Genomic DNA, 67,841 nt, shown 5'->3' on the forward strand with positions numbered 1-67,841 from the left:
TATTTTTTATATATTAAAGTAGATTAAAAATTTCAATCTTTTTTTATCTTTTTATTGACTTAGACTCGAGTATTTTTTTTTTGTTTTATTTGATTAGTTCACAACTTTATTTGATATAGATCAATGTCATTATGGCGTCACATAAAACACATTTGCCATATCACATATAAATAAATATTATTTTATACTATTATTTAATATATTTAATTTTTGAAATAAAATTTGAATAATCTTCTTATTAAAATGACAGATCGTGCAATCCTCAACATTCTTCCTCTTTACAAAGTCTAAAATTGAAAATCTTAAATCCTCAATCGTTTTCTACTTCAGTCAATTACCTTTTATCGTCGATAAATTTGTAGAACCATATTTTGTAGGTCATTCAAAAAATAATCAAAACTAAAGATGACTAATATGATTTTTTTTTATAACATGCTTTTTGAAGTTCTGGTGTTTAGATCTCAGATGTCCTAAAGGATGTCGAGACAATGATCTCTAAACAGCACACAATGACAAGGTATATAAAAGTGCAATGCAGAAACTTTAAAGAACACAAGTAATTGTTCATCCAGTTCGGTATAAACAATACCTACTCCGGGCCACACTCAATCACAACCGTGATAATCAATTACAAGACTTTAGAAGAAACACTTCCAAGTCACAATCACTCAAATCTTAAAAGCTTATGAATGAACACAAAACTTACAACTCAATGAAAACGCACAACTCTTCTATCAAGATGATATTATAGATGCTCACAAAATACAAGACTACACAAACCCTAAACCAAACTACAATGTAAGTTCCACAAAAATATTAGGTTTGTTGCTTGCTATTTAAAACAATCTTTTGGGCTAGACTTGGGCTTCAAATTGCAGCAGGACACTTTAGAAAATACTCTAGAATCTTCTCCATGAAGATAGGGCTTAAATCATTAGTTTCCTAAATATTATTCATGTTTAGAAACCAATTAAATATCTTGAAAATAGTGACAATCTCTTATCCCTAAATCAAGCGCCACATAGGGTTGCATGATATTCCAAAATATTTTGCACTTGTAAATAAAACAAACTTCAACAGATCCAGATGTTACTTAACAGACACGATGTCGAATGGATCCTGCATAGGACAACTTTCTTGACACGTTCCTTTAGTTGAAGTAATAGAACATATTGTTCAACATGTTCCCATTAGTTAGTTTTACCAAACATAATGTCAACCATAACATAGAGAATTAACATTCTCTTCCTTTGCTTTATTTTGGCTAAAACAACTTAACAACCTAATGTTTGTAAGTAAATCAAACACACACAAAATTCTCAGCCATGTAAAGAATACACAACAGAAATTTCACTATCAGAGATGCAGCGGAAAAGCAAACATGTAAAAACATGTTAGTAGTCCGTGGAATCTGCACACACAAGTTGCGATAAAAAATTCTCAACCACTCAGCATGATGTCAAGACATTGTGTCCTAACATCTTTGCACACATGCCAATCCAGCTCTTCTTCAAACCTGCTAAGAAAAATCAGAACACTTCCCACCAATAGCAGTAGCTCATCAGTAACACACCAAAGAAAAATTTCTCCCCCTCAGTCAGTGATTAGTGGTTAGTGCATACAACATAACATTACTCCCCCTTTTTAACCATAATATGAAAAAGTTAATACAAGTAAGTAACTGTTAGCTGAAGATTTCGTTTTGCAAATATGATCCTTCGAAGGGTGAAGACTCGAAGGAGGATGGTTCCTGATGACCGTCTTTGAAGATAAAATGGCTCCTGATGGCCATGTTTCGAGGATGAAGAATTTTTAAGTCATAACGGAGATAGTGAATGTTGAAGCTAGTAGGAGTGTATATCTTCGAGACTTAGACAAATTTTACGAAATATGTTAAGTACTGATGCTTAGTGTATTTCCGTGGTATTTTAATGTTAAGTTATATTGCCACGCGTCAAAGGAGGATTCAGGCGGGAGGATTTGAAATTCGAAGAAGTTTTCATAACTGTCCAGAGACAGATGGCTTTCCGAGGATTCTTATGAGAAACGTGGCATTAGATTAGCGTAGGGCCGTTAAGGTCGAAACTAGTATAAATAAGGGTTCTAATGTTAGGATTCAGTGCGTTCATTTTGTACAAATCACTCACATATTACTCAAGTATTAAGTGTTAAGAGAAAGAGTTCGTTGAGAAATGTACGTATGACACCACCACCATTTTAATACATGTGTATTTTCCTTTATTTTCAAGTATCTTTCGATATTATTGCATTTCGTTTACTTCTTGCCATTTACATTCCTGCATTCTTTATTTTCATGTTATTTATCTTTGAAGTATTTAACATTTCTGCACTTTAAGATTCTTGCACTTTTACAGTTTTTGTCTTATGTTTTATTTTGACTTACTTTTCGCTGGAGTTATATTTACGCGTATAACTAAGTGATTGCTAACCTTTATTATTTCGATTGAGTAATTCTTATTTTCAAGACAAATCATAAACATGGATCGAATAACAATCTTTTTGACTATGTCCTAGGATCAATCTAGTCGATCCTGCGAGTAACCATATCATATTTATTATAGTTTGGAAGACTAGCGGTTGTTTACTGGAAATCACCGTAAACAAATTGGAACGCCCAGTGGGACGGTGTCAAGCAGATTGTTTTTAATCAATTGTTTTATTTTGTCTAGACAATATCAAGACCTTGTATGAACCTTAGGAACGGTAAATTAACAAACCGTGCACAACCGATTCCCAAACGAAGGTACAACAGGAAAATGGTCGTTACGACCAATGTAGGGGGAAATCAAGATCCCCCACAAGGCTCAGGGTCTGGAGCGGCAAATTCTGCGCACGTTTCGACTTCAACTCAAGGAGCGCGGGATACACCGGGTCCAAATGGATCGAGACCCACGGATAGTTCCCAGGCTATACCTGAGAATAATACAGAACCATCAGGGACTATTCCAGTTTCAGTGTCGACTACCGCACCTGCATCTACAAGCGCAAACGAGATACCACTTTTTTCGACAAATGCTGCAAATAACTTATTCAACCCAGGGTCGAACTCTGCGTTCGAATGGAGGCCAAACTACCCATACGGAATGCCATATCCATATGGAACAGGCGTACGAGGGGCAGAACCTACATATACTACAACTAACAATGCGACGTTTTCGCCAAATGTTGGTTCAGTGGGTCGAAGTGCACAAAATACTGGATTCTCAGCCCAAATACCCAATTTCACCACAAGTAATCAAGCAGCATTCCGACAAGAAATGGATGCAAGCAACCATGATATGTTAGGGGTCTTGGCCAAAGAACTGTCTTCAATTTTGAATCCACTAGCAACAAATATTACTAGTACGAATCGAGAGAATGTGGAGATTTTCCAAAAGATATCATCTCAGATGAATCGAATGGCAGATTTCATGGGAGTTCCATACCCTAAACGAAAGGACAAGCAGCCCTTGTATCGAGAAGAAGGACCCGTTATGGAACGTATTCAAGATGTGATCCCTCCGTCTAGGACAACCACTAATAATGTAGTTGCCCCACAAAGAACAGCGGCAATCGAAGGGAACCAAGTAATAGATTTGGAGGCTTCGAATCAAAGAGCTGTTCCTGTTCAACAGGAGATGGAGGAAGTAAGACCCAGATTAAGGATAGTGGGTAGGAACGAACACCCAGATGAAATCATTCAGAGAGTCAGAAGAGAAAATCTGGCTACGGAAAATAACTTAACTGCCATGATAGAAAGGGTTATGGCCAATAATGGCCTTAGTACTGGACTTCGACGTCCAAATTATACGTCCCCTATATCAGATTATGTCATGCAGACAGAGTTGCCTAGAGGCACTAAAGTACCCAAGTTCACAAAGTTTTCAGGCGAAACTAGCGAATAAACTGTGGAACATATTGCCAGATACCTGATAGAAGCAGGAGACTTAGCAGGGAACGAAGATTTAAGGATCAAATATTTCCCTAGTTCGCTAACAAAGAATGCTTTTATTTGGTTCACTACTTTACCACCAAATTCGATAGATGCTTGGGCACACTTAGAAAGGTTGTTCCACGAACAGTTCTACATGGGCCAAACCAAGATAAGTCGGAAAGAATTGGCCAGCATTAAGAGGAAGTTTACAGAACCGATTAATGATTACCTGAATAGGTTCCGACTATTGAAATTAAGGTGTTTCATAACAGTCCCAGAGCATGAATTGGTCGAAATGGCTGCCGGTGGTCTAGATTATTCAATAAGAAAGAAACTAGATACTCAGTACCTTAGGAATATGGCCCAGTTGGCAGATAGGTTTCGACAAGTCGAACGCTTGAAAGCAGAAAAAGCTAGAGTAAACAAGGGATATAAAAAGGAAAGGGTAGCATACGTCGAGGCGGAAGACGCCGATGACGAATCTTTCAGCGACTCATATGGCATAGAAGAGGTCGAAATAGATTTAGCCGAACTAAAAGAAGCGCCACCTTACGCTTGCAAATTACTCAATCCTGCAAATGGAAAAAACCCAGTAGAAAACGATAAGCACGATAAATTCCCTAAGAAAACTTACACATTCGACGTCACTAAGTGTGATTAGATATTTGATTTACTAGTAGAAGATGGCCAAATGATACTGCTTCCAAATTCCAAAATTCCTCCGTTAGAACAACGGAAGAAGAGAGGGTTTTGTAAATATCATGGTTTCTTGGGCCATAAAACCTCACAATGTTTTCTTTTCAGGGATCTAATTCAAAACGCTATCAAGGATGGACGTTTGAAGTTTGCTAACAAGACTAAGAGTCACATGAAGGTCGACACAAATCCTCTGAACATTGCTGACGCTAGCCTGTGTGAACCACTGGATGTCAACATGGTAGAGGTATCTGAGGTAAACATTGCGAAAGCTGAGACAATGTTAACTGGAAAGCAGGCTACTGAAAGCCTAAATGACAATGCGGTCTTCAATACTGATGTTGAAGAATCCCCAAAGACAGAGAGAACTGAAGCTTCGAGAGGGAAAACTAGTGAGGCCACTGAAGACCTCAGGGTAAAACTTCAGCAAATCCAGATTTCTGAAGCCCCTCCAGCAGCTGTTAACATGGTCAGTGCCAGACGACCAGTGTCTGAATTTGGCGAATTGGAAACATGGTTGACAAGACAAAAGGGAAACATCGAAATTCCTCCAAGAGGGGAAAGTCTCAAAGATTATCTCTGGAATTGCCATGAAAGGAATGGCGGAAAGCAATGGATGTGTCCAAGGTGTTCGATCATGCTGAATCGAAGGGTCGAAGCCAACTTTGAACGGGCTCGACGCGAGAGATGGGAACACCCCGGGAGAGAACCAAACCCTTTGTTACAAATGTACCCAAGGATGGAAGAAAGCTTAGTGGGATTTTTGGTTAGATGTCACAGGGAAAACACTGAAGTTGCACTGTGTCCCAGATGTGGGGCAGTTTATGATGAAATGCTGGTACGGTCATTCGAGAGGGTGTACTGCTACATGGGTCGAGAAACTCAGGGATTACGTCCTAACCTGTATGGTTTCGATATATGGACCCCAACGAAGAGACCTGACAGCCCACGTCCTAGGGCTCGAAGGGTAACATTCAAAGTCCCTGCAGATGTACCTAGGGACAGATGGGTGCAAGCTGGTACAAGAACCAACAAATGGCGAAGTTGGGACCAAGGAGGAAGGACTGCAATGGCATATAGGAAGCAATTTCAAAACTCAAATCGAGAGATGTATCGGTTGGAGAGTTACAAGGGAAAAAACCCTATGTCCAGGTCCCAGTGGAGAAGGCACCAGAGAATGAAAAAGGCTCAAAGAGAATACAGACCAAGAGAAGCTAGAGAGTCTAGTAGCAACCAAGTCCCACACCAGGGGGCGAAGGCAAGCAAACCTATGGTGGAACGCAGACTATTCGAAGCTGAAAATATTTTAGAAGAAGAAGAAAAGATGCATTCCAGTCCTTGGAAGGAAGAGGATAGAATGACAAATGATTTCGATTCTGATGGGGTGTCATCTATAAATCTTAATTGTAACGTTGTGTCTGTCCTCCCTCATGAGTTTAATCAGGAAACGGAAGTTGAAGACTGCGAAGAGGCGGATATCGAAGAAATGGCGAAACACAGACCTGTGTGTTATTATGTTCTAAACAACGGTGCAGTTGAAGAGCAGAACGCTTTCTTCGAGAGGCCCGATGAAGGTATGCGAAATCATTTGAAACCACTCTACATAAGGGCTAAAATTGAAGATGTTGGCATTAATAAAGTCCTAGTAGATGGGGGGGCAGCAATGAACCTAATGCCCCAATACATGCTGAAAAGAATTGGTATGTTCGATACCGATATAAGGCCACACAACATGGTTTTGTCTAACTATGAAGGCAAAATAGGGCAAACCTTGGGAGTTGTCCAAGTGAATCTCACGGTGGGATCAGTCACAAGGCCAACTATGTTTATGGTCATACCTGCGAAATCAAATTACAATCTCTTGCTCGGAAGGGAATGGATCCACGGAGTTGCAGCTGTGCCATCGACAATGCATCAAAGGGTAACCATTTGGAGGGAAGATGGTATAGTAGAGAATATTGAAGGGGATCAGAGTTACCATATGGCTGAAGTTAATCAAGTTAATAAAACTAACTTCGATAGGAACTTGGCAAACATAGGACCTTGTCATACTGCAGAAGAGATGTATACCCCGAATAAAAATGCATTGTACTATTTAACTCTACACCCAAATGGTTTCCAGTGGAATAGGGAAATAATGGATGGCCCAGAAGATACCCCACCAACGGAGCATCATCCAACAGTACGGCCAACAGGCTGGGATGACGAAGTTGATGATGTCTGAGTCATCATTTTTCGAAAGGATTTCGGCTTATGTAGCTGAGAATAAAAGAAGGACGGCTCTCGAAGCCGAATCGTCAAACCTGTTGTTTAATGAAGGTATGAAAAAAGAAGAAGCTCCAAAAATGGGGATAGATACGATCCCTCACCTGCCTGAAGATTCAGTCCAGGTCAAAGAGATTTCAGGAGAAGAGATAGGTCAAAGATTGGATGCAATCTATGACGAAGAGCCTTTGGGTTTCGAGAAGGACCCAATGGGATCAAATATCAAGATGTTAGCCCAAGATCCACTAGAAGAAGTAGATCTCGGAGATGGAGATCAAAGAAGGGTAACATATGTCAGTATGAAACTAGGTCCAACGCTGAAGTCGAAAGTGGTCGTGTTGCTGAAGGAGAACAAGGATTGCTTCGCATGGGATTACGATGAGATGCCTGGTTTAGGGCGCGACTTGGTCGAATTGAAGTTACCTATAAAGGAAGGGAAAAAGCCCATCAAGCAAACTCCTAGAAGGTTCGCACCAGAAATTCATTCGAAGATTAAAGCAGAAGTCGAAAGACTCCTACGGTGTAAGTTCATCAGAACCACAAGGTATGTCGAATGGATTGCTAATATTGTACCAGTTATTAAAAAGAATGGCTCATTAAGAGTATGCATAGATTTTCGTGATCTAAATGCAGCAACTCCTAAGGATGAATATCCCATGCCTGTGGCAGAAATGTTAGTGGATTTGGCCGCAGGTTTCGAGTATCTAAGTATGTTGGATGGATACTCTGGATATAATCAGATTTTCATTGCAGAAGAAGATGTGTCTAAAACAGCTTTTCGTTGCCCAGGGGCAATACGCACCTATGAGTGGGTTGTGATGCCATTCGGTTTAAAGAATGCTGGGGAAATCTACCAGAGAGCAATGAATTCTATATTTCACGATTTTATAGAAACATTCATGCAAGTATACATAGATGACATCGTTGTTAAATCTGTCTCAGATTGCGATCATCTAGATCATCTAAGCCAATCATTCGAAAGAATGAGAAAACATGGCTTAAAGATGAATCCCCTCAAATGTGCTTTCTTTGTGCAGGCTGGTGATTTCCTGGGCTTCGTGGTTCATAAAAAGGGGATAGAAATTAATCAATAAAACAAAGGCTATTATGGAAACCAAGCCTCCATCCACGAAGAAAGAGTTACAGTCCTTGCTAGGGAAGATAAACTTCTTAAGAAGGTTCATCTCTAATTTGAGTGGATGCACACAAGCTTTCTCCCCTCTACTTCGTCTAAGGGAAGGAAAGTTCGAATGGCGTGTCGAACATCAAGAAGCTTTTGATAAAATCAAGCAATACTTGATCCATCCACCAATCTTATCTCCCCCAAATGAGAAGAAACACATGCGTCTATATATTTCAGCTTCAGATAAAACAATAGGCAGCATGTTAGCACAAGAAGATGAAAATGGCATCGAAAGAGCCATTTATTACTTAAGTAGAGTACTCAATGATGCAGAGACTAGATACACTGCGATAGAAAAACTCTGCCTTTGTTTGTATTTCGCTTGTATCAAACTTAAGTATTATATAAAGCCAGTTGATGTTTATGTTTCGTCTCATTGTGATGTTATTAAACATATGTTATCAAAGCCAATATTACATAGTCGAATTGGCAAATGGGCTTTAGCCCTGACTGAATATTCACTAATATTTCAGCCTCTTGAGGCAATGAAAGGTCAGATTGTGTCAGATTTCATTGTTGACCATGCAGTAGTTGAGAGTCATCAACAGTATGTGGATTTGAAACCTTGGAGGCTATACTTCGATGGTTCGACTCATAGAGAGGGAACTGGAGTTGGAATATTGATAATTTCTCCTGATGGAATTCCAACAAAGCTCAAGTATAAGATTGAAGGTCCTTTATGCTCCAACAACGAAGCTGAATATGAAGCACTAATTGCTGGACTTGAAGCTTTGTTGGAATTGGGGGCAACTAGAGTCGAAATTAAAGGAGATTCCGAACTGGTGATTAGACAACTGACAAAGGAATACAAATGTATCAAAGAAAATTTGATCATGTACTTTGTCATAGCAAATAGGTTGCTCAAGAAATTCGAGTATGTGGAATTAAAACACGTCTCAAGGACCAACAATCAAGAAGCAAATGATTTGGCACAGTTAGCCTTAGGATATAGGGTATCAAAAGAGAAGTTAGAAGAGCTGATCGAAGTAAGAGGGAGAGCAATGTCTACTAAACTTTCCCCAAGTGATCTGGAGGATTCACAATTAGGTTACGCTAATAAAGAAGAGTTCGAAGTATTAAACATAGACTCATTGACAGATTCAGATTGGAGAAGTCCAATAGTAAACTATCTAAAAAATCCTTCGACAGACACAGACAGGAAGGTGAAGTATAGAGCCCTGGCATATTTCCTGATGGGAAATGAATTGTTCATGAAAACTCCTGAAGGGGTCTTGTTAAAATGCTTGGGTGAAGCAGAAGCATATTTGGCTCTTTCAAATGTACACAGTGGAGCATGTGGTGCACATCAAGCAGGACACAAAATGAAATGGCTTCTGTTTCGTTATGGAATGTATTGGCCTTCCATGTTAAAAGACTGCATAGAGTTTGCGAAAGGATGTCAAGAATGTCAAGAACATGCAGGTATCCAACATGCCCCAGCAAATGAATTAAGTTCAATAGTAAAACCATGGCCTTTTAGGGGATGGCCACTAGATTTGATTGGAGAAATTCACCCCAAATCATCTAAAGGTCAAAGATACATATTGGTAGGAATAGACTACTTCACAAAATGGGTCGAAGCAATACCACTTGCGAATGTGGACCAAGAGGTTGTGATTGAGTTTATTCAAAAACATATTATATATAGATTTGGAATCCCAGAAAGTATAACTACTGATCAAGGATCAGTGTTTACTGGGCGAAAGATGCAGGACTTCGCCAAAGAAATAGGGTTCAAATTGTTTACTTCTACACCTTACTATGCTCAGGAAAATGGACAAGTTGAAGCAGCAAACAAGATAATAATTGGTCTTATCAAGAAGCACGTGGGGGAAAAACCCAAGAATTGGCATAAAACTTTGGACCAAGCACTTTGGGCTTGTCGAACATCTCCAAAAGAAGCTACAAATACAACGCCTTTCCAACTGACGTTTGGTCACGACGCAGTACTCCCAATCGAGATACATCTGCAGCCAGTAAGGATACAAAGACAGGCGGAAATCCCTCCCAACATATACTGGGAGTTAATGATGAATGAATTAGTAGACCTGGACGAAGATAGAATTCGAGCATTGGAGATGATAAAAAGGCAAAAGGAAAGAATATCCAGAGCATACAACAAAAAGGTGAAAGGTAAAACGTTTATCAATAATGACTTAGTTTGGAAAGTTATTTTACCTATAGATCGAAAGAATCAGGCACTTGGTAAATGGTTCCCACACTGGGAAGGACCCTTTCGAATCTTAAAGGTATTTTCGAATAATGCTTACGAAATCAAAGAATTAGCAGAAGATCGCAGGATCTTAAGAATAAATGGGAAGTATCTGAAGAGATACAAACCAAGCATGCATGAAGTGAAGATTGCAAAAACATAGATATTTGAGGTACTACGTAAGCCAAAATGGTTGAACTAATGCCAAAATGGCTTTGTGATCAAAATATACGATAAATAAAGTGAAGAGACAAAGAAACAGCAAAATATTTGTCATTAGAAAATAAAAGATAACATGCATTACAAAATGAAGCCTAAAAGCGTGACCCAAAATATTGAAGATTACAAAAGAGAAAACAAAAAAAAAAAAAACCTAAACCAAAACACCTCCTAGTTGATCCTCTGGTCTAAACCTTCCAAAGCCAGCAGGGGCAAGCTCTCCGCTTCGAACATATCCATGGACCCAGAGCTGCACATCCTTCTCACTATCCCCTTTTTGAGGAATATGTAAGATAGGAGTCTCCCATATGGAAGACACGTCACAACTCCTTGACGAGCAGCAGCCATAGAGACTGCCTCAACAAGCCCTTTGAAGATCATCAAAGGAAAGTTGATTTTCTTCCCACGAAAGCCACAGAGTATAAACTCTAAATCTTCCACCATGATGCTATTTTGATCATGGTTTCGTGGACGAAAATTAGCCACAAGGAGTTGGTGCCAAATCCTGATGACCTTGGCGCTGAAAGGGTCATTGTCCATGAGAGTCCTCAACAGAAGATGAGTGGTCATGTTGAAGCTGTTATCATCAAAGGTCTCCCCAGAGTTGTTGCATCTCATAAGGTTAGAGATAGTGGGGGGAGTGATCCTAATGTGGGCACCTCGAACCTCAGAGATTATGGTGGTTCTACCTTCTGGATCTATGCGTAAAGACGCAAACATCCAGAAATCAGCCAGCATGTTGGGATAAACTGGTCCCTCCAAGATTTCATAATAGAAATCAAGCTCTTGGTTGACAAAGAAAGCACTAATGCTTATGGAGTTGTTTTCAAAGTCTTCTTCAGAAACCTTGAACTCTTTTTTTATGCAAGCTCTGATATTGTTATAAGTGAGGGGTACTGCCATTTTGTAGAAAAAATTTGGAAATGTTTTTCTGGTTTTGTGTTGAAAAAAAATGCAAAAGGATGCAACGAAGTTTCAAGATAAGGTTCTGTGGAATAAGGATGAAGGAAAGAAGTGTGATCTCTCTCTTTTTTTTTTTTTTTTTCCACCCTCCCTTTTTCTTTTTTTTTTTTTTTTTTTTTCCCCCCCCTTTTTTTTTTTTTATTTTTTTTTTCTTTTTTCTTTTTCTTTTTTTTCTTTTTTTTTTTTTTTCTTTTTTTTTCTTTTTTTTTTTTTTTTTTTTTAGATGTTTTGGAGAAAGTGATGTCATCACTTAATAATGATTACGGCTAAGGGAGTGGAAACGTCAAGTCTAAGTTAAAAGGTGCGAAAGATGGTCAGATCACGTGTTTTACATTAATTAAAATTATTGTGGCAAATCAGGAAATAGATTTTGGCGAAATCTGGAAGATTTGCTAAAATTACTGTTTGCGAGGATTGCAAAAATATGAACAAAGTGGAAGATAAAAGCTAAGCAGATAAAAGCTGAGCATACATATATATTCTACGAAGAGTTTGATTACAAAGCAAAAGTACAGCATGATAATGAAGTACAAGGTTTGAGATAACTAATTAAAATCTTCAGGGAGACTATCTTTTATCTTCGAATATTGAATCTCCCAGGAAGACATGCGAAGTTCAATCAGGGCCCTTTGTTTCTTCAGTTCGTCAATTTCAGGAACTAGTTTTCGTGCAGCCTCGAAATGTTGGATTCCTAAGCGTGCAACTTCAGTCAATTCCTGTTCACTGGATTGTTGAAGGGTTGCCTTACGAGATTCAGCCTCCTTTATCTTCTCTTCGAGCAGTTTTATCTCTTGCTTCCAGGAGTTGATGCTCTTCTCACATTCGTCATATGCTTTCTGGTTCTTCGAATGTTTAAGCTTAAGGGCTTCACCCTGTTTGGTCGCATCAATAGCAGATTTCCATGAAGAATTGTGAGAGGCCATTTTCGCAGTCAGCTGTTCGTCGACATTGTGATTTCGAAGAATATTGGCCTGGAGTTGTTCGATCAGGGAACCCAGCAAAACAATCACCTCTGAGACTTCTTTCGAAACTAGGAGTAGATCCACCTTTTTCAGAAGTTGATTCAAGCTGTAACTTTTGATAGGATCCTTGCTAAGAGTTTCGACGAGGTTGGTTTCGAAGAACTTTTCCTTTATCTGACGAAGAAGGACAGAAGTGTCCTCTTTATTACCAGATTCTGGTTGTACAGCTGGAGAAGTTTCGAGCTCAGAGGGTGAAGTATTATCAATTTCCATCATAGCCTTGAGGAAGCTGAGAGGGTCGGTTTGTTTAAGCTGCTCCAACTCTGAAAGGGTAGGTTTTGTTGGGGCAGGAGTCGAAGTAGTTTCAGGGGAAACTATGGTCCCAAAAGTTGTGGTTTCGCGAGGAACTTCTGTGGTTAATTTGGAGTTTCTTCCATGACATCTTGTTCAGATAAAGTGTCCTCACTACCAGTGGGATGACCAGCTGCATTGTTGCTACCCGGAACATTGTTGGTCTGCTTTTTCGCTCTTGTGGGTAGGTGGAGAATCATCAGTTGATTGGCTCCCTTCGACTGCTGTACTAGGAATGATAGTCGCAAGAGGTTGAGCGTCTTCGATCACTGGTGAAAGCACATGAGATTTACCTGCATGGAATAATTAGAACATGTCATGGTAAGGAAAGTTGCAAGAAATTTCTTCGATGTAAAAAGAATATGCATTTACCTTGGAGTTTATCAAGATCAATATTAAGAGTGAAGGATTTGAGGTCGGAAGTGGTTGTGCCAACATCATCCTACAATCATAAGGTAAAACGTTAACTTAATTATTTTAAGTTAAAAATTTATAAAGATGAGCAGGTTGGGAAATCCAAATACCTTAGTTAGGACGTTATCTGGGCTCGAATTGTGGCTCTCGACAACAAAAGCGTTACTACCACCTTTCAAAGGTGATTCTTCAGAAGATACCTTGTCACCCGGTGAAGTAAGTTTCGAAGACCCATATCCCTTTTCTTTTCTTGAAGGAGTAGCGGCCTTCTGCTTTTTCTTTTGGGCTTGTCTGGTTTGAGGTGGATATTTGTCATCCTCATCTGAAACAACTACTGGAGAGGTTTTTCGCTTCGAATGTGGTGGAGGTTTCGAACTCTGAAAATATAAATCGGGAGAGGTAAGGATGATTCATATAACGTACAGATGAAAGATAAAGTATGTATATACCGTGGTTTTCTTGTCAGCAGTGAAAGAGTCACTCTCACGGGGCTTGTTGCTCTGCGAAACTTCAGAAGCTTTCTGCGCAGGGAGCTGTTTAATCTTTCTCCTTCGAGCGACAGCTGTAGTTGGAACTGGAATTAGTATTTCAGCAGAAAAGGAACGTTAGTCAAAGAATTTTGTCTGAACCCAAACCTTCAGGTATTGGAGTCAAGACACGAACATGTTCAAGATCTATATGGAGATGTCCTTTGAAAGTATCCAGGGTATGCTTAGTCGGGACCACTCGTTCAACGCGTTTTTTAGTACTTTCCTGGAGAATTTTAAAAGCATTCTCACACACGAACCAGTCTGGGAAAGGAGGGCTTAAAGCCACACCAAAATCAGCGCTTGGCAGTGGAGGGAATTTTGGAGGATTAAGTTTGAAAGCCACTTCATAACGCAGTTCAGGTCGAACAGACGAGGGCAGTTTCAACTTATCCAGTTTAGCAGAAAACTTTTCGCGCAAAGTGACTGCAGCTTCACGAACGGTCCGACTAAGGTCATCAGGCCTGTAAATTGTTTCAAAGAACTTTTGAAAGGCTTGTATTTCTTTAATATGAGTCGAAGTACCTTTTTGAAATTTTTCCTGCACATCAGCAAAAGCTTCAGTTAGTTCGCGAGTAAGGCTCTCGGCGTCAAAAATTTGCGTGGTGTAATAGTCCGTCCACCATTGTTGAAAATCTGGAGTAGAGTAAAATACGGGATTGAAAGGGATAGGCGAAAGATTGGTCACATCAGCATATCTAGCAATTTTTGACTCACATTCTTCTTCAGTCAGATATAAAGTGTGCAAACACATGTGGTTCCTTTTCTCGTATAGACACTTGGGTTTTATTTGAACCAGTCCAAATTGTCTCGAAACCAGATTTGGTTGGTAGCAGAGGAGAACATATTGGCTTTTGGAGGGGCGAAGACGGTGATAGAATAATCTTGGGATAAGGAAAGCTCCCCAAATAGTCATGGATTCAGCCTCTTGATCTTGAGATGTTGGTGGAAACTTTCGAGTGAACCATTCGGGACCCACTGTCCTGTTTACGAACGGAGCCATCGAAGGGCTGAATTGATGACACCGAGCAAACATCATGATATATGCTAGAAAATGCTCGCGAAGTTTACCAGTCTCTTCTTTTGGAGTTAGCGAAGCCAACCTGGTTCCTTCTACAGTTCGATTTTTAATATCTGGATTTTCTTCGTTCACAACACCTCGAAATGGGAGCTGAGTCTCGAAAGTAGCATTGAGCCATAGTTGTAGCAGCCAGAAGGGGCCAGCGAAAAGCAAAGAACCTGTTTTATAATTCTTTACAAGGTCTGTTGCTTCACCTAGGTTCTCGTAGAGAAACCCTAGAATTAACTGGCTCAAGTTTAGTTTTGTTCCAGCATGAAGGTTATTAGCCATACAGAGATATCTTTTTGCTACTTGTATGGACCTAGAACAGAAGACGCACCTCGAAAGCCATAAGGCTAAGAAAGCAATCTGCTCTTCGTCTGAGACTACCTCATTATTTTCGTCATGATACTGTTGAATGAATGCAGTATAAGTAACAGTTGCTTCATTGAAGTTAATAGTATCAGTGTCCATGACGTTGGGGTCGAAGGATTCTCCAGTTGGTCGAAGCCCCGTAATGGCAGCTATGTCGAAGAGCGCGGGGGTGACCATTCCACATGGAAGATGGAAAGTGTTGTGGGAAGCATCCCAAAAATAAACTGACGCAGCTAACATGGTTTGGTTGTATTCTAAACCAGTCTTGGACAGTTGGATTAAATCATAAATGCCCAATTCTTTCCAGAAAACAGCCTTGTGTTTCTCTACTCTTGCCAACCAGGCATAGTATAGTTCAGGGTCTTTTGCTAAGGGAATTGACCTAAACACTTTCAGAAAATTGGTTACATAGTCTAACCTAATTTTCTCTAGGGCTGAAGGATTTTCGGTCGAAGATTTTTCCGTATCATCAGGCTTTGCTGAAATAGGACGGCCATCTTCATCTATTTTATTCTTACTAACTAACGGCCTAGTTTTATAATAAGCAGGAAAGAATTTATTCAGAGAAGGGTTAGTTTCTCCTGGTAACGGACCCATGAAAGCATGAGTTTTCCTAGAAAGTTCAAAAGGAATGATTACCTGAGAAGCGTAAATGGCGCGTACTTCCGCAGAATTTGGGTTTGGTACGCACTCTTGATCCCCCATCTGTGTAGATTATTGAAGTTTCAGAGCTGGTTGAAGAACATTTGAGGAAGACGCCATGAGTAAGTTTGATTTTTTGGAATGGGTTTTGAATATAATCAGGAAGTGTTCTTTTCTGTGGAGAAATAAGGGAATAAGAGGTGAAAGTTATGTGAAGGTTAAAGTTTCGGTATTTAAAGGTATAACGGAAACCCTTTCAAATCTTTTGGGTAAAAGCCAAGAGACACGTGGCAGGCGTTGATTTCATCCAACGGCGGTCGAATAGTTATTAGCTTTACTCCTAGTATATAGGAGTAATGATCAGAAAGTAAGACCAGAACGTGGGAATGTAAGTTATGAGTAGACATCTTTGAAAATGACAAGACGTTTTGGAAATAGGGTCATCAATGATTATGACGTCAGTCAATGATCTTGGAACTCTAAAAACGAAATCTTATTACAACAAGAAACGCCTATTTCTCTTGTTTTTCGAAACAGGCATTTATTGGGGGCAATTTGTTAGTTGAAGATTTCATTTTGCAAATATGATCCTTCGAAGGGTGAAGACTCGAAGGAGGATGGTTCCTGATGACCGTCTTAGAAGATAAAATGGCTCCTGATGGCCATGTTTCGAGGATGAAGAATTTTTAAGTCATAACGGAGATAGTGAATGCTGAAGCTAGTAGGAGTGTATATCTTCGAGACTTAGACAAATTTTACGAAATATGTTAAGTACTGATGCTTAGTGTATTTCCGTGGTATTTTAATGTTAAGTTATATTGCCACGCGTCGAAGGAGGATTCAGGCGGGAGGATTTGAAATTCCAAGAAGTTTTCATAACTGTCCAGAGACAGATGGCTTTCCGAGGATTCTTATGAGAAACGTGGCATAAGATTAGCGTAGGACCGTTAAGGTCGAAACTAGTATAAATAAGGGTTCTAATGTTAGGATTCAGTATGTTCATTTTGTACAAATCACTCACATATTACTCAAGTATCAAGTGTTAAGAGAAAGAGTTCGCTGAGAAATGTACGTATGACACCACCACCATTTTAATACATGTGTATTTTCCTTTATTTTCAAGTATCTTTCGATATTATTGCATTTCGTTTACTTCTTGCCATTTACATTCCTGCATTCTTTATTTTCATGTTATTTATCTTTGAAGTATTTAACATTTCTGCACTTTAAGATTCTTGCACTTTTACAGTTTTTGTCTTATGTTTTATTTTGACTTACTTTTCGCTGGAGTTATATTTACGCGTATAACTAAGTGATTGCTAACCTTTATTATTTCGATTGAGTAATTCTTATTTTCAAGACAAATCATAAACATGGATCGAATAACAATCTTTTTGACTATGTCCTAGGATCAATCTAGTCGATCCTGCGAGTAACCAAATCATATTTATTATAGTTTGGAAGACTAGCGGTTGTTTACCGGAAATCACCGTAAACAGTAACCAACACATAAAACCATACAAGTACACTAGCATAGAAACATGCTAACCACATCCTGGGCCAACACCAGCATGCTGCACTGAAATTCATGGATCAAATGGATACCCTTGATGGTAACAAGATATCTGAATTCTCACTGAAGTTGTACTAGTCTCGTTGGGAGAGAGACAGTGTTTTGATCTCCTTTCCTTGTCTTCATGGCTTTACTGCAACCCAATCAGTAATTTCTATAATTCTTCACACACACAGATACCCAGTTTGCTCCTTAATTTCTGTCTTCGCATGCTCAAGAGTGATGAATTTGTCATCTACAAGGTCTCTAATGAAATGATGTCTGATGTTAATGTGCTTCGTTCTACTGTGTTGAATAGGATTTTTGAAAATATTTTTAGAATTCATATTGTCGCAAAACAATGTCATAATTGTTAGAACATAGTTTGGTTCTACATCCTTATAATAGTTTTGATGATAACAAATACATTATTTTGTTTAGAACAAATATGCACTCTAATCGTGTGAATTGTTTTTCAGAAGTTCTGAATCACTCTAAGGATAAAAAAGAACTATAAAAGTGATCTCTCAGAAGCAGAAGGCTGCATTGAGAGAAGTTAACAAGAACAAGAAGTGTTGAAGATTGAGAGAAGTTTAAAAGAACAAGAAGTTATGAAGATTGAGAAAAGTTTACAAGAACAAGAAGTTCTAAAGATTGAGAGAAGTTTACAAGAACACGAAGTTCTAAAAGATTAAGAGAAGTTTACAAGAACAAGAAGTTCTGAAACTAAGACGCTTCACAAGCAACAAAGGACAACGCTGCATTCTTTACTCTGATAACAATTTTCTGATTGTTCTCTCAAATGAAATCAATGTTCTGATGATTAGAATATCAAGTTACGTTACAATCTTTAATGCAAGATCATTCAGTAACGGCTGGAACATAATTATAGCAGACAAAATCTTTATTTTTGGAAAGAGCCTTAATTCACATTTTATCATCCTTCCAAAACCATAAAAAGTGTCTCTCAGCGGATCAAAAAGCTTCACCCTGTATAAAGAGGACATCATTGAAGAATTGAGGTGAAACTCTCACGCATGCACGAATTCACGAAGAGCGCTCATAATTTTCACAATCATTTTTACTCTTAACTTTTATTGTGCTAAAATATTGTGTATACATCACAGTTGTGATATAGCTTTTTAGAAGCAATTTGTTTACACACTCAAGTCATGGTTGTTCTTGAGAAGACTTAGACGGTTGTTTAAGTGTCATTGTAATCATGTTTTGATTAGTGGATTAAGACCTCGTAAGAGAGAGGCGAAATCACCTTAATAGGGTGGACTGAAGTAGTTTGAGTACAAACGAACCAGGATAATCAAACGTGTCATTTGCTTTATTTTTTGAAAACCTCAATTCAAACCCCCTTTTCTTGTGTTTTTCGTTTCTTCAATTGGCATCCGAGCTCCTGGTTCTGGGTGTTAACACTTAACCGTGTCAGAAAAAGTTCCTAGCAGAAAAACACTATGGCGGAACCAATTAAAAACAACAACAATGACAACTATGATGATAGAGACAAAATCAGTGGCAGACTACCAATGTTCGATGGAGAGAATTTCGATTATAACTAGAAAGACAGAATCGAGAGTTTCTTTCTAGCTCATGACACTAATCTCTGGGATATGGTAATGGATGGATACAAACATCTGGTGAATGAAAGTAGTTAGAAGATTGAAAGAAGGAGTATGACTGACCAACAGAATAAGGAGTTCAAAAATCATCATAAGGCAAGAAAAATACTTCTAAGTGCTATTTCATACATAAAGTATGAGAAGATCACAAACAGAGACTCTGTAAAAAATATATTTGACTCTCTAAGAATGACGCATGAAGGCAACACTCAAGTCAAAGAAACCAAAGACCAAAGCCCTTGCACTCATTCAAAAGTAAGAAGCTTTCAAAATGGAAGAAGATGAAACAGTTGAGACAATGTTCTCAAGGTTTCAAATTCTAGTTGCTAGGTTGAAAGTTCTGGACAAAGGATATTCAACAGCAGATCATGTAAATAAAATTATCAGAAGCTTGCTAAAGAAATGGAGACCCATGGTCACAGCCTTAAAGCTTGCTAAGAACCTGAACGAGATATCTCTTGACAAACTTTCAGCTCCCTGAAAAGTCACGAGATAGAACTAGAATAAGATGAACCCCAGAAGAAAGGTAAGTCTCTTGCTCTTAAATCTAATAAAAACTAGAATTGAGCTACAAGGAAGATAAACTTAAAACAACTTGAACATAATATTTTTCTTATCCCACACAAGGGGTAACAATACAATTTAAATACTTAGGGTTTCTAGTCTATGGGTCATGGGCCAAGTTAAGTAATACATAAACCAATTAAAAGAAATACATTCTAAAGACACCCTCAATTTAATGAGGGTATAAATCCTTAAACCAAAAAGGCCGTTTCCTTTCTATACTAATTTTATTGGGCTTTGAAGTAATTGGGCTATTATATATCATATGAGAAACGATATTTGAAGACACAAATTTGGTTCAGTTTGAACAGTTCAAATCAGTGTTGTCAAATAATGGCTATACAGCTTAATCGAATTTGAACAAATCGGAAATACATCTTCCGTTTATATCTCTAGCTATATTTCCAGTTAGCTTAAAGTTGTCACGTAGGGTGTCTCGGAAATGTATTTCCGATTTTCAAAGACATTTTTGAAATTTCGCGTATTGTGTAAGAAAAATATAGGATGGGTTAAGAAATTCCCTTCAAATTTTAGTATTTGTGTTGGATTTTATAAAATAGAACAATTTAGATATCAATTTAATTATAAGTAACTCAGTTTTCAGCACACCCCTACTTTCACACTTAAAATCCAAAAATAAAATTTAAAAACTACGATTAGAGAAATAAGAATGATTTGACATAAGGAATTTAATAATAAAATTTAGTGAGGTGGTTATATAATTATTTTTAATAAGGTTGAATAAGAAATAAATAAAAAAAAGTAAAAAAAAAAAAAAAACATAATGGTGGGCTACACCTCTTTTTGACCATAGGCGTGTATAACATAATATGCTTTCTCTTTCAGTCTGTAACAAAACAGGTTGTTATTGCTATTTGGTTAACAAGGATGTGTAACAGGTTCCCGTTTTCTTTTTTTCTGTTACTAAGGTTTGTGTTTATTTTTAGAATTATTGTTTTGTATAAACTAACATATTTAACATTTAAAAATTAAACCAATACTTGTTGCATGTTTTCTGGCGATGGACTATTTAACAAATTTAGTAGAAACTGTCTCTTCCTTGCCTTTTCCTTTCTGTTTTTTGTTCATAAACTGAAATCTTTTTAACTAAGTTTTCTATGCTTTAAATGTGTAAAAACCACTCTGCTCAAGTATCATTCATATTAAACATTTTTTCTTTTAATTTTGCATATTCTGTATAGTAATATAGAGGAAGATAAATAAAATAAAAGTCATGTGCAACATATCAAATACAAAAGTCTCTCAAGAATATGGAAGACAAGAAGAAATGCATTATAAGGTTTCTGATCTGCTAGTGTTTTCAGCCACAGATGATGTAATAGCTTTCAAAGAGGCTGTTGAAAAAGACAACATTGATGTCAATGAGGTAGGGTTGTGGTATGGAAGGAGGATTGGCTCAAAGGAAATGGCATATGAAGAGAGGACACCTCTCATGATTGCTTCTTTATTTGGAAGCAAGGCTGTTTTGTCTTATATTCTTGAAACTGGCCATGTCGACGTTAACCAAACATGCGGATCGGATAGGGCTACTGCTCTTCATTGTGCTGTTTCTGGTTGTTCTGCTGCTTCTGCTGAGATTATCAAGCTTTTGCTTGATGCATCTGCAGATGTTAATTCTGTTGATGCGAACGGTAACAGGTGCATTGACTTGATTGTCATGATGCCTATCTCCGGTTCAAAGAAGCGGATATTACAAGCCATACTAGAAGGTACTGATTATGACAGTGATTTCCTTAAAGAAGTAGGTTTCCAAATGAAGGAGAAATATGATATTGGTACACCTCGAATTGAGAAGAAAGATTATCCGATGGATCTATCCCTACCCGACATAAACAATGGAATATATAGTACAGATGAATTTAGGATGTATATATTCAAAGTGAAGACGTGTTCAAGGGCTTATTCTCATGATTGGACTGAGTGTCCCTTTGTTCATCCAGGGGAAAACGCAAGGCGCCGTGATCCGATGATATATCAATACACCTGTGTCCCTTGTCCCGAGTTTCGGAAGGGATCATGCAGTAAAGGGGATGCTTGTGAGTATGCACATGGTATTTTTGAGTGCTGGCTTCATCCTGCTCAATACAGAACAAGGCTTTGCAAAGATGAGACCGAATGCACCCGAAGAGTCTGCTTTTTCGCGCACAAGCCCGAGGAGCTTAGGCCATTGTATGCTTCTACTGGTTCTGCTTTGCCTTCACCTATATCCTATTCAAATTCACCTAGTGCTTCTTCAATGGATTATTTCTCATTGAGCTCTCCGTCCAGTTCGACAAAATCCATGTCGACACCGCCTTTGACTCCAACTGCAGCGACATCTCCTGCAGGTGGCACGATGTGGCCAACTCAATCTTATGCTGCAGTTCCTACTCTTCAGATGCCGAGAAGCAGATTGAAAACTGCTTTGAATGCTAGAGATGAAACTGAATTTCTTGAACTTGAAAATCGCCTTTTGCAGAAGCTAATGATTGAAGAGATGTCAGGTCTTTCATTCCCTTCAAATAGGCTTGCAGATGTGAATCCTGCTAACCTTGAAGACATTCTCAGTTCTCAGATACAATCTCCAACATCAACTCATGTGCATCCAAATGTAACTCAGCAACTTTGGGGCTTTTCTTCTGACCTTACCAATTCAAATGTGATTGGATCACCACAGATCACCATTGATCCATTTATGAATTCAAAAAATGATGCCATGTCGAAACGGAGCCAGAGCTTTATCGAGCACAGCAGCATGGCGAGCTTTAGTTCTAAGAATCCTTCAGTTAGCTCGGTTGCTGCTATGCAGCCATATAGTAACTTCTCTGGATGGGGCTCCCCTGATGGAAAATTAGACTGGTCCATTCGTGGTGATGAACTGAATAAGATGAAAAAGTCTTATTCTTTCGGCTTTCGAAACCAACTTAGCAATTCAACAATGGTTGCGCAAAATGATGATGATCAGGACGTATTGTTAAGGCAGGAATCATGGGTTAGTTCACTTGTGAAGGATTCTCCAACAGTGCAATCGGAACAATATTGTGTTGAAGAGTGAGATCAACTGCTATTGTAGACGGAGCATGAGCAGATAGATGGTGGTGTGAATCTAATGTTAACTCTTACATTGGATCATGTGCATCCCTAGACTAATTTATATATTAAATGATTATTATACTTTCTTTCATTTTATAGATATTCAGTATGTATAGGTGAGGACATTTTGTTGAAAAAAAGTAAAATGTCTAAAACTGAAGTTGGAGAGAATGCAAGTATTTTGCATCAGTACCAACTTGATACTATTATAATTATTTGCTTTGTTATTAGTTATGTTGAATTGAGTTGTAACTTTCCAGCAACCAAGAGAATGATGATTAATGTAGCAGTGAGACACTGGTGTGATGAATGAAGATACTGATTATTTTACATATTCCAACTTCTTAATTTGGAAAGCATACTATACAATGATTTTGATATAACAATTATTTTTACATTTTATATTTTTATGTAGAAGTGGCAGAACAAATTCCTGTGTTATTTCTGTGTTGTCCTTACTCTACAACTTTTTTATAATGACATAATAAACTACTAGAACCAGTTATTGATACATGCATGTAACGTTCACTCAATGGACTACTTTATCCTGTCAATGAAATACTTTATCGTTGAACGATAAATCTATAGTTAGTTACAACAAGTAATTAAGTTAGTTGGAGACTTACTATATTTTCCCTAGTTAGTTACAATACAAAATTAGGTCAGTTGAATCAATTGCTTGTGCCACAATTTTCCCATTCCACGTTGCTATATATGTACACATAGCTATTGTTTCTCCTTTAATTCATCAATCACATGTTTCATTACCACTAGTAAAAACAGTGGCGGAGCCATAAATTTTATGTAGTCTGGGCAAAAAATTTAACTGCACGTTACATGTGACAATATATAAATAGTCATAAAGTGTGCTACATAAGAGAGATGAAACCTAACCTGCGAATAGTGTGCTAAATAAAATTAAGAGGTAAATGCCCTCTCCGAGACTTCATTGTGGTGAACGTTCGAATAATATCAACATCTTTAAGTGACTTGAATATCTCCCGTTCGGTGTAACATATCATCAAGTCATTGAACCACACATCGTTGGTCTTTTTGCGCAAATTAGACTTGATAATCTTCATTGTTGAAAAAGCTCTTTCAACAGATGTTGTCGACACTACCAATATCAAAGCCAACTCAATGAACTTGTAGACCAATGGAAATACCAAATGTTTCTCAGTTTGAACCATCTTCATAGTCAAACTTTGAACATCTTCACAAGAAGTAAAGGAAGCATGCCTTTTCACTTGATGTACATAAGTCTCAAGTTGCTCCCTTATTGTTCCACGGTCATCATAAAAAAAGTCTGCATGATAAATATTAGCAAGACGGGCAAGCTTATCAACATCAAACTTGGAAAAAGAGTTCTTAGGGTCAAGACATGAGAAGCAATCCAGCACAACGTTACTTACTTCACTAAACTGGTGATCCATCTCCACACATATTTTTCAATAGCAACATAAAAAATCTTTTTGCACGGTAATGGTGAAGATTAGTGACAATCCTCCCTTCTCTTCTTAAACGACTCCGAACCGGTATTTCTTCATCCATATTTGGCACCGGAATACTTTGAGCAAAACAAAATTCTTGGACATCAATAAACAAATCATCCCAACCATACTCTCTCAATGTAGCCAACCGAGCTTTAACATCATCAACTAATTCCATAGCAAGCATAATATTAAGATCTTTTGTTTGCAAGATTTTTGAAAGTTCATTTGTGATACCAAAAAACTTTAACATAAGCTTCAAAATGAAAGCAAATTTAAAGCTCTCCATTTTTCTGTCAAACCCGCCGCTTGAGATGGTCCACGTCCATCTTCATCAACAAAACTAAGCACCTCTAACATGAAGGACCACATTTGATCCAAACGAATCAAGGTAGTATAATGTGAACCCCATCTAGTATCCCCGGGTCAAGCGAGACTAGATGATTTGTGCAAGCCCTTTCCTTGAGATATCTCACCACTCGCAAGTCTATTCAAAATATCTTGGTGTTGTGCCTCCTTCAAAGCATCATTTCTCTTGCAAGATGCACCTCTCATATTTGAAGCCCCATCATATCCTTGCCCTCGTATCCTTGAAATAGATAACGTGTGACGATCAAGAATACCATAAAGAGCATCCTTTAGTGCCTCTGATGTAGTATATTTGACATGATGTAGAGAAATAAATTGCTCTCCAACTTTCCCTTTGTCGTTCAAGAACCTAGAAACATAAATAACAATGCAAATGTATTCATCTAAATTTGAATTAAATTTACAAGTTTAAGTTAATAATTGTAGTAGTTTCAATAACAAACTCATTGTACTAACCTCAACATCACCGTCATTTGTTCTTTGACAGATATATCACGTGACTCATCAATAAGCACAAAGAATTGTCTATCACCAATCTCTTCCATAATCACCTTGGTAACTTCATGTTCACAACACGTTGCAAGCTCCTTTTTAATGTCACCGGAAGTCATTGTGCAATTTTTTGGACCACAATCAAAAGCATCTCTCACTTTTTCATCATTAGATTTTACCCAATCGACCATCTCTCTAAAATTTCCCTTGTTTAGAGAAGTAGAGCTTTCATCATGGCCACGGAAAGCAATGCCTTGTGCTATGAGATATCTAGTACAATCTAAAGAACAAGTCAAACGGATCTTATACAATTCTTCTAATTCCCTAGTTGCTCTAGCAAAAATACTTGTCACACTTTGTCTTTGATTATTATAATCGTCATAGTGCTTCATATATGAGTTGTGCTTACTATCATGACTACCAAGATGATATTTCAAGCCTTTAGATGAATGCTTCCAATCTTTAAATCCGTCTTTGTTGAAGACTTCATAACCAAAGTGTTCGGCCCTCCCGGGCGGCTTAAACAGAAAGCAATAGAAATAATAAGTTGCATCCTTCGACTCACTGATATTCAATCCATGTATAATTCTTATACCATGCTTTACAAAATGCTCTTGAAGACTTCCCAAATTGAGTACGAGGAAACCTTGCTAAATATGGTTGCGTTGGACCCTTCAATATATATGTCCTTCTCACTTGGTCTTGAATATCCGAAGCATACTCATAATTTGTTTCCTACATCCTAGATCACACACAATCTCATTTGGATTAAGCTCAATTGCCACATTAGAGGGTGTTTCTTCTACTTCGGCTTTTGGTTGCTTAACATTCACTTTCTCATTACTTGTTCTATGAACCAAAAACCTCCTCATCTCTAAAATTTAATGATTTAATGAAAAGAATTTTTAAATAAACAATTTGTAATACACAAAATGCCTAGACTGAATAATTAAATAAAATAAATAAATGTTAACAACAAAGTTATTTTATTTCATTATTGTAGTATTTGTTAAAATAAAAACTACAATATAATATTAAATTCTAAAAAAATTAAATTATTTTACTATGATATAATCTATGAAGTTGGTGGGTCCTAATCCAATATCCAAGCGATACAATACACTATACAGTAACAAGTGCTTAATACCTATCCTGAACAGTATGTCAAGTAAAGTAATTTATAGGGCTGGACAAGGACCCGTAAACCGGCCCAACCCGCATCAACCGAAGCAAAAACTTTGAATTGGGTCGGATTTACACGGTTTGACGGTTCTGCGGGTCCATGATGCGGTTTCATTTGGACTCAAATGGGCGGTTCCGGTTGAAGAAACTGAAACCGCGGGTAACCATACCCGCCCGCCACTAAGCCCCAGATGAGATTTACATTACTAGTAATACTGTAATACTGCAAGACTCATTTGTTATATTCTTTATCTCTCGTCGTGTTCCTTCTTTCCAGAATTTTGTTTCAGCCCCAACCCTAAATATGAACTTTTGATTTTGCGCCACCGTAAATCACAACCATCAACCGCCATCTTATTTGTTCGTGGTGGTCATCCGACGACTATTCTCCATTTTCCATTGTATGTATCATTTTCGTTTCTTTTCCTGCTCCCTGTTTTCATTTTCGTTTTGAATCCAACTTTTTTTTTTCGTTTTCATTTTGAATCAAGCGCTTTTCTTGATCCGACTTCCACTATAGTACCCTATTTATGTTATGAAGAACATAAGATTAGGGTTTAGAACTTTACTGAGTTAAGAGTTTTTTTGTTGTTCCCTTTCTTTTTTCTATTATTTTGAAGAACATAAGATTAAGGTTTGACATTCTTATTATTTCCATCTGTAGGTTGTGGTGTTTGATAAAAAGATTGAAAGATTTGAAGCTACCTCCCTGTTTGATACTCAAATTGCTGAACCCGTTCAGGTATAATCCTCTTTCTCATGTTTCTGATGCAACTTACTCACTTCTGTACTGTATTAACTGTTGTATCATGGATATATATGCAACAATGTTTAAATTGCAAATATTTCCCTTTTTCAAATTCATTTTATAGAGGGCTATCCGATCTTATACTGCCATCCTGGTTGAAATTATTCAATACTAGGGAATTTAATCAAGTATCATCTTTACTATGTTAAAAAGGTTTTCTTTGTGAGTTTAATACTTCTTCTCTCTTGCACCAAGAGCAACTAATAATTTATATAACTAAAGCATAACTTGTATTTACTTGCAACTGAATTAATGTTATTACAATATGTGATTGGTTACTTAGAATTGTATATTTGTATCTCTTAAGTTATTTGTAATTTAATTGGTTTGATTTGTACATTTTCTTATAATTCTATTATATTATCTCATAATTCATCATCCATATTTTTCTTGTTACATTAGACTTTGAAGGAATATTTGAAAACCTACAAGGAACAATTCACATCAGTATTAGCATTTTGTCCAACAGGTATGTTCCTAGTAATTTTAATGAAACTGACTTCTTGATTGTCTTCGTATATTTTCATGTATTCTACGGAGAATCTATTTGTGCTGATAGATTTGATCTAATTATGATGCTATAACTTTTGTATGTTCATGTTGGACTTTTAATGAGAAGATAGGTGATGATTTAGAACTAAGTAAACTTGTTTCCAATAACAATATATGGTAAGATTAGCTGCAGTTCAGCTGCCACGCTTGATATAAAATTTGAACTTAGGCTTGGCGCTTAGTTATTTATCAATAATGCAATATAACTGAAATGCTTAGTAGGTCATGTTTCTGACTGAAAATTTCTTTTCTTTTGTTTATTTGATGTCGGTCATTCACTCTCCTTTCAAATTAATTTATGTTATACTTTCTGTTTCAAATAGATGCTTCTTCATTTTCATTTTAATGTTCATGGATGGTATTTTACTTTTTGACTATCTTCACATTACATGGCTAAGTTGTAAAGTATTGTAGTGCAAGAACATGGACTTTTTGTATAAAGAGACAAAGAGGTTGTTGGTAATTTGGGTACATTGTGACATCCGTTTAATTTACTTTCCACTAACTAATTAAAAAATGCCTAATTATTTGTAGCATTGATCCAATTGACATAGATGATCCTATTTTTCCAACATATAATGTAGAGAGAAATTGCTTCAGATTCCATCAATGTATTAAGGTAATAATGCAGACATTATTTATACATTTTCCTTTGCTAAGTCTTGGTGATAGAAAGAAACATGTGGTGTAAATTATTTCTTGGCAGTTATTTAATTTGTCTTGTGCTTAAAATGCTGAGAATGATAATTTGTTAATTTTCATCAGAGCATAGAGCGTACCAGTGGAAGATGAGCAATCTCCATCTTGATTACTACTTTGACACACTGTTATCAAGGGGAAAACTTTACATTAGAAGATGATCATTACTTTGAAAATTAAAATTATCTTGATGGTCTTACAAGATAATATAGAGAAAGAACAAAGATGAATTCAATGTGTTGGCTATCTCATTAAATTTTGTAATATAAACTTATTTTGAATGTTTACACAGTATTAAATCTATAAATTTATTAAAATTGTTTCAAAAGACTAGAAAATATTTCTGGCCCTAAAAATGTGGCCAACCCAATAACCCGCATCAACCGCTTAGATGTACCCGCAACCCGACAAGACCCAACCCGCGAAAACCGATTTTAAATTGGGCGGAAATGGGTCTTTCAAAGTCAACCGCGGTTTGGGTTGGGTGGAACTTTTGAGCCCGAACCCGCCCAACCCGGCCCGTTGTCCACCCCTAGTAATTTATATAGCAATTGCAGTACAGTACTAACCATATGAAAATGGAAGCGGATTCACTGACTTTTACGCGGGAGAGTTAGGTGACTTTCAGCTAATTTCAACGGTCCCATCAATCCATTGTTCCATATCTTGCCACATATTCTGCTTCTTTTAAATTAATTTTGAAAACAAAACTTAAGCAAACAAAATAATGTTTATGTTAAAAATAAAGCATCATCAACACTGATCAAACCTCTGTTTCTTGCCGTCAACCCCGGTATTTTCGTCACCGGCTGCAACTATTGGTCTTCTATTAATTTCACATTTGATCATGGTAGAAAGTTGAGTATAGTTTTTCTTTATAAAAAAATTGGATGTTTAATTTATGAATATGATTTCTGTAAAAAAACAATTTTATTGAAATAAAAAAAGTCAACCGTTTTTTAAGGCTGAAGCAGATAAAAATGAAGAAAATAAATGCCAAAAAAATTAGAGATGGATGTCGGTGGCATGTTCCTAGCGCAACCAAGATGAGCAGGCCGAAGGTTAAGGAGGTGCAAAGGCGGCTGAAAACTGAAAGATTCCATGAGCGACAACAACCGGAAGTTGAAGGAGGATCAAAGCGGTGGAAAATTGAAAGCGGCAATGAGCGACGAGAACCGAAGGTTGAAGGAGGTGCAAAGCGGTGGGAAATTGAAAGCAGTTATTAGTGACGATGAGCGAAGATTGAAAGAGGTGCAAGGGCGGTGGAAAATTGAAAGTGGCGATGAGTGACGGCGAGCGAAGGGTGAAGGAGATGCAAAAGCAATGGAAATTGAAAGCGACGAGATGAGAGGTTGAAGATGCATGCAATACTTTCCTTACTTTAATTTTTTTTTTTAACTTTGAAACTCAAGTTACTTTTTAAAATGAAAACAAATTATAAAGCACAAGTGTGATGATATCATACACATGATTAATCAAACGATTAATCAAACGACTGTAGTTGGATGAAAGTCACCCGATTTTGCCGCTTCAAAGTCAGGGAATCTATTTCCATATGAAAATGAAATTGAACCTATAACATATATTGCAAATTGTAATTGTGGTACACTCGTACAGACAGGTATTAAGTTACTATATGAATTAACCTATATAAAATATATAATATAATAATAATATATTATTATAATAAAAAGAAAAATTAAGAGAAGTACAAGTACCATTACCAATGCTATGCTAGCTTGAAAGTGACAGAGAGGGGAGAGAGGAAATACAAACAGTCAAAGAGATAAGAGGCAGCAGGTCTACATTAGCAGTACCATGATTAGTTTTTCTTTTAATTTATATTCTAAGTCATAAATAATTAATTGGGTTGGGCCTGCCTAGACTATTGGGTATTCATCTGTTTTAATTTTCACACTCTTATTTTTACTAATTTTGTCCCTGATTTCGTTTAAAAATCGACTATTAAATTGGGTGAAATACAAAGAAATTAGGGGTTGAGCCCGGGCGCGTGCCCGAGCTCGGTGGGCTATAGAACCTCCCCTGAGTAAAAATTGTTTATGAAGCTACATATTTAGATTAGATTTCAATCTTTTCTCAATCTCTTAAATTCTTAAAGGGATGGTAGGTCATGATTTGCAGGTTTAGTGATCAAGGAAGATCTCAACTATTGGATAAGATTTTGATGATAACAACTAATAATTTAAATGTAAGCATAACAAGCAGTCCAAGATGCAATCAGACCAAGAAGACGGAGCTAGAGTTTAATGATCACTACAAAGACTCTCTGATGATTGGAACCTAATTGGAATATGACTCAAACATCATCTCTAAATCAAAGTTCAAGCAAGTGTGCACAAAATTGAAGTATATGCCAAGTCTTGAAGTGTGTCAAAACTCACCCTGACGTGTCTGAGTGAATTAGTATTGTAAAAGTCTAAGGGTTTTCTCGTAAAGTCTACGGCTAATCACACTCACTAAAATAAGTTTAATAACTTATTTTTCTTTAAAAATTATCTCTATAAATGTTTTAAAGTCGTGCTGAATGAATTAGGAGCTGTCAGAAATGTTCAGGGCTATTTTTCATATTGGCCATTTGTGTAATTCTGGAAGGGTAGTGTTGTAAATTCACTAAAAAAAATTTGTTTTTTACTATCGTTGAATAATCCATACATTTAGAGATTGTTTATTCGGATTCAGAGCTAAACCCTTTAAAAGCTTTAGTTGGGGGATTTAGTTACTAAGTCATCGGTTCGGACCGAAGGCTCGACCTATTTAAAAGCTTTCATCGTTTCGAGATTAGCATGGTACTAAAATCTCAAGTTGGTTGATGGTAATAATGTGTAAAACCTTTATTCGGTTCATAAGCTCAACCTGGATAAAAGCTTTTTAAGGTTGGAGATAAGACCGGTATAAAATCTCTTAGGTTCGCGAGTTCATCCCAGATTAAAAGCTTTTTAAGATTGGAGATAAGACTTGTATAAAATCTCTTAGGTTCACGAGTTCATCCCGGATTAAAAGCTTTTTAAGGTTGGAGATAAGACCGGCATAAAATCTCTTAGGTTCACGAGTTCATCTTGGATTAAAAGCTTACCCCGGTTCAAGATTAGCCTGTGTAAAATCTTAGTTTGAAACTTGAATACTAACCGTTCCAAGTTTCTGTTTGAAAAGAAGACTAATAGCTTCAATCCATCATTTGGAATGAAGACTCACCGCTTCTCTCCTTGTTCGTTGTTTGGTTGGAAGTTAGCCACAAACTTCATTTTACTTGTATAAGGGATTTCGAGAGTCCATCTTACTAAAAGCTCTTAAATTTATTGGGTACTCTTGGAAACAAATCTTGGAGAGAGGATTAGGTCTTTTTACACTACGCCAAATTTAAGTTTTAGCAGCACACCTACTAAAGCGCTTCTAGTAAAAAGCGCTGTTATAGGTTGCACTAAAAACAAAATAAAAAAACACGCTAAAAAAGCGCTCTTAAAGGGGGGGGTAATGAAAGCGCTTTTCAAAAGCGCTCTTATAGGGGGGGCTATGAAAGCGCTTTCTAAAAGCGCTCTTAAAGGGGGGGTATGACAGCGCTTTTCAAAAGCGCTCTTATAGGGGTCTTATAGTGGGGGATATGAAAGCGCTTTTGAAAGCGCTCTTAAAGGGGGGGTTACAAAAGCGCTTTTTAAGAGAAAGCGCTGGCAAAGGTGGCCCTTCTAAAGCGCTTTTCAGAAGCGCCCTCGTAGGTGTTTTAAAATAAAACAAATTAAACTTGCCCCAATTAATTTCAGAAGCGCTTCTCAGTATCTTTCTCTTCTTCTCCTCGCGAACAAACACCCAGAATCCCTAAATCTCAAATTCTTCCCTAAATCAATTTCAGTTCCTCCGTCCTCCGTCTCCGCCGCCGTTTCCGCCTCCGTCTCCGCCTCCGTTCGCCGTTTCCGCCTCCGTCCGTTCTCCGTTCTCCCTCCGTTCTCCGTTCTCCCTGCATCCCTTTAGGTAATTTCTAAGTTTTTGAATATGCTGTATGTGGGTTGCTATATGTTCTTATTCATACTGCTATATGTTTTTGAATATGCTTATGAGAATTTGTTTGGAATTTTATATGGAACGTTTAGAATCTTTAGAACTGACATTTAGAACAACACTGACATTTGGAACAACACTGAGTTTTGGTGGAAAGATTGAGGAAATTCTGAAATTCTGGGGAGTTTCATAGTTATGGTGAATTGATGAAATTGGATGATCATGTTTTGTGTTGTTGTTTGGATAATCATGGTAGAATTATGATTTAGTAAATCTTACATGTATGATTATGAGTTTTGAATCTTCCTTATTAGTTTTATGAGAGTTTAGGTGGTTTGAGTTGTGACATAAAACTAAGATTCAATGATGAATTGGAGTAAAATTAGAAGATGGAAATATGGTGTTTTGATAGTTAAAACATGTGTATAACTTGTTCCATGAATGGTGATAGATCAAAATTAGGAAATAATTAGGGGTCATTCTTATGCCATAATATTGGCGTAGCTTTTTGTTTGTTGGTTGTTGTGGTTTGTTGAATTGGAGTAAAATTAGAAGATGGAAATATGGTTGTTGTATCATTAAAAAAACCACTTTTAATGATACAAAGAAATTTATAAAAAAAACAAAAGCTATAACAAACGGTTGCTATAGTAATAGAAATTAAGAGTTGCATTTTAAACTTTTTGCTTCTTAAGAGAAATAACACCCTCTTATTTTCCAAAAATACTTGAATTCATCCTTTTAAAATGTTAAAACTTGACACTTTTTGTTTTCTTTAAAAATGAATAATTTTATTGCATGCACTTTAGTTCATTTTAATAAAAAATATATATACATGTGTTTCTCTATTTTTTTTTTGGTTACACGTGTTTCTCTATTTTTATTTATAATATAAGGAACATGTGTTTCTCTATTTTTTAGTTCAAATTTGCTTTCATAAAAAATGTTTGAATTTTAATATAAAAAGAAATTTCACTTTTTAAAATTATAGTTTGTTATAGTTTGTTATTTTCTTCTTTTTAAATTTTAATATCAATTTAGTGTCTCTCAACCAATTTTTTGGTTTGTGGTCTTATATTACCTTGAAATAAGGTAATGTCTTCTTTAAGAAATCAGGTATTCTGATTAGGTATTCTATTATGATGATAACTATTTATTATCTTGACAGAATTCCTTAGTACCTGATAGAGAAACCAAGAAGCATTTGTTTAGCTTAATTAAGTCATGGATAAGACATGGATGAGATCAAACCGATTGTCGAAAGAGTACGAGAAAGGGGTATGGAAATTCGTTGAGTTTGCGGTTGCGCACTCCGAAGACCCGCTTCGAATGCCGTGTCCTTGCTTGGGTTGCTGTTATGGGGATAAGGTTGACGGGAAACAGTTGGGATCCCATTTACTACGGTTTGGAATTGATAGAAGTTATACATGTTGGACAATGCATGATGAGAAAAGTAACGGGAATGCTGGGTCGAGTTGTAATAGGAAGTATGCTTCAAACGACGATTGCACAGACACATACGATTGCGATCGAGTCGAAGAGATTGCAGAAGCGCTTGAAGAAGATCTTGCGGATTGTCCCAAAATGTTTGAGAGGTTGGTAAGCGATGCAGAGAAACTGTTGTATGATGGTTGTTCAAAATTCACAAGATTGTCTGCGGTGTTAAAGTTGTACAACTTAAAGGCGGACAACGGATGGTCGGATAAAAGTTTCACAGAGTTATTAGCCCTTATGAAAGATATGCTACCAGAGGATAATGTTCTTCCCAATCGAACGTATGAAGCCAAAAAGATGTTGTCCTCTATTGGCATGAGCTATGATAAGATACATGCATGTCCAAACGATTGCGTTTTGTTTCGAAACGAGTATGCAGCGTTGAATGAGTGTCCTAAATGTGGTGCCCCTCGATATAAGAAAAAGTTGTCTCCTGCTAAAGTCTTATGGTATTTTCCTATAATTCCGAGATTTAGACGCATGTATCGTAGTGAGACCGATTCAAGACACTTGACTTGGCATGCAGATGAAAGAATTATTGATGGAAAGTTGCGACATCCGGCAGACTCACCACAATGGATGAAAGTTGATACTGATTATCCTGAATTTGGAAAAGAAGCAAGAAACCTTCGGTTGTCATTGTCTACTGATGGAATGAACCCGCATGGTATTCAAAGTATCTCGCATAGCACATGGCCTGTGATTCTTATGATCTATAACCTACCTCTGTGGCTATGTATGAAGCGTAAGTACATGATGTTATCAATGCTAATTTCTGGGCCTAAACAACCAGGGAATGACATAGACGTATACTTGGCACCGTTAATCGAAGATTTAAAGTTTTTGTGGGACAACGGTGTGGAGGTTTACGATGGGTATAGGAAGGAAAGTTTCAACTTGAGGGCGATGTTGTTTGGAACAATTAATGATTTTCCAGCATACGGAAATCTATCCGGGTACAGCAATAAAGGTCAAAAGGCGTGTCCCGTTTGTGAAGATGAAACCGATACGACACGATTGGATCTTTGTCAGAAGAATGTCTTTCTCGGCCATCGTAGATTCTTAAATTCTAATCATCACTACCGTGGGTGGAGAAAAGCATTCAACGGAAAGGCCGAACATGGTACAGCCCCGCCTTTTTTGTCAGGTGATCAAATTTTTGAAAAGGTGAAAGATGTGAGCACTCAGTTTGGCAAGCCTTTTGCACATTCACTTGTCAAGGGTGGGTGGAAGAAGAAGTCCATTTTTTTTGAACTTCCATATTGGAAGTCGTTGTACGTAAGACATTTCCTGGATGTTATGCATATTGAAAAAAATGTATTTGACAGCGTTATAGGTACGTTACTCAATATACCAGGAAAGTCTAAGGATGGCGTTAACATAAGGAAGGACATGGTAAACATGGGGATGAGAACTGAATTAGGACCCGTGACGAAAGGAAGACGAACATATCTGCCACCTGCTGTTTACACTCTATCTAGAAAGGAGAAGAAAACATTGTGTAAGTTCCTCAGTGAAGTTAAAGTTCCAGAAGGCTACTCTTCAGATATTAGAAGACTTGTGTCCATGAAAGACCTCAAGTTAAAGAGTTTGAAGACGCATGATTGTCATGTTATAATGGAACATTTTTTACCAATAGGTATACGTTCTATTCTGCCAGAAAAAGTAAGAAGCGCAATAACTAAGCTGTGTTTCTTCTTCAGGTCAATTTGCAGTAAGGTGGTCGATCCCGCGATCTTACCAACATTGCAAAAAGAGATAGTTGTTACTTTATGTGATCTTGAAATGTATTTTCCTCCCTCGTTTTTTGACATAATGGTTCATCTAGTCGTTCATCTTGTGAAAGAGACACAATTGTGCGGACCAGCTTATATGAGATGGATGTACCCTGCTGAACGTTATATGAAAATATTAAAAGGTACGTGAAAAACAGAAGTCGACCGGAGGGTTGTATTGCCGAACGATACGTTGTTGAAGAAGCGGTTGAGTTTTGTACTGAATATCTGTCAAATGTTCAATCAATTGGACTCCCCAAATCTCATATTGTCGAAAAAAAAGAAGGAAAAAGGCTAATTGGAAATAAAGTTGTGACAGTATCAATGGTCGAACGGGATCAAGCGCACTTGTATGTTCTGCACAATGAGATTGAGGTTGAGCCGTATGTTGAAATGCACAAGGTTGTTCTCCGAGATTTAAATCCAAATAGAAATGAGAACTGGATAGTACGAGAGCACAATCGAAGTTTCTTATAGGGGGGCCTACCAGAGCGCTTTTAAAAGCGCTTTCGTAGCCTATGCCAGCGCTGGCTTTGGCAGCGCTTTAAAGCGCTGTTAAAGGCCAAAAAAAGCGCTTTTAAAAGCCTTGCGCGTTGTAGTGTTATCTTTGACCGGGCCTTTTTAACTTCTGGTGTTATCTCTCTATCTATTAACTCTTTCATTTCTGCATTTTATTTTCCACCTTGTTTATAAAAGTTTTCTAAAAATATTCAAACTCTTAAATTGATTTTGAAATTTTTTTCAAACTCAATTTTTTTTAAAACACATATATTGTGGGCTATATTTCTGAAGCTGATCAAATTTCAGATTGCCTCGCCAAACCATTAAGCCACACACATTTTAGCCAAATCAGAGACAAACTTCAAAATGAAGTTGTCCGGGCCTATATTTTTGTAGCTGAGCAAATTTCAAATTGCCTCACCAAACCATTAAGCCACACACATTTCAGCCAAATCGGAGACAAACTTGGTGTGATTAATTCACCACCTGTTTGAGAGGGGGAGTTAAAGACAAAATCACTTGATTTTAGGATTGTGTCATCATACCATATCAGGTGAATCATTAGCACTTATATTGTTATTATAGCCCAGCATATTTGTTTCTTCAAATAGTGTATATTCATCAATTGTAGCATGATTCTAGCATCATGTCGGATCGTGTATGTTATATATATGTGTATGATATGATCGATTCAAATGACACAGTTCATACAAATGCAAATCTTTCTAAGTACACTAACCTTTTTCCGCAGTTAAGGTTAACATCAATGACTAGTGGGTTTACATCTAACTCGCCCTTATCATAGTTTAAATCACCAGTCAATAACCTATTTCTATATTGATCCATTTATGTATCTGTAGGCTGTGGCATGGACTCAAACATTTAAGGAGGTTTAACATTCATGGAGAGCAGTTTTTCAAACTCAATCAAACATAGATTTTTCAAATCAACATCGCAAATTTGAAGACCTGCATCAAAGAGATTGACTTTAAGAATATAGTTAGTGTGTGAATTTACTAAGCAAAACAAATATTTAATATTAATCTATATAATATATAATGGAATATGTGGGTTGTTCAACCTCTTCCTTGCGTCGTACCAAAGCCCGTCACACAAAAGTTTTTCAGGATGCTTCCCAAACCACAAAAGGATTTATCATTATATTATGTTCTTTTGGTTGCTTTTGTTTTTTTTGGATCAAGTTTCATAGTTTCTGTCTTAGAGGTATGATAGCATTGAGAGATTCAACACAAGTTTAGATTATTCTCATGTTCAATTTGTTTATTGCTAATTATATAGCTTCTTAAGCAATTTTTACTAGGAGTGTGAAAAATGAGATGAGGTGTATTGAAACATCTGATTGATATTATTAAATGAATCAGAGATCAATAGCTATGTATATATAGCAATGGGAAGCTTGTGGCACAAGCAACTTATTCAACTGACTTAACTATGTACTGTAACTAGGGAAAATCTAGCAAAGTCTCCAACTAACTTAATTACTTGTTGTAACTAACTATAGGAAATCTAAGAAAGTGACCTACTGAGATGCAAAGCAATTTCACACTGACTTCAACCTATAACTTGTTACGTGATTGTGATTTTGATGAAATCGTTACCAATCTATTTCTTTTAAAGTCATTCTCTAGACAGAAACAGATTTCGAACCACAAAGGCAAAGAGGGTCAATTAAAAAATTTTGATTGATTTGATAAAAAATATTTAAAGTGACTTTAAGACATAATGTGCATAAAGAATTGTAGACCCATGATTCCTGCCTTAATAATACATCTTGCTCATCAGGATTTTGTGCAACCATTGTTGAATTGCTAAGTTGGTTTCGAAAGCCGAAAGAATAAGACTTTTTCATCTTATTCAGTTCATCACCATGGATGGACCAGTCTAATTTTCCATCAGGCGAGCCCCAACCTGAGAAGTTAGTATATGGCTCCATAGCAATCGAGGTAGCAGAAGGAAGCTTAGAAGTAAAGCTTCCCATGCTACTGCGCTCGATAAAGCTCTGGCTCCGCTTCGACAGGGCATCATTTTTTGAATTCATAGACGGATCAACAGTGATCTGTAGTGATCCAATCACATTTGAATTGGGAAGGTCAGAAGAAAAGCCCCAAAGTTGCTGAGTCACATTCGGATGCACATGAGTTGATGTTGGAGATTGTATCTGAAAACCGACAATATCATCGAGGTTAGCAGTACTCACACTTGCAAGCCTATTTGAAGGAAATGAAAGACCTGTCATCTCTTCAATCATTAGCTTCTGCAAAAGAAGATTTTCAAGTTCGAGAAATTCAGTATCATCTTTAGCATTCAATGCAGTTTTCAATCTGCTTCTCGGCATCTGAAGTGTAGAGACTGCAGCATGAGACTGAGTCGGCCACATGGTTCCACTTGCAAGAGAAGACACTGCTGATGGAGTCAAAGGCGGTGTCGACATGGATTGTATCAAACTGGATGGATAGCTCAATGTGAAAGAATCCATTGAAGAAGCACTAGGTGAATTTGAATATGATATAGGTGAAGGCAAAGAAGAACCAGTAGAAGCATACAATGGGCGAAGCTCTTCGGGTTTGTGCGCAAAAAAGCAGACTCTTCGGGTGCATTCGGTCTCATCTTTACAAGGCCTTGTTCTGTATTGAGCAGGATGAAGCCAGCACTCAAAAATACCATGTGCATATTCACAAGCATCCCCTTTACTGCATGATCCCTTTCGAAACTCAGGACAAGGGACACAGGTGTAATGATATATCATCGGATCACGGCGCCTTGCGTTTTCCCCTGGATGAACAAAGGGACACTCAGTCCAGTCATGAGAATAAGCCCTTGAACAAGTCTGCACTTTGAATACATACATCCTAAACTCATTTGTTTATCAAGTCGTTTGTCGTTGTTCCCATACGCAATCGTCATTTGTTTTCCTCTTAGCCTCAGTGAATGCATCCACTTCATTTGTATATATTTTCTCTTTGTGCACTTCTTGTTCCTTAGACGAGGTTTTAATATATTTAGCAGTTCAAAAGAGAAATTTCATTCTTAGTTCTAAGTACTTATTACTTGTTTACTCTCAAACTTTCTGAATTTCTTCTCTCTCTTGTTTATATTCACTCTCAAGCTGATTATTCCTTGTTTACAAAATCTTGTGGAACTCACTTTACCATTTTATTAGTGTAAGTAGACGTTATTGTTTTAACAGGTGATAATATTGATGAAATCCGGCATGTGAAAGCACTTCTGCACAGCAAATTCCGCATCAAAGTCTTAGTTGCTCTACGGTATTTTCTAGGCCTTGAAGTTGCTCGCTCCACAAACGGTATCCTCATAAATCAATGACATTATGCTCTTGAATTACTAAACCATACAGGTATGCTTGTTGCTAAACCCTCTCCTATGCCTTACAAGCCACTTCACCACTCTACCATGATGTTACTCAATACTGTCGACTTATCGGCCAACTTCTCTATTTAACCACTACTCGACCACTGAGTCAATTTGTCTCCCAACTCACTATTACACACTTTTAGAAAGCCACTCGCATCCTTTTAGAAACCATATCAGGTCAATTTGTCAATTTGTCATGCACAAGGCATTTTTTATCTATCTAATTCTGACTTATTACTTTTCGGCTTTGAAGATACTTATTGGACCACTTGTCCAACTACCCGCAGATCCATCACAGGCTTTGCTGTCTTCATCGACAAATCCTTGATTTCATGGAAGTCAAAGAAGCAAACCAATATCTCGCACTCCAGCTCCGAAGTCGAGTATTGCGCTCTAGCAAATCTCACTTACGAAGTCCAATGGCTACACTATCTCTTCAAGGATCTCAACATCATTTTTTCTCAACCTACATCTCTTTATTGCGACAACCGCTCTGCTGTCTACCTCGCAGATAATCCGGCATTTCATGAACGTTCAAAAAATATTGACATCGACTGCCATATCATCCGTGAGAAGCTGGAACCTGGCATTGTGAAGCTTTTTCCTATTCCATCTTCTGTTCAACTTGCTGATGTTTTAACCAAACCACTGTCATCTCCTGTTTTCAACTCTTTTCTGTTCAAACTTGGTCTTATTTCAATCCATAGTTCAGATTGTGGGAGAGTGTAAAATATGCTGTCTAATTCTTATTGGACTTATTTTAGTTTTGGGCTTTGCCTTTTATAGTTTTATAGCGGTTACCACCTTCATGTATATAAAACTGCACTGTGGTTTGATAATAAAATTATTCTGTATTTATCCTTTTTCTTCCTCCTTGTATCATGTGGAATTCTCCTATTAAAGAATCCAATAAGGTCCTCTAGCTGCCAACTATGGAGTATATTCGAATGGTAGCGGTACATTGGCGATCTCCATATCAAAAACATTTCTTATAACTTTACTTTTAAATTTCAATCCAGAAAATATAAGTTGGGTTGTCTCATATGAACCCGGCCAATTGTCTACCCTTAACTCGAACAAGAATTTTTTTTCTTTCAAAATTTCATTTACAATTTTGTATTAATTATTTTCTTCGGTAATGATTCTCATTTAAATCATGAAAATATATGAAGTCCTTTTATTTGTGTTGGTCTTTCCTTCAAATTTTGATTTGGGATAGAGACATGTTATCTTCTTTTGGTTGCTCTTGATTATATATATTTTTCTGTTTCCAAAATAGAGTTTGTTTTTGGTTTCACAGTTTCTAAGCGTATTTAGAGGTATGTTACCTTTGAGAGATTCAACACAAGTTTAGATTGTTCACATGTTAAATTAGTTTATCCTAAGTATGCAGCTTTTAAGCAATTTTTATTAGTGGTGTGAAAATTGATATGAGGTGTATTGAAACATGTGATTGATCAAAGAAGTTGGTACTAATGAAAATACTTGCATTCTCTCCAACTTCTGTATTATTAACATTTTACATTTTTTCAACAAAATATCCTCACCTATACATACTCAATATCTATAAAATCAAAGAAAGTATAATAATCATTTAATATATAAGTTAGTCTAGGGATGCTCATAGGATCCAATGTTAGAGTTAACATTAGATTCACACCACCATCTATCTGCTCATGCTCCGCCTACAATTGCAGTTGATGTTACTCTTCAACACAATATTGTTCCGATTGCACTGTTGGAGAATCTTTCACAAGTGAACTAACCCATGATTCCTGGCTTAATAATACATCTTGATCATCAGCATTTTGCTCAACCATTGTTGAATTGCTATGTTGGTTTTGAAAGCCGAAAGAATAAGACTTATTCAGTTCATCACCGAGGATGGACCAGTCTAATTTTCCATCATGGGAGCCCCAACCAGACAAGTTAGTATATGGCTCCATAGCAACCGAGGTAGAAGAAGGAAGCTTAGAACTAAAGCTTTCGATGCTGCTGCGCTCGATAAAGCTCTGGCTCCGCTTCGACAGGGCATCATTTTTTGAATTCATAAACGGATCAATGGTGATCTGCGGTGATCCAATCACATTTGAATCGGTAAGGTCAGAAGAAAAGCCCCAAAGTTGCTGAGTCACATTAGGATGCACATGAGTTGATGTTGGAGATTGTATCTGAGAACCGAGAATGTCTTCGAAGTTAGCAGGATTCACAACTGCAAGCCTATTTGAAGGGAATGAAAGAGCTGTCATCTCTTCAATCATTAGCTTCTGCAAAAGGCGATTTTCAAGTTCGAGAAATTCAGTATCTTCTCTAGCATTCAATGCAGTTTTCAATCTGCTTCTCGGCAACTGAAGTGTAGGGACTGCGGCATGAGACTGAGTCGGCCACATGGTTCCAGCTGCAGGAGATGACACGGCAGATGGAGTCAAAGGCGGTGTCGACATGGATTGTGTCGAACTGGACGGAGAGCTCAATGAGTAGTAATCCATTGAAGAAGCACTAGGTGAATTTGAATAAGATATAGGTGAAGGCAAAGCAGAACCAGTAGAAGCATACAATGGCCGAAGCTCCTCAGGTTTGTGCGCAAAAAAGCAGACTCTTCGGGTGCATTCGGTCTCATCTTTACAAAGCCTTGTTCTGTATTGAGCAGGATGAAGCCAGGACTCAAAAATACCATGTGCATATTCACAAGCATCCCCTTTACTGCATGATCCCTTCCGAAACTCAGGACAAGGGACACAGGTATAATGATATATCATGGGATCACGACGCCTTGCGTTTTCTCCTGGATGAACAAAGGGACACTCAGTCCAATCATGAGAATAAGCCCTTGAACAAGTCCTCACTTTGAATATATACATCCTAAACTCATCTGTACTATATATCCCATTGTTTATGTCGGGTAGGGGTAGATCAATCGGATAATCTTTCTTCTCAATTCGAGGTGTACCAATATCTTGTTGCTGCTTCTCCATTTGGAAACCTACTTCCTTGAGGAAATCATTGTATTCATCAATATCATCCCACATCCTAAATTCACCTAGTATGGCTTGTAGTAACCTCTTCTTTGAACCTGAGATACTATTAGACATCATGAGAATCAAGTCAATGCACCGGTTACCGTTGGCATCAACAGAATTAACATCTGCAGATGCATCAAGCAAAAGCTTGATAACCTCAGCAGAAGCAGCAGAACAACCAGAAACAGCACAATGAAGAGCAGTAGCCCTATCCGAGCCGCACTTTTGGTTAACATCAACACGGCCGGTTTCAAGAATATATGACAGTACACCCTTGCTTCCGAATAAGGTAGCAATCATAAGTGGTGTTCTCTCTTCATATCCCATTTCCTTTGAGCCAATCCTCCTTCCATACCACAACCCTACCTCATTGACATCATGGTTGTCATTTTCAACAGCCTCTTTGAAAGCTATTACATCATCTGTGGCTGAAAACAGAAGTAAATCAGAAACCTTATAATGCATTTCTTCTTGTCTCCCATAGTCTTGAGAGGGTTTTCTATTTGATACGCTGCACATGACTTTATTTTATTTATCAAAGTTTATTTATCTTCCTCTCTATAACTATACAGAATCTGCAAAATGTTTAATATGTATGATACTTAAGCAGAGAGATTTTTACATATTTAAAGCATAGAAAACTTAGTTGAAAAGAATTTTAGTTAAAACCACAAAGAACAGAAAGGAATGAGAAAGAGAAATAAAAGAGAGAGATTCTACAAAATTTGTTACAAAATAATCCTTCCTCGGCAAATTTGCAACAAATAATTCTAAAAATAACCAGAAACCTTAGTAACAGAAAAAAAGAAAGAGAAAACGGGAAACTGTTGCACATCCTTGTTAACCAAATAGCACTAACAACCTGTCCTTGTTACAGACTGAAAGAGAGAGCATATTAAGTTTCATCCACATTGACACTTTCAAGAGTATAATACAAACAATTCAAAACACACCTTTTTTCATGAATTTTCTTAGCAACCATGTAATGATATTGAAATTTCAAATACTTCAAAAAGAGACTAATGAATTTTCTTTAGCTGAAATTAAATGACCCATTAAGGAGACTTTTAATATATGTGGTCTTTGTACTCATAAGAACTAATGAATAATAAATTTTTGTTTGTAAGCCTAAAGCTAACTATAGTAGCCTGGTCTTTGGACCAACCTTAAGTGTTCAAATTTAATATTTGACAGCGTCTTATTAATGATTACTTGAACATATGGAAAGAAAAAAATTGGCGTTACTATGATATCAACTTTTTTTATATTTTGATGACAAATTATTAGTATTGGTTAAAAATATATTTCAAAACTACTAATAAATATGTCTAGCAATTTAAAATAGTATCTATATTTATGGACAACTTTTCCCTCTCTAAGTAGTAACATATAGGGGGAGTGTTACTTTACTTGCAAGTTGTGTCTATTTGACATGTGTTATGTTTATTTTTTAATATGTCTACAAGAATTTTTTGAAGTTGAGATGTGTGGATTTTTTTATTTGACACTTTCTTTTGATAGGGTGGACTTTTTATATTCCATACAAAATATGGTTATTCAATGGAAGATCTAGCTACTTTGATTATGTGAAATATGTAGTGTATACAAAATAAATGTCTTTGAAGAGAAATAATCAACAATTTCGTCTACAACTACTTCAGTCTTTTTACAAGTTCACATATGTGATGGTAGGAGAAATTAAAAATATGGATCGAGATGAATTTTCAAAGTGGTTGAGTTCATTCATAATAGTCGGTCTTTTTCCTCTACTTTGTAACATCTTTTTCCTTTCTTAGCTAACAAGATTAATCATATTGTTTTTCTTTTTTATAGGAGATAGGATCAATTGATATGGTTTGATATAGGAAAATGAAAGGCAACTCTTAAAGATGCTTATAATTTCAAAGTTTGCGACACTCCAAAATTGCATTGGGTTATCAACTATTGAGGCAGAATATGTCGCAACGGTTAGTTGTTACGCTCAGATTTTATGGCTTAAACAACAATTACTTGATTTCAACATTAAACTTCAACATATTCTGATAATGTGTGATAATACTAGTGCTATTAATCTAACTAAAAATCATGTCATACACTATCGTACTAAACATATTGAGATATGTCACTATTTCCTACACGATCATGTTGAAAAAGAGGAGGCCATTTTTGAGCATGTTGATAGCAAAAATCAACTTGTCGATATTTTCACAGAACCTCTTGCGAATGAGCCATTTTTTAATATTCGTCGGGAATTGGGCATTCCCGATATCTCAAATTTTTCCTAAATATTTTGTTGCATGCTCTCTCTATAATTGTTTTAACCTTCGTTCGAAAGTTCTAGTTCTTGTGAGTGCATCCTCTGTTTCTCATCCTATGAGATAATATCATTTCACATATATCTTTGTTTATAAAGTTTTTATTCCTTGCGTTGCTTATCTATGTCTCTTGTAATTTGATTGTGTGTTTATGTTCCAAAAATGCATGATATATTTGATGTATGATGCAATCTCATGAATGTTCATTTCCAAAAAATTTGTTGTTAACATATGAGTGTTCTCAATCTATATATTTATAGAAATGTCTTGCTTTAACCTTTTGTATTTCAACGTCATATGTATTTCATGATACAAATTTTGGTCATTTGAAGTATCTTTGATGCTATTGTGTTTGAGCATGTTATTATGGAGTTCTATTCTAATTTTATTCTGGTAAATTTGTAATGAATTTATGTTGCATTTTGTCTGAGTTGAATGTTATTTATGTTTAGGAATTTTTCACTTTAACATCATTCTATGTGAACACTGTTATTGTTGATCAATTTATCTTTGCAACACCTCTGAATGGTATACACGTGGTTGTGTATTTTACTTGATGCATCTTATGTTTTATGGTTTTTTTCTCTTTTTGATGTTGTCAAAGGGGAATAAGTTATGCAAGAACAAAGCACAATCTAGTTTGCAAATATTAAAGGGGAGATACGCGTACTCAAGGGGAGATATGATCAAAGACTACAATTATGTAACACGTTTTTCCATTATCAAAAAGAGGGAGTATGTGAATGCACGATCCTCAAAGATATTTTGAAGTATCTTTGATGATATTGTGTTTGAGCATGTTATTATGGAGTTCTATTCTAATTTTATTATGGTACATTTGTAATGAATTTATGTTGCATTTTATCTGAGTTGAATGGTATTTATGTTTAGGAATTTTTCACTTTAACATCATTTTATGTGAGCATTGTTATTGTTGATTAATTTATCTTTGCAACACCTCTGAATGGTATACACGTGGTTGTGTATTTTACTTGATGCATCTTATGTTTTATGGTTTTTTTTTCTCTTTTTGATGTTGTCAAAGGGGAATAAGCTATGCAAGAACAAAGCACAATCTAGTTTGCAAATATTAAAGGGGAGATACGCGTATTCAAGGGGAGATACGCGTATTCAAGGGGAGATATGATCAAAGACTACAATTATGTAACACGTTTTTCCATTATCAAAAAGAGGGAGTATGTGAATGCACGATCCTCTTAGATATTTTGAATGCTATCAAAACTAGATTATATTTAGTATTTGTACATTTGACATTTTCTTTCTATGTCTAAGGTTTTATTTTCATCTTAAGACACTTATAGAACAAGTCAAAAGCATTTACATAAGTCAAAAATATGTGTTTTCATGAAAAACTTTGTTTGGAGTCGACACATCCATGTTAGGAGTCGACTCCCTTTGAATCAGAATAAAAACAAAACTCTCTGCTCAGGATGGGTCGATACATTGGCAAATTGGAGTCGACACACAACACGAATGAGTCGACTCCTACTGAAAGCTTTTTTCTTCCAAAATTCTTTGTCCTCTTGGAGTCGACTCCCAGGAAGCATGGGTCGAATCCCTATGGGAATGACTCAATACATTCTAACTTAAAATTGTCCAAATTCATAATTTTGCAAATATGATTTTCTCTGTTATATATATATATATATATATATATATATATATATATATATATATATATATATATATATATATATATATATATATGTATGTATATATATATATATATATATATATATATATATATATATATATATATATATATATATATATATATATATATATATATATATATATATATATATATATATATATATATATATATATATATATATATATATATATATATATATATATATATATATGCATTCATGTATCATTTCTAAGTATTGAAACCATACACATACAAATAATTTTTCTTCATTTTCATCTCATTGCATAAATACAACTACTACACATAATCATTTTTCTTGTGTAATCAAGAGATAGTTTGATAAGGTTCAATTAGGTTTGTTATAATCAATTGAGTTATAAATTATTCAGGGGTTTCATGATAAATACAACTGAAGTTTTCCTCCAAGATCAAGGATTGACTTGGGGGTTTTTCACAAGATTTCTCAAATTGGATTCAGCCGAGTGAAGTCTTTGAAGAAAGATGTTTCTGTTAGAGGAATAACATTAACCGGAGAATCAATTTGGTAATCTTGGGTCACAATAGTTCGCAACTTGGACTCAGCCAAGTGAAAGCTTCAAATAAAAGGTTATGTCGAAGGAGTAGCAGTAACTTCCTAGATATATATTTCCAAATCTTTTGTTGCTTGCCCTCTACCGCTTCAACAGAATGCCACACCTAAGGAGAATGAGATTGTGATCAGAATGAAATTTACACAACACCTCAACATATGCATAAGAGAAAGCCATACGCCAAGCAACGTCAACCAGGGCCCTATCCAAAGGCCTATTCCATGTGAATTTCTCACCAGTCATATCGACTTCAACTAAATTATACTTATCAATGACATTCAACAAAGCAGATGCCTTAAAATGATTAAAATTAAATCCTTTTTGTTCACTTAGATGAATGATGTTGTTAAAATCTCGAATCAGCGTCCAAGGACCATCGACAATGTTCCTCCGGTCAATGAGATGGAGCCACATGTCAGGACAGGAATTTTACACAGGACTAGCATAAATTCAACTTACATACCAAAAGGAAGTTCCGAATGATAACTTGATAGTAATTGCATCCATAAAAACATCATGCACGATAGTTACAATGTTACTACCATTCTATGTACAACCAAATGCCCCTAGATTGGCCACGCACATCCACGTAGTGAACACTCACATATCCAGATCTATCCTAGAAGGATTTGGTCTTATGAAAACCAATATGTGTTTCCATAACGATTAAAAATGTTGGAGAGGTTACTACATAGTCTCATACTTGTGCAAAGCCATCACTGAATCTCTTGACCACTTGTTCTTTAACTATAGGCATGCTAGTTCTTCGTGGAGCTAGTTTTACAATATTGCAAGAATCCTTTTTAGGCCCACTAATATGGAGGAGCTTTAGCAAATTGGCTCATCTTAGTCATCTCGATCCTCTCTTGTCCTTAGACATGCCCTAATAAGTCTGCTCCATGGCATTTGGTTTGCTATAAATAAGGCCCGATACATTCATACTTTCATCCATTCCAACATAATAATTGTAGGCATACATGCTTAAGTCCTTATCCCGGATAGTAACTCCTCTGCAACTGCTACCTATTCCATGGAGGACTTCACTTTACTCAAAGTTTTTGACATCAAAATTCACTACCCTAGAGCCCCCACCATCAAGGAAGTGATATGTTATCCACCTCCTTCAAATTGGTTGAAGTGTAATTGCGATGGAGCTAATGACCATGATTACCACAATTTGAGTTGTGGTGAAATCTTTAGGAATAACCATGGAAACTTCATTCTTACCTTATTTGAAACAGCATTGCTATATGGTACGACACTTTTTTTCGACGAATCCATACGTGTCATCTTGCCCATTTATTTCAAGAAAAAGCTAATGTATTGATTTAGAAATTTAAAAAATATAAAAAAGGTTGTTGACTTAATACACCTAGTCGTGCGGCTTAAACGAATGCAATTTCGTACCAAGTATCATTATCCTATTTGAAAATATTAATTCTTCTTCCTCCATTCAAGTGAAATTTAAGGCGGTGATTAGAGCAGTCACGATTGCTTCAAAGAAGCTTTGGCATAAATTATGGATAGAAACAAATTCTCTAATTGTGGTCCAAACTCTCTCCAACCCTTCCTTGGTTCCTTGGCAACTAAGAAAGACTTGAGATAATTGTCCGATTACTCTTACTAACATGAACTTTCTCCTATCACATATATAGGGAAGAGATTCCGTGTGGACTTTTTTTTTGTTGCTATCATAGATCTCACAACGATTCTCTTCAATAATTTGACTCCGTACCTTCGAACATTAGGAAAAACTTTGTAAAGAATATACTTGAAACGACTTTCTATAAATTCACCACTTTTTGAATGAGTTTTGGTATAAAAATAAAACCCCCTATTTATGTAACTATTTTTATTTTTCAATATACTACCTTATTAAAAAAATGAGAAGTACCATATATATACCTCATTTTATTTTTTTAATTTAGTCAGATGCATTGTATATTTTTATAAAATATAATCTTTACAGTATTGCGTCAATTATTCTTGACTCAATTGTATTAAAATATTCAAAATTCCTTTTTATTTAAAACTTCCAATTGTATAAAGACATATTTATAATCTTTGTTAGTATTAAATATTTAAATACCATCTTAACCTTTTATTTTGTTGACTAAACCTTTATTAACCATTTTAAGAATAATTTAACGATTTAAAATTTCTTTTTACTACATAAGAGTCAAATCCATTTTAGTTATTGGAATCTATTTGCGACAAAAGGTTTTAAGTGTGTATCTAAATCCGCAGCACAATTTGCCATAAATTCCATCACCAATAAATCCAAACATTTTCGCACCAGAAAAACAAAAAAAACCGCACACACCCTCATCCACTATCCACTCCAAATCATCACAGAATCACACACGCATGGGAACTGCTTCTTCAACGCAAACCGACGGCGGTTCAGACGGAACCGTCGACAGACTCGACGACGATGATCAATCCGGTAGACAACTCTACGTTTCTCTCAAGATGGAGAATCGCAAACTCACTGCTCACCTTGTTCCTCATGTTTACGGCTCTCTTCCTCTCGTTGGCTCTTGGGAGTCTTCCAAAGCTGTAATTTTGAATTTTCTGTTTCTTCATTAGTCTTGTTTTTGATTTTGTTCTGTTTTGCTAAATTGTGAGTTTGTTTTGTTTTAGCTTTCTATGGAGCGGGAATCGGTTTCAATGTGGGAACTTAGCTTTGTTGTTCCACCTAATCACGGTATTGCTTTGTTTTCTGTTTTTAGCTTTCTTAGCTTTTACTCTACTTTGGTACTTTTATTTATGTTTCTGATTTTGTTTTTTAAAGTCAAAACGTGTGGTGTGAAGTGCTTTTTAACAACTTGTCCTTAGATAGATAAGATTCTTAATAGACACGTGTGGAAAAGATATATTAAATTAATTTTTATAACAATTTTAAAATTTTTAATCTGCATAAGCAGTTTTCTTTTCCAAGAATAAACTTAGCTTAGTTAAGAATCTAGAAGTGTTAATGGTCTTAAACCAGAGGATTATTCTAGTTGGGGTTTGAGAACCTAGAAGCTAAGGGCCTTTTTTAGTGGTTTATAAGTATAGGATAATCTTATCTCAATTGGCAATGACAACCTATGTAGCACTGACACCTCTGAAAAATGTGTGTGTCAGAGTCCGTGTTTGAAACTGACACCGACACTAGTGATTATATTTAATTTTTTTTTCTTCAAATTATTACTGGTGCCAACGTGTCAGTGTCGGTGTCGTGTTTCTAGTGTCTGTGTTTCATAGATGACAACCACTTATAAGCTAGAAGTTATTTAAAACTCTTAATGACTTCACAAAACTATGATCAATGAAACAGTGAATAATGTATTGAGATTCTGATGTTAAAGGGGGGAGGGGGGATAATGTGAAATGTTACTCTGAGCAGTAGCTTTATTACTTTCATGTGGGTTGATAGTATATGTTATTATGCGGAGTTGCCATTTTTTGTGAAATGCATGAAGTTTGAATAAAAATGGTAATCATTGAAGAGGTGTTTTGTTTCTGGACCTCATTGATTTCTTGATGTGGGTATTCAGAAACTTTGGATTTCAAATTCTTATTGAAGCCTAAGGATAGTGACGTGCCTTGTTTTGTTGAGGAGGGTCCTAGTCGCCTACTTATTGGGGGAACGCTGGGGGAGGATGCCAGACATGCATTGTTTAAGCTTGATAGTGGTGAGGTTCTTGAGTATCAAGTATTTGTTAAAGCAGACAGGGTTTCTCCCTTTGATCTTGCGGCTAGTTGGAGGGCTTATCAGGAGAATTTCCGTCCTTCAGCCGTACGCGGGATTCCTGATGTCAGCATAAACTCAGCACCTCAAACAGGTGGCGAGGTAAGGCCAAACTGCCAGTTTAATTTCATAATTAAGTTAGTTTCTCCTTTGGTTGTTCTATAGGTAATGCAGTCAAGATTTTCATCAATCCCTTCTAATTTTGTTGTCTTTTCCTTGCGGGCTATAGTTTATTACTTTGCTTTGTAGTACATTTCTAACCTGTGATATATGTTATGATATATGTTATGTGAAACGGTAAATGTCAAGGTTCAGTTGATTTAAGATTACTTTTTTTTTTTGTTTAGAATGGTTCTTCTGCAGGTTTGGAACTTGATCTTGAGCATTATGTTGTCCCAGCTCCCTCAACCTCTGCAAATTCAGCCCATGTATATGCAGCCAACAATACAGAGAATCCACGGTCACTAATTAGCGGATCTGACGGAAGTTCATATTCCACTAAGGTTTAACATTCAAATTCATATTTTAAAATTATGATCCTGTCATAATTTTCTTTCTAGATGGGCTAAGCCTAATTTGGTGCTCTCTCTCCCTCTCTCATGAAACTTTAATTCTTTTTATGTAGTGGATCTGTAACTGTTTTTGCAAAAAACTAATTGATTCATTATTGAAGAATTGAGTTTATTCTTTTTCCTTTATTTGTAATTTGTAACTACCATAGGATGCCCTCCGATAATATATCTTTATCTTTAACCTTTTTAAGTAGCAAATAACAGTCTATAGAATGTTTAACATGAAAGTGCACTTCTTGATGCTAAGCGGAAACTCATAAGAAAAGACGCTGATAGCTTATGTTGATGTTTCGACCAGGGGATGGAGGTTATTGTGCCAGATCCATCTAAGGTGTTTCAAAGTTCGGGAATGGTTGAATCCAAGTCAGTGGGAACATTTTCTCCTCTGCAAAGACACGATAGTCAGAGGGGAAATTTTGTTGATAGAGGTGTTGGATCTCCTAGACTTGTAAAATCTTCTAGTTCAAATATTTTCTCCGGTGATAATTCGGGCACTGGTACCAAGGTTTGTACAGATGCTTTCCATTTACTCTTTAAATTCATTGCATGTAAACTAACTTATATTATGTTAAGTGAGGTTTTTCACAATTAATCGCTTGCTTCCTTACTTTTTCATTGGTAGAATTCAATGCCAGCTGCTGCTGGAGCTGTTGCAGCTGCAGCTGTTGCTGATCAAATGCTGGGTCTAAAGGAGGATAGACATTTGGCGATTGTCCTGGTATTATTCTAGCATTATAAGTAGTTACAGAACAAGTTCCGTTGTTTTAGAACTCTTGTTTTATTTTTTTCTTCAAGTTACAACTCTAGTTGAAATGAGATATATGATGCAAAATCGAAAAATATATATATCAAAAGCTGTAATTTAAAAATACCCGGCAAAAAATGCCACATCTCTATTTGTAGTGTTTCTAATTTAGTAATTTAAGCTTATGATTATAAATTATCGTGGTTTCATCTCAGTAGTTTATTTTATGTAGGTGGGTCTTCCAGCTCGAGGTAAAACTTTTACTGCGGCTAAACTTACGAGATATCTTCGTTGGTTAGGTCATGATACCAAACACTTCAATGTTGGGAAGGTTGTTTGCATTCTTAGCATCGTTTTCTTTATAATTGATATGCTTGCATTTATTGGAAAACTGGAAATATGTCAAGTTTGAAGATTAACATGCTTACTTTTGAATGTCGCAGTATCGTCGCCTTAAGCATGGAGCTAATCAGGTAAACTTTATTACACGAATCCATTAAATGTATTGTTTTAAGACCCTGATAGGTTATTGACGACTCGGTCGATGTATTGGATCAATGGTTGGACTGCATGACTGATGACCCGGTCTATATTAAAATAAAAAATAAAATACTCACGATATAAGGATATCAAATTAATTTACGTCTTATTATTTTATTTAAGGATATTATAATATCTATATTCAATATTTTATGTTTAATGATTGATCTATTATTAATATCAAAATTGAAGTGCAACTTTAGGTTATTATTATTATTTTATAAAAGGTAATGAGTTGTAATGACAAAGGAAGTAACCACTTCATAAAAAAAATTAGACAAGTAATCAGTTCATGTGAAAAAAATGAATGACATTCAAATCAGATTTGTGGATTGCATATACTTAAAAACACTTAAATATCATCAACAACCAACTGGGTAAGTAGCAAAACACTAAACTATATTGTTATTATGAGCCGCGTTCGAATCTGTAAGCCGTTTCTAATAAAAAATTTCAAAAAACAGCAGTAGCCGTTCTCTTTGAACCAGGCTGGTATGGGTTTTACCAGTTTATGCGGTTTTGACAGGTCAAACCATATGTTGACAGGTCTAATACACTCCCTGGACCGGTAATGGGTCCAGTTCCCGGTTTGACCGGTCCAGTTTTTAAACTCTGGTTAAATGGTTTATGCCTTCTTATTCAATGGTTATCTGCATGACTACATTATATACTGTTGAGTAACACAAACTTTCTCACGATTGCTGAAACTTATAAATAAGATAGGACCTGGTAAGTAACTAAGTATTGAATTCTAAACAGTTAAAGAAGCTTTCTTATTAGGGAAAGATCCTATAAATGTTTTATAGCTAACATCCATCAAGATTTAATATGATGGTTTGTAATTTGGAGGGTCATAAAAGTTTCAATATTGTTGCACGTGAATAAGACGGTGGATACTTAATTGTATTATGAAATGTTAGTTGTATAATTGAAAATAATCATGACGTTGTTGCACTAGCCTATTATGTTTTCTTGGGTAATCTTTATTTATTTCATATTCCTCTTTGCAGTCTGCTGATTTCTTTCGAGCTGACAATCCAGAAGGCATGGAGGCACGCGATGAGGTAGTTTAGTTTTGATCTTTTTAAATATTGTTATTATTATTCTTATTTAATTTGATTAGATTAACTTAGTCTTTGAGACCCTAAGAATTTTTAGCTTGCATATTAGGCCATACCTAGAATTCTGATGTCGATGCTTGTATGATGAAATGGTTGATTGATATTAATAATGCAAAATGAGTTGGATATAACTCAGCTCATAAATAGAAGCAACAATTTGACCCCACTGGGTATTCTTCTTTTGCCATTTTGTACTTTTCGAATGTGTTAGTGGAAAGTAACACCATCCAGCAAATGTAGAATAGAAGGTGAAACATTTGCTGAGTAACATGTTAAAACTATTTTAACCTTTAATATATTTCTGCTTTTAATATTTCATTTACAATGGATGATTCTGATAATGTTGACACCGTGTTGACCTTTCTCTGTGTACATAGTTTTAATATATCGCGTGCCACTAGGTAGCAGCACTGGCATTTGAAGACATGGTATCTTGGATGCATGAAGGTGGCCAGGTAGGTTCAATTTTGTCAGTAGTTTTGTTAATTTTATACCTTCTTTCTTGTTATTTTGCATAAGGTTTAATTTTGGTTTAGGTTGGGATATTTGATGCCACAAACAGTAACAGGAGACGAAGAAACATGCTGATGAAATTGGCCGAGGGAAACTGCAAGGTAGTCACATATAAGTATGGCTAAGTGTATGTTATGAATATGATAGATTTAACTTTTCAGATCCATCTTTGTGTTTTCATTGCAGATTATCTTCCTGGAAACAATATGCAATGATGTAAGCATAATTGAGAAAAATATTCGTCTTAAAATTCAGCAAAGCCCAGACTATGCGGAAGAGTAATGTTTCATTTAAAACTAGTGACATGATATATTGATTGCCATGCGGATACATTTGCAATTAACTTCCATTTGCAGGCCAGATTTTGAGGCTGGATTGGAAGATTTTAAAAACCGTCTGGCCAATTATGAGAAGGCAAGTTTTACCAAGGGTTCTCAATTTCATCATTGTTTTTTAGATGAGTTTTTTTCTGTAATAATGTTGATTACGTATTACCAGGTTTATGAGCCAGTAGGAGAAGGATCTTACATAAAAATGATTGATAAAGTCAGTGGACATGGTGGACAAATACAAGTAAGTTCAGCCTGAATCAACATTATTACCCCTGTTCATAGCTCATTAGTCATTACATTGCAACTGTAATTTGATAGTTGAAAAATGAAAGGTGATAGTTTTAAATAATATCTAATAAGAAATCCTTGATATGATTATCATATGTGTTGATTATTGTTAGTGGTAATAAGAATGTTAAAACTCAGCAGTTGGGCGTGGTATTGAACGTATTTGACCTCTTCTCGACGCGGTTGCCCATGTGATTGGATTTGATTAGTTTAACGAATTCTGTTTACTGGATTAGGCGAGGTTTGTAACATCTTTACCAGACTAGCAGAAACTAGATGTAAATTGTTGTTGCAGCAACAAACTGGATCTTAAGAATGATACCTTGGAAACTGAAATTTGAAATGGACTAGTTTTGCACCTAACTTTAAAGAACTCTAGTAGCGTGATTTCCCTTTATGCTTGTCATAATTATTTATTTAATGGTTGATTGAAAGCACACAATTTCAGATATGTCTGTTCTGTAAAAACTCAGAAATTATTATTGCTGTGACACGAGAGTATTAGGGTATACAACAGATCAGTAACCAGCATCAGAACTAATACAGTAAAAGACAGGCGAGCTTGGAAAAGTCATCAGTCGGTGCTTTAAATTACATTGATCGGTAGAAAATGTACGGTAACTGACAGGGTTGTTAAGCACCGACTTTAGGACTTTTTTCTTGTCTACAACTTAATCAACTTTTGTTATTTTTGTGTGAACATTAGCTTTAGATTGATTGTAGAGTACATGTGTGTCTGTGCGCATGCTCTACCTTTTTAGTTTCAACTGTGACTTTGATTTGTTAATCATTCCTAACTTGTGTGGTTTAGGTGAACAATATCAGTGGCTATCTTCCTGGACGAATTGTCTTTTTCTTGGTAAGCTTTTCTGAACCAATATTATTAAGTTACTGTAAATCAGTATTGTTCCTTACTACTCAGTCACATACTGCAACATGTTAAGAATTGGCTTGGTCTTGTATAATGACATGCTCAAGTGTAGTTTTGTATTGGCCTTTTGAAAAGTAATGCCTTCTAGGACTTTTAGGAAGTAGAAAATTTCACAAATTCACTGACTTGTTTGGTTTGGAAAATGATTTCTTTTTGCATTTATCACTTTTTCTTTTACTTTTAATACAAATGTACTATTTTGTTTCTTGTTCTTTGAAATATTTGTATGGGAAATTTGAAAACAATAAAATAATTGTTTTTTTAATGTCATGTTTATACATTTCTATGTAAATATGTTTTCAGGTAAATACACATCTCACACCTCGGCCAATTTTACTTACTCGACATGGAGAAAGTCAGGATAATGTGAGAGGCAGAATTGGAGGAGATGCTGCAATAAGGTACTTTGTTGATATTTTTGTCTATTCAGTAGCTATATCCGGTGCAATCTGTAATGTTCATGTTCTGGAGGACATGGAATGTAAAAAGAATAAGAGATATGTGATAGAAACGGGTACCTAACATATAAAGATTTAAAGGAAATAGCTGACTTTTATTGAGCAATTCTAGATCTTGTGACCAGAATTTGGACTACAGCTGGAAATCTAGTTTACAGAATTATAAAAGAGAAAACAAAGGAAAATTAAGACAGACGTATCATATCCAAGAAATTCCAGAGTCTTAGTCTCACCCTTCCAAGAATTTGAGCGTTTTGTCTCTCCCAATCAATATCCAGTACCAAAAAAAAATGCCTAGTGACTTCTCCTTCCATTTGCCTATTTATAGTACAATTGGTTTCTTGAGGAAGGGAAATGGTTATTCGTTTTTCCATTGGAAACTTCAATATAAGGGCTCTCATAGTCTCTTGCCAAGGTGAAATGGTGAAATAGTTCCAACTCCTCTGTTGAATTGTCCTAATGTTTGTACTCTCCTTTTTCAAAATGATAGGTGGTATTATGTGAATTGCTTTCAGTTTTTATCTGACTAACTAAAACACTGCAACATGTTATGACAGTGAGGCTGGAGAACTTTATTCAAAGAAGCTTGCCAACTTTGTCGAAAAGCGTCTCAAATCAGAACGGGCTGCTTCTGTAAGCTTTTTTAATTGTATAAGTTCAGTTTCTGGCTTTTTCCTTAGGACACGTCGAGATCTCACTTCAACTAGAGATATGGTTGAAGTAGTTCTTATAATGCTTTACAATTCTCCTCTTAAGAAGGTTTTTGGATTGTGTTAGGTTAGGCCTCTTCTAAATTCTAAGAGAACTCAGTGCTTGCATACAACTGATTCATGAAAACTGTCATTCTTCTAGGCTTGTGACTGGGGTTTTATCTGCTAAAATTGCATGAAATATTCATTTTGAGCTGTGACCGTATCAATAATGGCATGTTAAAAAATATCAAAGTGATGAGTAATTTGTGATATTTGTAACTGGTGATTTAGATATGGACCAGTACACTTCAGCGAACCATTCTGACGGCAAGTCCAATTGTGGGATTTCCCAAGGTTAGTGTCACCCTTTACCTAATGGCTGCATTGCATGCAGTTGTGTGATTCATGTCAGGAAAAGTGGGCTGACAAATTTACACATCAATGTGTTCCGACAGTTATAATTTTTATACCTTTTTTAGATACAATGGCGTGCACTTGATGAGATAAATGCCGGGGTTTGTGATGGTATGACATACGAAGAAATCAAGAAAAGCAGGCCAGAGGAGTATGAGTATGTTGCACTTGCATGTTGAATACAACTCAAATATCAAATAAAAAACAATAGTGTGGAACTTTTTTCGGGGGATAAAGCGACGATAATGTTTAAATGCCATAGTTAATTTTCTTCCTCCTCATTGTAGATCCCGCAAGAAGGACAAGCTTAGGTATCGATATCCACGCGGGGAGTCATATTTGGATGTCATTCAAAGGTTGATACCTTTTATCTTATAAACATTATTTAACTCCTGAATTCAACTTGCTTAATATAACTAGCTTTTACTGATAAAAAATACAGGTTAGAGCCTGTAATTATCGAGCTTGAGCGACAACGAGCGCCCGTTGTAGTGATTGCGCACCAGGTTTTATACTAGACATTAAGCTAAATCCGCACTTATAAGGGCTCTCTATGTTTGACTTGTTCTAACCCTTTAGGTTCTATAATTTTCTCATTTCAGGCAGTTTTGAGGGCATTATATGCTTATTTTGCTGACAGACCTTTGAAAGAAGTTCCACATATAGAGGTAATTTGTGGTTTCATATTGTACCGCAGTTTTATCGGTATTAAGGAAGATTCATTTTAATGGAATGAAGATTAATTAAAAAAATCTGTCAACACACTTCTGTGAGATTCATCATGTAATTTAGAGAGATAATCACTTTTGTTGAATGATATGTGGAATGAAGAGAACTAACTTGAGATTTGTTATTTCAGATGCCTCTTCATACCATAATAGAGATACAAATGGGAGTTACAGGTGTTCAAGAGAAAAGGTACAAACTAATGGACTGAAATTAATTGATGAAAAATTAAGTTACTAATATTGTGACTTAATAAACCGATTATCCATTCTTCCGATTTCGATTTATTAACAAAATGTAATATATTGCCATAAATGGACTACATTGTAAAAAATTACCATAGCGAAGGAAACTCATGCTCTTCAAGTTTAATGTTATATTTCATTTCAAGTGTAAATGGAGTCTCTTGCAGAAATACTACATATTGCACATATTGCACAGAATCATAAGTTAACTCTTGATTGGAGTTGAAAAAATAATACATAATGTGATAGTATTTTCAATGTATTATAAGTTTTATATTTGTTTTTGGTAATTATTATTGAGATGAGAAAAAAAAGTTGGGTTTATAGAATACTTTATCTCTTGTTATAGTTTTTGACATTTGAGATTTCAATATTTGAACCATTTTGCCTTAGTATTATTCACTTGGTTGATTTCACATGATTCTATCGAAATATGATTATAGGAGTACTCCAAAAATGTGTCTATGGTGGTTTGTCATATTTATCAATCGGTGACAATTAGGTGACAACTATTTTGAAAACCCAGCAAGAGCTATGATGAATTTCAATCACAATAACGATAAAAAGAAAAAGAAATTTAAAGAAAAGAGATTAGAGTTTCTGCAGAGTAACTCTCTGTCTATAAATTGTGGAAAATTTCTTATTCACTTGCAACTGTAAATTTTGTGAATACAATTTAATTGAACTGATTACGAAATAGGGGTTACTCCCTCTATTTATAGATTTAGGTTAGTTTGCTCTATAAGTCAAAAGTCTAAAACTATAAAAGCCCAAAATACCTATTTTGGAACTAAATCAAATCAAATCTATTTTAGACCTAAACCAAATTTATCTAATTTAGATCTAAATCAAATATGTGTGTAACAAACTGTTTCCACACTGTAGCGGGGAAAATCTAAGATCAAAGCCATTGACTGACTTGACTCGTTATTTCAGTGAAAGTCGCCACCGTGCTTTATTGTTTTCAAAGGAAATGGGAAAAGAGCGAAATGAACCAAAGAGAAGTTTTTGAAACAAACACAACAAAAAGAGATATTAGGTACGGGTGTTGATTATACAAGGGGAGATTGTAAGTACCCCTCATATATGTGGTACTCCACAGGAACCTTTTTGAAAATCTGTGTTTATTAAAAGATATTGTGTGCAAAAGATAGTCTGGTTTTTTTTAAAATTACCTCGGCAAGACATTACATCTTGTGCCTACATACCTCCTCAGTGCAATGGAGAAGTCAGAGTTAATGTAGTTCCACTTAAAAAGGAGGATTTTTAAAAGGAATAAACACTTTATCATCGTAGAAGAGAATACTCACCCATTGATCTTAAACATAAGAACAGATGGATTCTTTGCATCACAAATGAAAGAAGGGCTCCAACTTGGATAAAATCAACAAGTATGCCACTAGCTCTCTCACGTGGAAAAATTTCATCGTATCAATCAATATCAAGATCGTGGGGTATTACAACTCACCACAACGATTAATCGTGTCTAAACTTTGAAAGAAATGCCAACAAGGGCAAAAGATATTTTTTAAAGAAAGATTTTAAAAGAGTTTTCAAACATAAGAAGATTTTGGAAAAAGGGAGAATATTTTGAAAAACTAAGAAGGGGGAGGAGATGAAGGGACTACTCTAAAGCATAAAATAAAAGCTAAGGAAAAAAACGATCTAACCAAAAAAAAGAAGCCAACACTTGACATTAAGAGTCAAGGTAGATTTCCCATCCTTTGGACTACCAACACTAAACCAACACATTACCACTTGGGGATCCAGATGAACTTGATTATCTTTAGCACCACTTACACTAAGTCTTTGGATTACATTATAAACTCTTGACGAAAATCAGACAGAGTAACGGTTGTGTACAGATGAATTCCTTATCACAATGCCTTGGAATTAACCATCAAGGAGTTTCGAGGAAATACCTGCATACACAAACAGAAAACAAACCAACGCCTTGGAATAAACTCCAAGGACTTCAAGACAGAATAAAACAGGATAACAAGGTTCAGAGGTGCTAAGTCCAAAAGGTCCAGATCTCCAAAATGCTCGGGATAGTAACCAATAGTCCATAGATAGCCTTAAGTATTTTTATGATTTAAGTTGTTTATTAGTGTTTTAGCACAAAAAGATAAAATATAGTCCAAATGGACAAAATAATTTAGCAAAAACATAAACACACGTCCAAATGGACAAAAGGAAAATAGCATAAACATAAACATACGTCCAAATGGGCAAAAGGAAAATAGCGGAAATATAGAATATGATGAATAATAAAATGAAGCATAAAACGAGAAATATAAAGAACAGTATAATAAAATGCGGAAATTAAAGTCAATTGATAATTGTTAGCAAGATGACCATCTTGAAACTTGCTAAGTATATCATCGATTTTAGAATTGTTAGCAAGATGACCATCTTGAAACTTGTCAAGTATATCATCGATTTTGGAACAAAGATCGATGGTGAGTGAATGATGATCTCGGGTTTAAATTCAATGGAAGTTCATCAGAATCTTGATAGAATCAAAGCGACTACACGATAAACTTCCATAAGTCTTAAACCAACCACATACAATCTCTGCCATATTTGATCTTTTTTCCGATTCGAGACAATGAATTTTGCGCTATGCTAAGCAGACCGCTAAGTAACTTATATAGAAGTTACCCTACAACGAGGCCGGTCAATAATTTTTGTGCTAATGCATGCGAGAGAAACGATATATAGATCATTCTCCAAAAGCAATACAGCACAAAAAGAAAATAGGTACCGGTCTCATCTTCATCAAGAATCTAAAAGAATTCCAATGATATCGAAGATTTTCATAGACCAAAATAAAAAGAAATAAAAGATGGAATCACATTCAAAGGTTCATTCCATCTTCAAGTTCAATCACTTAATATTGCGGATTAGGATTCTCATCCCATCAACGCCCTATGTCCATTGACTTTGAAGAGGAATTAGACCTCTAAACTTGTAATTCAAAGAAAAATATTAAAAGAATGGAGTAGGAGAAGAGTTAGAACCAAAAACAAGTTTAAAAAAGCAAAAAAAAAACATTCTGCCTGCAGGAAATCGATTTACCTCTGTAGGAAATCGATTATCGATTTACCTCTTTAGGAAATCAATTTCCTGAGCGCAGTTTTAAAAAAAACAGCATTAGGAAGCACAAAACCTTGGTTAAACATATCAACAAACACCTTATGTACTTGGATACCAATGTGCACGAAATTTCCATCAAATAACATTAAAATAACACCATAGATGTAGCACACATAATCAACAAAGGATCACATCTTGAAGAATGGATATGGATCTAGAGATTTACAAATTCTTGCACAAACTTTGATCAAATTTCAAGAACAAACACCAAATGCTTTTATCTACCAAAAATGTATGAAGAAAGAGTGTTTGGATGGAGGTTTACCTCAAAGATCAGTGAGATTCAATGTGAATCTCACTAACTTTTTCTTTTTGGGAAAAAAGAGCTTTGAGTGGTTTGAGAGAGAATGGGAAGAGAAATTGCAAGAGTTTTTTTTTTGGATTTCAAAGCTTATGAAATGAAGAGGTAGAGGCCTATATTTATAGAATTGGAAGTGAGGGTAGTGGCAAATTGGTAATTGTCTCTTAGAGATTAATTTGAATTTAATTGGTAAAATGGGGTTAAAATGAGGTTAATGAAAGAAATTAATTATGGTGATGAGGTGGAATATTGGTAATGATAATGAATAATCAAGAAAATGTGATTGGTGCCAAAATGATGTCATGCTTCCCTATTTTTTTTTTCAAATTTCGGCAATGGAAATCGATTTCCCATATGGGTAAATCGATTTCCTCAGCAAAATTTTCAAAAATTTTCTTTTTTGAACTGCTTTAGTTCTTGCTTGATCTCTTACCTGTAAAACACAAACAAAAGAAACAAAATGCATATTTTTGGATTTTGGTTAGTATAAAACAAATTAAACAAATATAGGTGCTTGATGGTTCCCCTCCGAGATTAAGTAAGCACAATACCGAAAACGAATCTTCAAGATGGAGCTCTTGATTAATGATTGAGATGCAAATGATATATGATCTTAGGGTAAAAAATTGGGGTATGACACACACTTCTAAATCAAATCAAATCTTTTTGACCCAAGGAATTACAATTTAACACACCACCTAATTCATTGTGTTTAAGCTATTTATGTTCATCGTAGCTCTTAGTCTTCTGAACACTTCGACTTGCACTCTCTTCGTCATGGTATCTGTAATCTAGTTCTCAGTTCTGTAGTGTTTCAAGTTCATCTTCCCATTGGCTACCTGCTCTCGAAGATAATGGAACCTCATTTCGATGTGCTATAATAAAATAGACTCTAAAGGAGAAGTCATCCAGTGTGCAATGTTCAGAGACCACAAAGAATGAGACAAATATCCATAAGGTTTGCAGAGTTCGACATGTTTCTCGATAATAAAATATATTCTAAAGGAGAAGTCATCCAGTGTGCAATGTTAGTAGACTCTAAACCTGTGAATACGAAAGAAGCACTCAAGAAGAAAGTCTGGCTGAAGGACATGAGAGAAGAACTTAAGGCTATGGAAAGAAACAAGACTAGGGAGTTGACCGAGCTTACGAAGGAGAAGAAAACCATTAGCGTCAGATGGGTTTTTAAGGTGAAGTTGAAGCCAGATGGATCAATTGGAAAACACAAACTCCTCTCAAAACCTAAACTCTTATTTTGCACCCATTCTTTACTATACTAGGTTTAGCAAGTCCTTATTTATATACTCTTGCAGTATGGGCTTGGACTCTTAAATCAAATCCAATCTTCTCCTTTTGAATCAGCTGCGAGATCTTCACACAAAATATGAACAAATCAAATCCAAGTTTACCAAAAAATGTCTCCAAGATCCAAATCTTCCAAAATCTCATATTTTTCAAACAAATCTTCAAGGTTTATAACCAGTCAATATTGTCGTGATGTTATGGTATATCATATCATAACATCTGTCAAAACTTATGACACCAGAACCTGCCATGGTAGTTAGTAAAGAAGTTTCAACATCAGTTAAGAACCATGTTTTAGTAAAATTAATGCCAATCTCAAAACTATGGATCTAACATGTTCCCTTCCGGAGCTGAATATGAGTCAGAACTGATGTACTACTCAGACTCTGACTGGTGTGGTGATAGAGTTGACAAAAGAAGTATTTCTGGATATTTTTTTCAAATATCTGGGAAGTCCCATTTCTTGGTGTTCCAAGAAGTAACCAGTGGTTGCGTTGTCAACTTGTAAAGTTGAATACATTGTAGATGCTTGTTAAGTGTCAAAATGTAGTTATTTTGTGTTTGTAAATAGTGGCACTTATCGATACTTTTTGTAATACCGTTTGAATAATTCCCCGTTTTGTGTATAAATACGTATACTTTGTGAATAGTTGTATTTTCATATACTTTTATACCTTTTGATAGTTTTTGTGTCTTTTTGTAGGTATTCTTGTGTATTTGGAGCATGAGCAATAAAGTGTCGAAGACACAGCTTCAAACGCGCGATTTTGAGCAACGGAACCAACTCGTCGACGAATAAGGCTCAAAACAAATATGAGAAAAATCATCAATTTCATTGATATTTATTCATTTTTAGATAGAGCATGGAATAAGCTTTCCAACTCTTCGAACCGGGCGTAAATCAGAGTTACGGTTCTCAAGATATGGCCAAAATAAGATTTCAATTTTCTGTTGAGCGGGCTAAGCACGGATTTGCGCGCTAAGCGCGGTCTGGGCGGTTTGGAAAGTCATTAAATAGGGAAAAATCACATTTTTTAGGGTGATGCTTTGGGGTATTTGTTCCCAAAGTCATCACAACCATTTTTGAGTGGAAAGATGCTAGAAAACACATTGGAGCTGTCAAATGGATGATCCGGGGTTGAATCCTTCATCAATCGGAGCCAACAAACCGTGAGATTTTTTGGTTTTTCTTCTTTTCCTCTCTTTGTGGTTTCATTTGTGGGTTTTGTATATATATACGTTGATCTCATGTATATTTGTCGCCCATGGCGTTGTATAAAGTTGCTTTACAATATAAACTTGTTGTTTTTCCTGATTTTTTACATCTTGATGTTTGGGTTATGTTTGGTAGGTTGTTTTGCATCTTGATGTTAGGGGTTTATGTTGTTGTAGAGATAGACCTCACAAATCTTGATTAGGAGAGATAATCATTAGCTTCTTGATTGTAGAGATAAATGAAGAGTTAATGTTCACTTTATGTTGGTTCGTAATGCTACCGGGTTGTTTGATTGGTGGAGAGATCGTCGATCGAGCAATATTTTAATTTAACACGGTAAGCTACCGTATGTTTGATTGGTGGAGAAATCGTCAACTAAGCATACAATAGAACTCGTGGAGGTGTTTGGACACGAATGCCGACAACGGGCAACACGTGAATGGTTTAAGGAGTATAGTAGACTGAGTGCAACTGGTCGATAAGTTTAAGTTTGTGAAGAGTAGATTATATGCAATACTTGATAGTTTCTTCTATTTGAAGAATGTATTCTTTTTGTGTTGATATTTACTTTTCCATTTCATATTTAAATTCATTCAAAACCAAACTCATAACTAAGAATCCGTCGAACGGCAGTTCAGTAGCACTAATCTCTGTGGACACGATAAATTCCCGGATAAATATTTCCAAATCTTTTGTTGCTTGCCGCTTTACCGCTCCAACAAAATGGCGCCGTTGCCGGGGATTGGTGTTTTTATTGAATTCGCATTGCGATAGTTTCTTTGTTTTTGAGTTTTGTGAATATCGTATATTTTGTGCATATTCTCATACTTGTATATTTTCTTATATTGATACATGTTTATATTTTAATACTTATACATGTTTTTGTGTTTGATTTTGTTCCTCTTTACTTATGCTATTTATCAAGGTGAAGTTGGCTAAACAAATTGAACTCGGATAGTTCGTAAATTATAAATCTTCACTTTTCAATTTGTTTAGCCAAATAAGGATTTTGTAAATATTGTGTTTTATGTATATTATGTTTTTACACATACTTGTATATACTTTTGCTTTTGATTCGTTTGTTAAGTGTTTGGGCAGGACGTTTCCTTTAGGTTGCGTTTGAGGTGAAAGCATTGGCGTACCGCGGGGAAGTTTCTTACCATTCGCGAAACAATAAAAGGCGTCGAGCTAACGACGTAAAACGAGCGCTTGTTGGGAGGCACCCCAACGGTTTTATTTTTCTGTTTTTCTGTAAATGAGATGTAAATGTGTTAAGTGGAGGCACACTGGAATTTCTGTTTTGTTGCACTGGTTTTTGTCTTTCTGGTGTAGCGCGCTTAGCGTGCTAGACCGCGCTTAGCGCGGTCTGTAGCTTTTGGCTAATGAATTCTTTTTAATGATTCATTTGACTCGCCTTTTTCCCACTTACACCAAGGCTTTATAGTTTTGTATTTTATAGTTATAATTTTAATTCTTTTGTTGTTGTTTAGACTCAAATTTTGGCTCGATTACTTGAAGTCGCATTTGGTAATTCTTCAATTTTGATTGATTCAACATGCCAATTGTGCGGTAATGATTGTTCGAATTTGTACATAGCAAGGTACTCGTTTATCGCTTTCTATAGCATAACATGTTTAAGAGACTTTTCATTTGTACAATTTTCATATCATTCATTCTTTTTGCATAACTTGCTCATGACTTGAATCACATTAGTTTCCCCTTTTTACCATAAATGTGAGGTGGCTTTCCATTGTGTATATATGTGAGTGACCGACATTTCTTGTTTTAACTGGATATTATTATGTTTAATCTTTCGTCTGTATTGATTTTGTGAATGCACGAAAGTGATCAAGGCACTTGTTTGATTTTGAGCACAACTACCATAGCTAAATATTAATTCACCTTGTGAGAGTGTGAGCATTAGTAACCCCTTTTGAGCCTTTTTGTCAATATCCATATTGTTTTTGCTTAATGCTTGTCTATGAGCGTTTGGTTTTCAATTGTGTTTGGATGTTGATTCTTTGTTTCTTGAACCCTCAACTATGATTTATAGTTTGAATTTTTACCTTGCCTTAGAAAGTATGGAGTATTCAATGTATATTGTGGTTGGATTCAAGTTGGGGAGAGGATGTTTGTCTCTTTATGATGTGGTTGGTATATGGTTGTGAAAATAAAAGAAAAAGAAAAAAAAATTGTGAAAAAGAAAGAAAAGAAAAAGAAAGAAAAAAGAAAAAAAATTGGAAAAAGAAAAAGAACAAAAAGAGTTTGGAATAAGATTTGTGTTAATAAGTATTGTGTTTGGTGTGAAACATGTGAGGAAGAAGAAGTTTGATTGAAATTCCTTTGTTTGAAACTTTGTGGAAGTAATTACTCCCTTAGATTTAGGCAAGTTTTTGTTTTGATTAGCTTTAGGAATTATCACTTGTTTGTTAACTGAGCCACATTACAACCTTTAAAGCCCTTGTGATTCGTGCCGTTGCGTTTTCGATATTATTATTTGGATGAACGCATAATTTTGTGTTTTGTTTGCAAGTTTGTCGGGTGTGTGTCAAAGTCCTCACCTTTCGGTGTTTTTCATCTAACGATGAATTGTTGCTAGGCGTGATTCGTGATTGAGCTTGTTTTGTTTTAGAATGTTTTGTATGATTTTTGTACTTAGGATTCGTTTCTTTTTCATGTTGTCATTGTAGGATTGTGGTAAGTATTTACTTTGTTGGTACGTTTTTGTTTGAACCGTACAATTGTTTCGTTTTTCCTAATCTTGTTTATTCTTGATTCTTTGATTTTAACTTTTGAGATTTGAGTGTTTGGCCTTGTTTGAGGACAAACAAATTCAATTTGGGGAGATTTGTTAAGTGTCAAAATGTAGTTATTTTGTGTTTGTAAATAGTGGCACTTATTGATACTTTTTGTAATACCGTTTGAATAATTCCCCGTTTTGTGTATAAATACGTATACTTTGTGAATAGTTGTATTTTCATATACTTTTATACCTTTTGATAGTTTTTGTGTCTTTTTGTAGGTATTCTTGTGTATTTGGAGCATGAGCAATAAAGTGTCGAAGACACAGCTTCAAACGCGCGATTTTGAGCAACGGAACCAACTCGTCGACGAATAAGGCTCAAAACAAATATGAGAAAAATCATCAATTTCATTGATATGTATTCATTGTTAGATAGAGCGTGGAATAAGCTTTCCAACGCTTCAAACCGGACGTAAATCGGAGTTACGGTTCTCAAGATATGGCCAAAATAAGATTTCAATTTTCTGTTGAGCGGGCTAAGCGCGGATTTGCGCGCTAAGCGCGGTCTGGGCGGTTTAGAAAGTCATTAAATAGGGAAAAATCACATTTTTTAGGGTGATGCTTTGGGGTATTTGTTCCCAAAGTCATCACAACCATTTTTGAGTGGAAAGATGCTAGAAAACACATTGGAGCTGTCAAATGGATGATCCGGGCTTGAATCCTTCATCAATCGGAGCCGACAAACCGTGAGATTTTTGGGTTTTTCTTCTTTTCTTCTCTTTGTGGTTTCATTTG

The 67,841-nt window shown here is 35.9% G+C and overlaps 5 protein-coding genes and 1 long non-coding RNA gene across 6 annotated transcripts; 3 read left to right on the forward strand and 3 right to left on the reverse strand.

The window, feature by feature from the left end:
* Positions 1–20,767: 20,767 nt before the first annotated feature.
* Positions 20,768–22,650, forward strand: LOC131624058 (zinc finger CCCH domain-containing protein 66-like). The gene has a single exon (XM_058895049.1). It carries the CDS (start codon positions 20,785–20,787, stop codon positions 22,603–22,605), a length of 1,821 nt encoding a protein of 606 aa, XP_058751032.1. The 5' UTR covers positions 20,768–20,784; the 3' UTR covers positions 22,606–22,650.
* A 1,909-nt stretch (positions 22,651–24,559) lies between these two features.
* LOC131624064 (uncharacterized) lies at positions 24,560–26,153 on the reverse strand. The gene is made up of 2 exons (XM_058895055.1): positions 24,959–26,153; positions 24,560–24,851 (listed from the first exon to the last, which is right to left on the reverse strand). Exons 1-2 carry the CDS (start codon positions 25,384–25,386, stop codon positions 24,560–24,562), a joined length of 720 nt encoding a protein of 239 aa, XP_058751038.1. The 5' UTR covers positions 25,387–26,153.
* A 287-nt stretch (positions 26,154–26,440) lies between these two features.
* On the forward strand, positions 26,441–29,728 carry LOC131624065 (uncharacterized). Its single transcript, XR_009290443.1, has 5 exons — positions 26,441–26,577; positions 26,841–26,918; positions 27,387–27,453; positions 28,071–28,155; positions 28,302–29,728. It is a non-coding gene; the product is annotated as an uncharacterized LOC131624065 (long non-coding RNA).
* A 7,933-nt stretch (positions 29,729–37,661) lies between these two features.
* LOC131624061 (zinc finger CCCH domain-containing protein 66-like) lies at positions 37,662–38,897 on the reverse strand (the record flags this gene model as incomplete). Its single annotated transcript, XM_058895051.1, has 1 exon — positions 37,662–38,897. A coding segment is annotated over one exon (1,236 nt), but the record flags the coding sequence as incomplete, so codon positions are not given.
* A 2,215-nt stretch (positions 38,898–41,112) lies between these two features.
* LOC131624062 (zinc finger CCCH domain-containing protein 66-like) lies at positions 41,113–42,948 on the reverse strand. The gene has a single exon (XM_058895052.1). The coding sequence runs from the start codon at positions 42,946–42,948 to the stop codon at positions 41,113–41,115; it is 1,836 nt and encodes a 611-aa protein (XP_058751035.1).
* A 6,266-nt stretch (positions 42,949–49,214) lies between these two features.
* Positions 49,215–58,461, forward strand: LOC131624066 (6-phosphofructo-2-kinase/fructose-2,6-bisphosphatase). Its single transcript, XM_058895056.1, has 23 exons — positions 49,215–49,568; positions 49,653–49,716; positions 50,552–50,847; positions 51,093–51,248; positions 51,616–51,822; positions 51,940–52,035; positions 52,295–52,393; positions 52,506–52,535; positions 53,613–53,666; positions 54,125–54,178; positions 54,260–54,337; positions 54,423–54,514; positions 54,593–54,650; positions 54,735–54,809; positions 55,668–55,715; positions 56,091–56,188; positions 56,803–56,878; positions 57,229–57,291; positions 57,417–57,508; positions 57,639–57,707; positions 57,794–57,857; positions 57,954–58,019; positions 58,211–58,461. The coding sequence occupies exons 1-23, from the start codon at positions 49,377–49,379 to the stop codon at positions 58,286–58,288; spliced, it is 2,205 nt and encodes a 734-aa protein (XP_058751039.1). The 5' UTR covers positions 49,215–49,376; the 3' UTR covers positions 58,289–58,461.
* Positions 58,462–67,841: the final 9,380 nt, after the last annotated feature.

Source organism: Vicia villosa, unplaced genomic scaffold (assembly GCF_029867415.1).
Source record: "Vicia villosa cultivar HV-30 ecotype Madison, WI unplaced genomic scaffold, Vvil1.0 ctg.000101F_1_1_2_unsc, whole genome shotgun sequence".
NCBI lineage: Eukaryota > Viridiplantae > Streptophyta > Magnoliopsida > Fabales > Fabaceae > Vicia > Vicia villosa.

Bases quoted from the DNA above. Each gene is read 5' to 3' on its own strand.
- LOC131624058 (XM_058895049.1), top strand. From the start codon at position 20,785: ATGTGCAACATATCAAATACAAAAGTCTCTCAAGAATATGGAAGACAA.
- LOC131624064 (XM_058895055.1), bottom strand. From the start codon at position 25,386: ATGAAGCACTATGACGATTATAATAATCAAAGACAAAGTGTGACAAGT. The intron at 24,852-24,958 runs GTTAGTACAATG...TTATGTTTCTAG, and splicing joins CAAATGACGGTGATGTTGAG to GTTCTTGAACGACAAAGGGA.
- LOC131624062 (XM_058895052.1), bottom strand. From the start codon at position 42,948: ATGTGCAGCGTATCAAATAGAAAACCCTCTCAAGACTATGGGAGACAA.
- LOC131624066 (XM_058895056.1), top strand. From the start codon at position 49,377: ATGGGAACTGCTTCTTCAACGCAAACCGACGGCGGTTCAGACGGAACC. The intron at 54,651-54,734 runs GCAAGTTTTACC...ACGTATTACCAG, and splicing joins GTCTGGCCAATTATGAGAAG to GTTTATGAGCCAGTAGGAGA. The intron at 58,020-58,210 runs GTAATTTGTGGT...TTGTTATTTCAG, and splicing joins AAGAAGTTCCACATATAGAG to ATGCCTCTTCATACCATAAT.